The sequence below is a fragment of the Ochotona princeps genome, chromosome 19 (genome assembly GCF_030435755.1).
Source record: "Ochotona princeps isolate mOchPri1 chromosome 19, mOchPri1.hap1, whole genome shotgun sequence".
Classification (NCBI taxonomy): Eukaryota; Metazoa; Chordata; class Mammalia; order Lagomorpha; family Ochotonidae; genus Ochotona; species Ochotona princeps.
Genome location: NC_080850.1, coordinates 25,056,780 through 25,128,868, shown reverse-complemented (window position 1 = coordinate 25,128,868; position 72,089 = coordinate 25,056,780). Strand labels below are relative to the sequence as shown.

General features: G+C 39.4%; 3 protein-coding genes across 4 annotated transcripts; 1 reads left to right on the top strand and 2 right to left on the bottom strand.

Annotated features, from left to right (window-relative positions):
• Window positions 1–11,755: 11,755 nt before the first annotated feature.
• On the bottom strand, window positions 11,756–20,227 carry SPINK1 (serine peptidase inhibitor Kazal type 1). The gene is made up of 5 exons (XM_058677700.1): window positions 19,886–20,227; window positions 18,440–18,471; window positions 16,906–17,012; window positions 13,536–13,696; window positions 11,756–11,868 (listed from the first exon to the last, which is right to left on the bottom strand). Exons 1-4 carry the CDS (start codon window positions 19,938–19,940, stop codon window positions 13,651–13,653), a joined length of 240 nt encoding a protein of 79 aa, XP_058533683.1. The 5' UTR covers window positions 19,941–20,227; the 3' UTR covers window positions 11,756–11,868; window positions 13,536–13,650.
• A 4,374-nt stretch (window positions 20,228–24,601) lies between these two features.
• On the bottom strand, window positions 24,602–62,006 carry C19H5orf46 (chromosome 19 C5orf46 homolog). 2 transcript variants are annotated; one of them, XM_058677770.1, is made up of 4 exons: window positions 61,911–62,006; window positions 55,160–55,307; window positions 32,131–32,200; window positions 24,602–24,718 (listed from the first exon to the last, which is right to left on the bottom strand). In XM_058677770.1, the coding sequence occupies exons 1-3, from the start codon at window positions 61,978–61,980 to the stop codon at window positions 32,164–32,166; spliced, it is 255 nt and encodes an 84-aa protein (XP_058533753.1). In that variant the 5' UTR covers window positions 61,981–62,006; the 3' UTR covers window positions 24,602–24,718; window positions 32,131–32,163. The 2 variants fall into 2 exon arrangements, with proteins under 2 accessions (XP_058533753.1, XP_058533755.1); XM_058677772.1 differs by lacking the exon at window positions 61,911–62,006 and adding an exon at window positions 56,043–56,185.
• On the top strand, window positions 34,237–37,972 carry SCGB3A2 (secretoglobin family 3A member 2). Its single transcript, XM_004587566.3, has 3 exons — window positions 34,237–34,291; window positions 37,382–37,584; window positions 37,949–37,972. Exons 1-3 carry the CDS (start codon window positions 34,237–34,239, stop codon window positions 37,970–37,972), a joined length of 282 nt encoding a protein of 93 aa, XP_004587623.1.
• Window positions 62,007–72,089: the final 10,083 nt, after the last annotated feature.

Here is a 72,089-nt window from a genome sequence, read left to right as displayed (position 1 = left end):
ACCTAGGATACAAGAGAAGAATACGGGCAATTTCAGGTAGCAGTAAAATGTTAAAGCAGAGAGCCCTAACCATGTGATGGCTGAGATGATGATGATGATGCATGCAATGATGAAGGTGGTGACAAAGATATGGAATCCATACGAGGTTGAATGTGCTCAAAATTTGGCATCTGAAGATGCGACTCTTGGAAAAGTTATGTAAACTTCCAAAATTGTCCTTGCTAGTAAACAGCACAGTCAGAATTAAAACTGTGCACCATCAATAGTCCCCTTGCCCTCGTCTAACAGCTACGCTTTACTACATCCCTCCAGAGAATGGAGTTCATCCCTACGCTAAACTCGCAGAGTTGTGTAGGTTGAAATGGGATTCATAAAGGTTTCAGAGACCATCTTGTCCCCATTTCTGGCGCCAGCATTTAGCGTAGGTATGGTTGAGGACCCATTCATTAACTTCCCTGTACCCTTGTTTCTTCATCTGTAAACTGAAGGTAATCACAGAACTTCATGATTCCCTTTGAGACTGTAAAGGGTTGATGCCCATAAAGCATGGGAATCATGTGTAGGTCCTAGTTAAGAGTTCAACAAATGTTAGAGATAAGTAGTCACTACTCATTCTGAACCAATATTAACACCTGAGAGGACTTCATGCTGGAGGCTGCTGCTAATACCAGGGATACACTCTAAGAAAACTAAGCTGAAGATAAACAGGTGGCCCAGCCAAGGTCTTCAGCTCTTGCCCAGCCCTTGACACTGCCTCCGGTCCTGTCCAAGGAAAGCCTGTATCCTGTTTCCATTTCCCTAGGCCCTTCTCTCCCTCTGTCTCTGCCTTTCAAATAATATAAATGATTTTTAAAATGGAAGCTATGAAAGGGCAGAGGTTTTTGGTTGTTTATTTGTGACAAGTGCCATATGAGGTAAATATTTGCAGCTGAATAAACCACAACATAAATAAAAAAGTTTTACATCGAATCCTACCCAGATAAATTATAAAACTATGCAGATATCTAGGTCTGATATTTCTCATCATTAACAAACCAAAACTTATTTTAATTACCTTATTTTGGACACATGCAAGGGGATTTTTTTTTTTTTTTTGGTAAAATAGCTGTTAACATGAAAACACTACACGTGCATATTTGAATTCATCCAGCACATACTCTCAGTGGTATGTGTGGTGCTCTTTGGGAAACACCAGCTTCCTACTAAGAGCTTCTTATCTATTGATAATCTTATCTATTAATGGCGATTAGACTGGTTTCTTTCCTGGGGCTTTTCCAGTGTCGGCTTCTGAATTCTGTGAGATGTCTGCAAATGCACAGGGCATGGATCTTGGCTCCAAAATACAGCATTAAAATTTCAGGAGAAACCACAGCATAATGGGAGGAAGCTGCAGAGTGTGGGCTCTGGAGTCAGACGGCCAGGCTTGAATCCAGGCTTCACTGCTGGTTGTCTAAGTGAGTGACCTTGGGCAAGTTGTTTAATTTCTCTATGTTTCAGTGTCTTTACCTGTACAAACTCATAGCAGTAATCTCATTGAGTTGTTTTTAAGATTAAAGTTGACGGGTGTAAAATATTAAGCCATACAAGGCATGTAATAAGTGACAGACAATTTTTGTATCTATAGGATACAATTCAAGTTTATTCTAAGAACTTGGCTGTTGTGGCTATGGACCAGCTCTTAACAGACTACGAAGGATTTTGAAGACTTTTACCTCCGAGAGAAGCAAATTTCCTAATTCTTTCTCTCCCCCTCAAAATGGGCAATAAGAATGGGATTAGAAATAAACATTGTTTATCTCATCTAGTCTGTAAGATGTTAACATGTTGTATGTCTAAAAAGCACATTGAATGTGTCTTCTTGTGTGTCCTAAGGAGAAGGAACTATCCTGACCCCACTGTATATGCATAGTCTCAGTGAGCGAGAATTCTCTCATGAATGCCATGCACCTATGTTGCCATGAACCCTAGACTTGTGTGACTAAGCATCTTACTCCGTGCATAGATCAGACACTTCTGTTTTTTGATCACTTGCTTCCCTCAAATTCCTAACCCGACTCTCCCGTCTTCAAGATTTATCCATCATTTCCTTGGTATATTTTCACTGATACCAAGTTGGGCATTAAAACAGAGCTTCCTGTAGTCCTCAGTCCCATCCTATTTCTACACTTACAACGATGACAGGTTTCTCTTTTTCTTTTCTATTTGATTAGAAGCACTCTGAGGTCACAAATGATGTTTGTGTATTCATTTATCGATACATTATCCTAATAAACACTTCTTTCTAGCTGCTACTAGGTGCTGGTCCTCAGTACCAAGAACTTAGCTTACTGAATCAGACAACCTGAGCACCTCCCTCATGGAATTTGCAGCTTAAAAGGAAAGAAAGCCTATGTAATTATTGCAACAGAAAAAATACAGGGAGCTCTCTAGCAGACAAAGGAAATGTAAAGCCTAATTTGGGAACCCAGGGAGGATAATACTGCAATGATTATAGGCATAGAGTAGGAACAAGTGGCTTCAGGTAAAGGGAAGAGCATGGCTGGAGGACCTAAGATGTCCAAGAAGACAGTGTATTAATTCATTTTTGTTTAATTCTAATACCTAGCACATCGTGTACCACATACATGTTTCCTCAAAAGAATCTGTCTCCTTTTTCTCCAATATACAGAACAGCACAACTTTTTTCCTCCATTTCTTTTTGTTCATGTATTTAGAGGATTAGGGTTTGTCAAGTCACAGCTAGCTGCCAGGGTGTGTGAGACAGATTTTAAAAACAGGCTAAAAATTACAATAGAAAAAAAAAGATATAATGCTTGTCATGTACATTGTTCCTTTGCAGATAATTAGGTAAGATTCATGTGAAAATATAAAATTTGCTCTGACACTGGAATGAGAACTAGCTCCTTCGTTTCAGATTATGGCAGCTGGTGCCAGACAACACTTAGAATTACGTCACCAACAACCGAGAGCATCAAAGAAATGAGAAGTTTTCCATTCTCCATCATTTCCAAAATTTTACAATCATAGTATTTATAAATAATCTAGGTTAGCTTCAAGATATATGCATGTTGTATTGTAACTTTAGTGTTAACTGAAAGCAATACACTTTTCATCATGTTTAGGGAGTCAGAGTGTCTCATTAGAGGAGGAAGAGTAAGAATATGAATCAGACGGTTCAGTAAGTGCATGCATGCTAGACTGAGCAAACCAGACATGGTTCCTGCTCTTCGGGAGCTTGCATTTGAATGCATGGGGCAGCCAAAGAATGAATAAATAAACCAAACAGCAGCAACTTTTACAAGTGCTATGAGTTAGCTGAAAACTGAGAGGCTGAATAATGATTGGGGACAGGGAGAGAAAGAACAATTCTGTGAGGTAGTATTTAAGTTGCAAAATAAAATTTGAGTTATGCCAATCATATAAGAACAGAGAGAAGGGTTTCAGGTGGAAAGAAGAACTCTGAGGATTGGAAATGCCAGAAATAAGAAATGTTTTTGAAGACCAATGCAGTTATAATTTCTCAATCCTGAAATCGGTATGAGAAATTTGAAAGGTGGGAAGGGGTCACATGATATACCTGGCAGCCAACTGTTGGGTTAATGGAGTTTGAAATTTTTTTTTTAAAGAAAACAATTGAGAGCTAGTAAGGAATTGCAATTTTGTGTAAAGCATTTTGGGCAATGGATTTGAGGCAGGCAATGGCAGATGCTAGTGTGCTGTTGTCAGCAAAGACAGAGATTATAGTGGTCAGATTAGAGTGGTCCCAGTAGACACACAGAAAATTGAACTGTTTCCAGTACATTTTAGAGGTGATGTGTGACGACTTGCTGATGGATTGGATTCGGGGACTGCAGAGAAAAGTAACAAAGCTAAAGTAGACAGCTTCTTTTTACGTGTGAGATAGACTGCCAAGTCGCAGCTTTTGCCTTTTCTGGTGAGAAAAGGTCTGATCTCTGGATTTAGGAAAAGGTGGGGAAAACGAGAAATTTTCAACACTCAACTTGGGGACTCTCCTCCCTGCTGCTCAGGCTTTGTGCACTTGAGAATTAGACATTAACAACCCATCAGGACATGGGGCAAATCATCACTGAGCCTTTACCGCTGCAATGAACGCAGCTTGACTGAGAAGGGCAAGTGAGGGACTTCTCATTTAGAAAATCCCCAGGGGACAAACATCCTTCCTCACCTATGAGCCTCCCAACTCTACTCCAACACCCTTGGCCTCTTCTTTCCTGACATTTCCGATCCTGCCACATCCTAACCATGTAACCTTATAGCCATGCTTTCTCTCTGCCTTGCTGTCCTCAACTGTACAGCCAGGTAATGATTGCCCTCGCCTACTAAGTGGAGATTTAAGTGAATTATGCTTGTGAAGACCCAGGCCCATGCCTGGCATGTAGAGGTGACGCTGTGATTTTCAGCTGCTCTATTATATAATTCCTTTTCTCTTTCATATGAAACCCTTGAGATTCCCAATCTTTCGTTTCGGGCTTCTAAGTTTTGGGGAATTGTCCCTAACATGTCCCGAGTACTTCCTTTCCTCTGAAAGATGTGCCAAGTGCACAGACTAGGAAAAGTTCTCCAGTTTCATGGTCTATCTCACATAGACCATGAAAAACAGCTTTTTAAAATATTTATACCCTGTATTTACCTTTCATTATTATTTGATTTATTTGTTACAGGTGATCTGAAGGGTGAAATTGGGAGCCTAAACTTCGCCAACACTTTCCATTCTAGAAAAAGGTACAATGAAACAGTTTTGAGTTTAATAGCTTCTTTTACCCTACCAAGGAGAGCAAAGTCTTGTGAGAGGAATGTCTGAGGTTTTTGTGTCAGTCCGCATCTCACTGGCTCTCACTGAAACTCTGCCATCACAAACTGAAAATCTTTCCTGAAGCATCAAAATGGACCTCTGGGCTGAATGAGTTTAGTTCTGAATAAAGACAATGGAAGATGCAGAAGCCAAACCCAGAGAAGTTAACCTGTAGGGAAGCAGGTTTATTCATACAAAGTCCCAAGGCTTTGGGCCATCCTTGACTGCTTTCCCAGGCCATAAGCAGGGAAGCAGGGCTGCTGGGATTAGAACTGGCACCCATATGGGATCCTGGTATGTTCAGGGTGAGGACTTTAGCCCCACTGCGCTAGACCTGATGCACTTAAGTTCTTACCCACAGCTAATTTCCACAGTCAAGTACCTTAAGCCGAAAGTACCAGACACGATGAGGTGCTTAGGAGGTCCTTTACTCCGGCAGCTCCACTTCCCATCCAGCTCCCTGCGTGTGGCCTGGGAAGGCAGTGGAGGACACCCAAAGCCTTGGGACCCTGCACCCATGTGGGAGACCTGGAGGAAGTTCCTGGCTCCTGGCTTCGGACTGGAGCAACACCCACGATTGCGACCACTTGGGGAGTGAATCATCGGATGGAAAACCTCCTCTCTGTACATCTGCCTTTCCAATAAAGCAAATAAATCTTAAAAAAAAAAAAGGAATTCTTTCAAATTTCTTTTATTTCACATCCAAATTCCTTCCCTTTTCTTAGCAAGAATTTCTCCTTCTAGTAAGTTTCACAATCTTAAATAAAATACTGTTTATATTCAAATAAACCTCTACAAATCTTACTGAAATATGAGTTCCAAAATACTAAAATCAGGATCTTCAGGTAAAATGAACACAAGTCATGATATTAATTCATTAACAGAACATTAAAAATGACCCAAAGAGCATTTGAGAAGCAAGATATTTGTAAGGTATTTGTGAATGGGAGGACAAGAGTCGTTTAGCTCATGCAATCTCACTTAAGCCTTGCATCTTGAAAAAAGTTTTACATGCAGGATTGATCCTTATAACCTTGAGTAGACTAAGCTAGTGATTGGCTTTTTGTCCCTTGTCCCCTGAAACAACAGACAGAATGAATATTAATGCCTTTTCTTCCTCCTGGGAGAGACTTCACATAGGATGTTAAGGGCAAATGATCTGACGCGAAAGTCAGAGAAATGAAACTTCACACCCTATATCCTGATTCTGTGAAACTGCACCACTGTGTTTTAACCTCATCCCATGAATCACAACATGCCCCAAACTAAATAGGGGTTCTTGTTTTATAAACTGTTATCATTCTCACAAATGTACCCACTTCACTGCAGTATGTATGGCGGAGAGTCAAAGAACTGAAAATAGAGGCCAAGAACGGAAAAGAGATGAAAACAATATTTCCAGGTACACGGTGGCCTTGAATTCAGAACCATCTTTACCCAATCACACCACGAGTGTCAGGTATGTCATGCTTTATGACACAGAAAGTGCCTGCTACCTACCGGGCACTTTCACACCCTGAGGCCCAAGCTCTCCTGACATAACACTCCTAAAAGACAATTATGCTCACCTCACTAAAATAGATTAGCATAGAGGAGCAAGAGCTTTTGTCTGCCTTCAAAGATTATAAAGACGGGTGGTGGGATGTACTGTAGAACACGGGGGAGGTATATCTGGAAGCAGTAGGGTCCGTAGGTTTAGTAGCCGTGATGAAAAGCAGGCTTTGGGATGCCAAGGCCAGGGGCTATCGCACTGATTCCTGCGTTCACATAATAAACTCCTTGGGGACTTTCAGAGAAATATGAAATCAGAACATGTAGAGGGCAGCCAGCAAATATATTTAGCAAGAATGTAGCCTTTTGGTGTAAGTAGGTTGGGGCTCCTTAATTCATACAGGCAAAGCACAGTTAGAGACTGTGGTTACCAGACTAACAGTTATTTTTAAGTTATTCTTCCAGTCTCCCTGTTTTCCTTGCACAGCTAAAATGAGTGCCATGTGGAGATGCAATGCAGTCGCATATCACCCTGTCACTTGGTCTGACTCTGTGACCTTCATTGCCTCTTTGTTAGAATGCAGAACAGCAGTAGAAAACATAGACTTGCACGTGTGTTCTTATCACACGTCTAAATCTCCAGTTAGTCCCACAATTTGTCCTCATGAAACAAAATTTATTAATTAAAGTCACAGGCGAAAGGAGAAATTTTTGCTGCATGAATTTCCCTTGATTGGTATACAGTTGTCTGACATTGACCTTTAAGGCACAGAGCTCATAATTTTGTATTTTATGTCCAACAAAACTGTAAAATTACTTGGCCTCGCCTTTAAATGGATGTCCCTCTTAGAAAGCTGATACAGGACTGGAATTGTGGCACAGTGGCAATGCCAGCATTCCATCATCACAGTGGCCATTGAGTCCTAGTTACTCTGCTTCTGATCCAGCTCCCATTTAATCCATCTGAGAAATAGTGGAATGTGGCCTAGGTGCTTTGAGCCCCTGCAAAGAGACCAGGATGGAATTCCTTGCTGCTGGCTTTGTCTTGATCCAGATCTCACCACTGTGGCCATTTGGGGGAGTGAACTAACAACTTCCACCTTCTAATTTACATTTATATGGTTTCAAACTTATTTCTATTCAGTTATTCTTTTGAATATGTCTAGAATGCCATTACCCCCCCATATGGTTATAAGCTTTAAAGAAAATCACATAGTTATTTCAATATATAAAAAAAACTTGAGGCTGACTAGGTGACACAGCACACTAGCCCTCTGCCCTGTGCCCTGTGGTGCAGGCATCACATATGGGTGGCAATTCATGTCCTGGCTATTCCAGTTCCCACCTAGCTTCCTGCTTACACCTGGGAAAGCAGCAGAGTATAGCCCAACTCCCTGGGCCCCTGCACCCATGTAGGACACCTGCAAGAAACTCCTGGCTCTCAACTTCAGATGAGCTCAGCGATGGCTGTGGTGGGCATTTGGGGAGTGAACCAGTGGATGGAAGACCTCTCCTTCTAGCTCTCCTTCTCTTTCTGTAAAATATGACTTACTTACTTTAGTTATTTATTTAAAGGCAGAGTGACAAGGAGAGGGAAGAAACCTCACCTCTGCATGTTCATTCCCAAATGGTCACATCAGCTTGGGACATAGGCGGGCCAAGCCAGGAACTGGGCACTCCATTCAGTGCCCGGTTCTCCCGGATCTCCCACCCGGGTTGTAGGGGTCTAGGGACTTGAGCTATCATTTGCTGCTTCCATCAGCAGGAAGTTGGATTATAGCCGAGTAGCCAGGACTTGAACCTACCACAACAATGGCTCTTTAATGCTTTTTAAATATAACGTATATTTACGTTTAGTGTACGTATAACACTATCTTTCCCTTCCAACTTTCACAGTTGCCTTTCTTATTTTACCTTTTTCTATTTGAGTTTACTTTTCTGTTTATTTATAATAACTTGTCCCTGGTGACTTCTAGTTCCCATTTTTTTTAAACTCAATTTCTTCAATAGGGAATAATATAAAACCAATAAAAATTACCTAAGTCTATACTCTCCATGCATAAGTACAAATGGAATGAATATAATAAGCAATCTATTAGAATCTGTCAGAATACAAAGATCAATTTAAATCAGGATTTTAAGAGTGACTACAAAAGAACAATTTGAGAACTAGGAATCTTGAAACTAAAAAATGGCGAGACATCTCAATTTTATAGCAATTACAGCACAAGTCATGAAGGAGAATCTACTTTGATCTTTTCTATGATTGGCTATCAAATTTTCTTCTTTACACCAAACAGAATTGTCTAATTTTTCCATTGCTACTCGCTTTGATTTCACTGAAAAATGCAGATAAGCTAACTGCTTTGTTCAGGAATAAAGCTTTAATGAAATTAGATAATATGAAACTTAAGCTATTGTCATCTCTAGTTGGCTTTGTGTATCCACACTGTAACTTTCATTTCTATGTGCTTGTTTTAACACATCTATTAAACATTAACTACAAACAATATCCAACTCAAGCAAGAAGCTTTAGACTTGATATGCAACAAACCTTTTTGTTGGTTGTGTTTTTTGGCTTTTTGTGCCTCTTGATTTGTTTAAAAGCCAAAGAATCTATATTACTCCTTTCTGTAATCACTATTCATATATGCCATATTTTAGATTAACTCTCTTTAAGCAAGCAATGAATACAAAGGAAATTTGCTGGGGTCTGTGCAGTGGGTGTGGATGACACAAAGGTGTGAAGAGAACAGCTCCCCTGTTGGCAAGGCCACAAGGAGCTTCCAGCTGTATGGCAAGGCCTCGCATGCAGAACACTGTCATTAGCAGATGTCTCTCCAACTCCCCAACGCAGTTTCACCCCCTTTTGCATGGACACTTAACCACCCCACTAGGAATTCTGTAATCTATTGAGGCATTGTTGTTTGCCCTTGTGAGATGATTTTTGCAACCAATTTGAGCTTGGGAGTTAATGTTGCTGACCATGTCTTGGTGAGTGGGCCTTTAACAATTTACACACAGAAGCACAACTAAGCCCATGCCATTTTTGGACACCTTATTGTGTGCCTAACCATTGCCTCAGAACCTGACCCAGTCATGTAGTGTGCCTTCTGGGAAAGGGGCTTGATAAGTATCCTAAAAATTAATGAAAGTGATGGGAGTATGAACTGAAATTGCTATGGTGATAAATACAGTTACTGTGATCTTAAAGGCTAGCCTGTCCTTGCAATTTCTTTGGAGCATAGGAAATGTATCTGGTTTAGCCTCTTGTATAATTTTTGGCTAAAGGAATTAAAGGATGCTTTTATTAATTTTTAAATTTTTAATATATATTTTTTATTTATTTTATTAATATTATAGAGATATGCTTTTAATTATTGTTTGTTTATGGGGTTATAGAGCCTGTGGTTGTAGGGGGATTTAATATTTGAAACTTTTGTCATGGATTTTTATGTTTTTCCCTTGTGACATATTTCTTGCATTAAATGATGGACAAGTTGTGGAAATAGAAATGTAGTAAGAATGTACTACTGATTAGTAGGTAATCACATGTGCCTTGGCCTTGCAGTCCTGGCTGTCATCTAGTGGCTACTACTGAAGAATGAATAATGGCTTACTTTGAAGCAACTGATTGTATTAACTTACAGAATTATCTTTAAGAGCACCTGGTTGACCATGAAGTAAAAAATTAATTAATCGAACATCTGTGCATGCCGGCTTAGTTCTAAAGTAAAAGATAGTAAAATCAAACGTTTGTGCAGAGCCTTGTGATGTGTCTGAGTAAATAAAAAGAACAGCTTCTTCAGCTGTTATGAAAGGGCACCAAGTGACTGTGTCCGTGTCTTTTCTTTTCGCCGACTCTTTGACCCCTTCTTGAGCTCTGAACCCAGCTGGAGCTGGCCTCCAATCAGTTGCCTTTTTGGTCAACTCAAAGGGTTACAAGATGAAAATCAACAATAATAGAGAATACATCTTGAGGACTTAAGAGGGAGCCAGGGACTAGAAGCAGGCCAGACTGACTCGGTTCTGCAGCTCCTTGCCAGCACATACACAGGATTGAAACCTCTTGTAACAAATACTTGTCAATGATGAAAAGATAACAATCAAGGAAGGATTCCATTAAGATCACCCCTGGCTTCCAGAGTAGAATCTTTATCTTTGTTCCTTGTAGATAACATGCTAACACACAAATACCCCTAGACTGTAAGATCTCAGGGGCTTGGTCTCTGTTTCCATCAGCATCTCTGACTGTAACGTCGTTGTCTGTAGTTCTCTGTTTTTCTTTGTTAAATAAAGCCTCACCTCCACTCTCACTCTTGTGAGTGGTCTCGTAAATTATCATGGGCACCAGGAAATGAACATGGACACATCGCACCAGTTTTATGATGTGTCAAGCATTGAGCTAATTGCTCTGTGAGAGAACTGTTCCTGACCCCATATCAGACAGGAGGAAACTAAGAAATTCCCATTTCCAGTGGTTGGCTTACCATGATTCCTTTTAGCAGAGTGAATAATTCATCATAATACAGAGACAAAATTAGGGGTAGTAAGGAATAGTTTACTGAAACAAGTTCCAAGGGAGCAATAGGCCAATGAAGACAGCACGTGGCCGTCTTCTTCCCTGGTCTGGAATTTTATTCCTGAAGAGTGGGTAAGGGGGTTGATTAGTGATGTGGCCATGACACTCATGATTGACATTTTTTATTGACATCTGGGAATTGCTTGCCTTGAACTCTGCACATGTAGCTTCCCAGCATGCACTGGGAATGCCCACTGGACGTGGGGTGGGTTAAAACTGTAATGCTAATTATAATCAACATCTTAACGAAACTGGGTTGGTCCAATGTCAAGCTCGATCTTATTGCACTTAAGTCATAAACTAGACTTTTTTGGTTTGGCTCAGTTTGCATTTTATCAAAATACTTCAACCCAAGTTAAACTACCAACTGATTGGTCTTGGGTGGTTTCCAGAAGACAATCTGGTCCCTGGTCCCTCTCTGGTATGAGGGTTTTATGCCTCCCTCTCACAGTCCTTCATGTCTATCTACCTGACTTGACTTCTGCCAGGGCTAGACATATAGTGGCAGAGTCAGGTCCAAGCACAAATACCCTAAATCAGACTCCTCAATCTCGTGCATTATGGTGTTCATTTTCCCCATGACACTCAGTCTCTCTTTAATAACTGTCCAATTAGTTTCAATTCTACTCTTTGGGGCCAACCAGAATATATGCATTTCATTTCCTTGTTCATTTATGTAATAAAGAGAATATTAGTTGAGCATCTTCTAGGTGTTAGGCATCACCTTTGAGACTATAACACAAAAGTACAAAAAAGAGAAATGTTGTTTTTTATGGTGCTAATAGGCTTGTCCCTTAAATTATTTCAAAGCACTCACCAAATTCTGACGGTTTTCCTTTCAGTCAAATCTCCTACTTTCAACCACTCACCACAGACAAATTTTCAAATTCTTATCAGTCCCTTCTCTCAGCACACTCCAGTTTGAATGTCAGCTCTTTTAAAGCATAACTTCCAGACATGGGCATAGTAATCCACACACTTCCTGCCGGATCAAAAAAGAGAGCAGGACTGTCAAGGGCAGGCAATCTGAACTTATGTCTTGCTTCTGCAAAACTTGTGTCCAATTTACAGAATAGTTTGATTAGACATTATAATTTAAGGATTTAAATTCTGTTTATCACAGCATTTTTTCGTAAGATTAGGAATGCCCTTCATGCGTCCTCTAGCATCCCGGACAGGATGCTGGATGCCATGTTGGATTCATAACTTGTGTTAGCAATATCATTGGTGAAAGCTGGAGGTGCTAGTTAAGTCACTCGGTAGATGACAGCACCCTCTAGCGGCCAGATTTAAACCTCAAGACAAACTATTTAGTATCACAATTAGCCTGAATTTACTGGGGTGTCAGGCAATTGTGTTCCAAGTGTGAACAGTTTTTGAATGGTTATTTCTGGTTCAATATATGATTTATTTCTCACTGTAATCAAACAGTTCGATACATCTTGAGCTCTGTTTGCTCTTGATGTCCACTTGAGGCTGGCTCTCCAGGACCTCAGAAGTTCAAGATGTTTTCCCTGCTCTATTTCTCGTAGTTACACTTTTTGTTCTAGAAGTCTTCCTTATTTTTATCTTATTTACTGTTCCTAAATGTAAATACATTGGCCCTTGGAGTAGAAGGATGTCATCTTTTGAAAAGACAGGTAGTAATCCAAGGAGGGTAATTGTGGTTTGGAAGTAAAAACCTTGGAGTTAGCCCTGCCACTTTGTTTGCTAACAAACTTAGTTGCCTAATTCCGTACTGAATTTACTAACAAGATAACGATAACCTTAAAGGTTCATGTGGCTCATTTACAAAGCAGAGTGAATTGCATAAAGCTCTCACTATCACTTCCCTTGGTCCACAGTCATTTTTTTCTTGGTCAGATCAACCATGGACATGGAGTTGGTAGGAGAGATAACTCCTCAAGTTAATTTTTTTTTCTCCATTGGTTAGTTCAGCACAAGTCTGTCAGAACTTATGAGGTGGATCTCTAAGGCAAGACTTAAAGGAATCCTCTACGCAAACCTCAGGCTACTACCAGGTGATACCTGGAACCCCATAGCAGCACTACTCAGCAAAGCCATGAGTGGGGAAGGACAAATCCAGAGATTGCTAAGTAGCATTGTCTGGAAAAAAAAATGTAGCTGTTAAAGTTATCTGAGTGATTTAGACCTCATTGATTATGTCTGACCTAAAAATCTACTCTGTTATTTATAGAAAAATCTCAAGGACTAAACTCTGTCCTGCCAGATTTGTATCTGTGTATGTGGACCTATGCTACGTACAACAGATGTTCAATTAAATCCTAAAGGAACTCCTTCAGTTCATAAAATGTGATGGGACCATGCTCCAGGGCTGAAACTTTTTCTAAGTCTAACTTAAAATGGTAGTCTAATTTCCAACATCATTACTGGAATTAGTTATAAGCTAATTATTTTAAAATGAATTATTTACAAGTTTAATGTGTCTCATCAGTTACTTAATATCTGTAACTACACTGCTTTGGAAAAAAGCCCCAACATGAGAGGTGTTTGGGGAAGGAAAAGCTCTACTACGGGAAGCCTTATGAGGAACTGCAGGTTTGCTGCATTTTGTAACAGTCTAATCCAACTCTCCTGACCCGGGCACATCTGACACATCTCTCCTGTCCCTAACATATTCAAACACACCTTTGAGGAAAAAGCATGTTGCCACAGCAAGTGCTATTCAGATGCATGCATTTATTCGGTAACCAGGCCAGTCTGGCATTCTGGTGACCTTAGGGGATTTCAGAACTCTGGGTTCTCAGCAAGGCCCAGACTTTCGAATGAGGACGGGTGTCTGGCGCTTCCTGTAAGAGAAATTGAAGACAAAATCAGCTTAAACTTTAGTGACAAAGAAGTGACTGTAAGACAAAAACAATGGGAAAAAAATAAGTTTTATTTAAAGTAGAGGGTGTTGAGATTCATTTTTCTGCCTTTTGCTCGTTCATTTTAAACTGTTAAGTCACTGATTGCTGTGACACACACTAGAGACTACAGAAATGAAAAATGTCGTTAGAGAGTAAAGGGTAAGAAGTGTGGCAGGACAGAGAGCCTCCAGGGTCAATTATAATCCCTGTTTCTTTAACTTCTGATGCCACTGTTTTAACCAACAGGTTTCCGTCTTAAATGGTGTCTGGGTTAGTACAGAACCTTCAAGTGGATTGATCCTTAGAACTTGGGAGGTCTTACAAAAGGAAATAATTTCCCTAACCTGTACGACCTGCCAGTTCTAAGCACTCTCCCCTTCAACACAAATGCTCTCTGTTCCTCACCCACACCTGCTTTCCCATTTTCTTTTCTTCTTCTTCTTCTTTAAGCAAATAGCTCTAATTCTTCTAATGTTCCTCATTAGCCAGTTTGCAAAATTTTCTTTTTCCCCCAACCATCATTTCCTTGCCTATATTGGCTTGGAAAATTCATCCATTTCTCTAATACCTGAGATAATCTATATGCTTTCCATATTTAAACAATATTTGTTTATTTGAAAGGCAGAACAAAAGAGAGAGGAGGAAGAGAGGGAAGAGAGTGAGAGCATGAGAGAGAGAGAGAGATTTTCCACATCTACTGATTGACTCTCCAAAGGGCCCTAACAGCCAGGTGTGGGCCAGGCCAGGGACTCTGTCATGGGCTCCTACATGGATGACAGTGGCACAAAAAAGCCATCGTCTGCTGCCTTCTTAGATGCATTCCAAGTAAGCTGGCCTAGAAACAGAATATCTGAGACTTAAACTAGCACTCCAACATGGCACGTTGGTTCAGTTAACACAGACCTAACCTGCTCTGCCTCAATGCTGGCCCCATATATTTTTCAAAATGCACTTATTTGAACATTGTTGGTTCTTTAAGAGCTAGTAATGTTTTCTTGTTTCATAATTATTTACCATTTATCACACTGGTTTCCAAATTATATATAAGCACAAACTTTTAAACAGAGCACAAAAGAATTGACAGGTTTCCTTTTTAAATAAGGCCGTGCTCTTACTGCAGCTATTTAAATGTAAAGCATTCATTTCTCCGTTGTATTAGCACATTTAAATGCTAGTGGCTACAAACTGGATGACATGGAAACAGAACATTTCCACCATTACAGAAAGCTCCACTGGACAACGAGATGTATAGTAAAGACTCATCCACTACATATTCCCTAAGATGCCCAACATGTAGAAAAGTCCTTATTAAATACATCTTTCAAATACATAATAACCAGGGGTAATACTATATGCATGATGATGTATGGTTCATCTACTTATATCAAACCCTGACAATCAGGGTTAGAGTCTATTCCTAGTTGCTGTGCAGTGCATTTGTCTGGGGATTTTAATATAAGATTTTAATATAATTTTATAATTTTAATTTAATATAATAGAGTACATCTGGGATATTTGAGAAAGCTACTTTTTGTCTTTAGGTCTAAGTTTTTTTACTTGAGAAATATATGTAGAAATAAAGGTTACATTTTATGCCATAAGCAGAAACTGGTTGTGGTGTTAGTAGTAGTGGTATGTGTGAATGTTTGTGTGTTTACAGGCAGACATTCTGAGATGGAAATCTACAGAAAGAGATTTCCTGCCTGCCATTTCATTCCACAAATGCCTAAAACACTCTGGAAGCCAGGAGGCAGGAACTCAGTTTGGCTCTGCCTTCTGCTTGGCAGGGGCACAGTTACTTCAGCCATTACCTCCCAGGACACACATAATCAGAAAGCCAGATTGGGGAACACAACTGGGACTTCATTCCAGCCAGTCCAGTATGAGATATCAATACCCCAAATGGGGTCTTACCTGTGATAACAAACACCCACCACCATGATCTAGCTTTCACAGGCTAAAGAGATTGTGTGCCCAATGTTATGCTCATGTTTCCCCCAATATTTTAGCTTAAGTATTAAACTTTAAGGCTTGATACTTGCAGGTTTCCCAAGTTTCAAAGCTGTTCTGTTGCTTTCTCCTCCCCTTGAATGGCAATCTGATGTGTGACCTTAATGTCAACAACACAGGCCATGAGAAAATTAACATTTGGTTTCAAATTTCTTTTACAATTCTTTATTGTGGAAAGTTACCAAAAAGCATAACACCTAATGTTTTGAATCTGAAGTGTCAGGATATTAGACATTGTGGAGACTTGTATTTATTTCTACAATCATTACTGAACTCTTTGAATTGCTTGAAATGGTTTCGAACAGCAGGAGAGGGTTTGTATAATAAAGAAGGAAATTTATACAGTAGAATAATAAAAATATATGTGGTCATTTGAGCCTGAGTCAAAGTTTTAGTATCTGATGAACTCCAGCATAACTATTTTCTGGGTTACTTGTGGAATGTTTTGATTTGATTTTCTGACACCTTTATTTACCTGGAATGCTCTTTCAGGGTTGCCAAAATTCAGAGTCATGTGTGAAAGGCATTCTTTTCACCCATCTCAATAAAAAGAAATCTGCCTCTCTGTCTCAATCTCGTAATATTTATACCTTGTTTGCCAAAATGTATAGAAGTTCTCTAGTGCATGTTTATGCACATTTTCTCTTTATCATACACACAAAGAAGCAGAAGAGACTTACACAATAAAATGCTTTGTATATGTCACGTGTTCAGGTATTACATGGAATTGAAAGTTTCCTCCCGTGAGTTGTGGCACAGTGAGTCAAGCCACTACGTCTCCCACACGCCCTGAGTACTTGGGCCATCTTCCACTGCTTTACCAGGTACATAAGCAGGGACAGGATTGAAGTTGAGCAGCCAGGACTGAAACCAGTACCCATAGGAGACACTGTTGTTGCACATAGTGGCTTAACTCACTGTGCCACGATAAAGCCTCTTAAAACATATGATCCTATCAGTTATATGCCCCCTCCCAAAAAAGGAAGAAATTATTTTTAGAAAAAAGTAGATATTTTGATTCTTTCATGGTAAGACCTTTGCATTTATATTTTGATTAGGGTTATAAAGTGATGAGATATATAAAAGATTGAAGACAAGTAACTTAAACATTTTAAACAGAAATTCAAGTTTGTACTCACTGGTTTTCAATACATAGCATACATTCATTGGAATAAGTATTTCCATCAGAACCACAGACAGGGTTGTAATTCCTAGGGCATCCAGTACCTTCACTGTTACAATTGGCCTAAAAAATGGAGTTAAACAGAATTATTTCCCATCATTCTTCATTCTTTGGGTTTCTAGCAAAGTTTCTAATATGGCTTTAATTTCAGAGTGTCCCAAGAGAATGACCGAAGATCTGGAGTCAGAAAGCCTACTTTGAAGGATACTTCTCCTTGCTAGCTGGGTGTGACACTGCCAGTCTTTTGGCCCTCTCCCTGAGCCTTAGTGACTTTGTCTGCAAATTAGGAATGATGATATCTTCTCACCTACTCATAAGGCTATTGTGAGGTATGTGGATGTTGAATGGACAATGTTCAAGTTTACGGTTCCTGCAGGTGTAGGCTTCCTGAAGGTCACTGGTACCTTGGAGTATGCTCTTCCTTGCACACCCAGTCCACAACACACTCAAAGGCACCAGGTGTTTTCATTGTAGGGACCTTTGCACTCTGTTTCCTCTATCTCAGGAACATTATCAAATGACTACTACAGGAGAGAAACTGTCCTAAGTGTTTTTACACATTAGCCACTCAAAAATTTTAATGATCAACATTTGAAACAGTCCCCCCCCTTCTCAAAACTTTCAAGCATTTGTTCACTAACCTACTTCATAACTATCCTGTGCATTTATTATTCTTACATAATTGTTCAGATAATGGAGGTGTAAACTATTCAAGTTACCAAAGGCCACACATCTATAATAAACTTGTGGATCCAGATTTCACACCCAGATTTCTGTCATTCTGGTTTCTGGGCTTTAGCTCTGAGATACTTCATTCTAGTACATCTACCTACCAGTTTGCTTGCAAACAATTAATTGTCTTTCACGGCTTAAAATAACTCTTCGCATTAAGAGCACCTTCCCTCAGTTCCTAATGGTACCAGAATTTCTTCATAGCATATACAGAAAAGTAATGAGTTATTCATACACAGATTTTGGTTTATCAGTTATCATTAACTGGATATAAATGCTATGAGGAGACACTACTTTCTCTAATCTCCAAATTTACTGAACTTTTTTTAAACAAAGGAGGATATGGATAAGTTAGAGTAAAAATATTTTTCTAGAAGAAGAACCTAGTTTATTTTCTGTTGTTCATTATAAGAGTTGCATCTTGGGTTAACATAATCAAACTGGCAATAAGTTAATAAGTCTTTGTGGAGTAGCCTTTGAAAGGCTTCCATCCAAAATACCAATCCTTCCAGTTAGTACTAGTTTATACAAAAAGTGTTACACAATTACACGGAACTTCCCTGTGTGTCGGTGAATTTGTCCTTCAATCTCAGCCCGTGAGTGGCACTGGCTATTACCATTTGTATCTAGCAGCTTAAGCCTGTTCAGCAAATCATATTCCTTGTCCTAGTCTAAATTAAAAAGTAACAGAGAGACTTCACTTTGTTACATCAAGCAATTCCGGCCTAATAAATAAGAAATTACAAAATTCTCTTTACCATTCTTCCCTGGGAGTCAGCTCTGGTTTTATCTAGAAAACATAAATCAAATATACATTATGTACATATTGTTTGAAATGTATCAGAAACTGACTAAATATTTTCTGAACACTCACTGACATGAAAATTATGGGGTCTTCAATACTTTTGTGAAGTTCAAGAGTCTTTATGTCAGTTAATGGGTGAAAGTATGAAGTTTATATAAGTAGTGGTGAAAGAGATACAACTAGCACTGCTGAGTCCTTTGGAAAAAGACTTTTGAAATTACATGTTCAAAAACATGGGGCTCTTAGGATGTGCATTTGGCACAGCGGTTAAATATCTATTTGGGAGGCCCACATTTCATATCGGAGTGTCTGGTTCAAGACCCAGCTGCTGACCTCCAATTCAGCATCTGCTGATGGGTGTCCTAGCAGGCAGCAGGTGATGTTTCAATTACTCGGGTGCCTGACACCAAAAATGGGAGACCTCACTGGAATCCTAACCTTCTGGCATGATCCTCGGGCCTGACCCCAAACACTATGGGCTTCTGCGGATGACAGAAGATCTCTCCCCGTTTCGTACTCCCCTACCTTTCAAATTAATTAAAAGAAACTGAACTATTTTGCTTAGCCACCCTCAGTTTCCAAAACCTTATTTTTCCATAGATCTATTACACTGACTGTCTATAGACCTTCCCTCACACTTTTTTTTTTTAAAGATTTGTTTATTTTTATTTGAAAGTCAGATTCCTTACAGAGAGAAGGTATTCCATCTGTTGGCTCGGTCCCTAAAGGGCCACAACGGCCAGAGTTGATTCAAAACTGAAAGCCACAAGCTTCTCGGGTCTCCCACATGCGCTCAGGGTCATCCTTTGATGTTTTCCCAGGCTGTAAGGAGAGAGCTACATGGGAAGTGGAGCAGCCAGGACACGAACCGCTGCCCATGAGATGCTGGTGCCACAGGGCAGAGGATTAGGGTACTGAACCATCACGCCGGCCCTCACACTTTTTGAATTTACAGGAACTCAAAAGTCACTGTGCATTTCCCCGTAAAAATAACACTTGGAGGAAATGCTGATGCAACTTGCTTTAGATATTAATAGTGTGTGAGATATTTGGTGATGAGGTAGTTCCTAGCTAAATGCAATGACAAATCGTGAAGCACCAATATGTCTGGAGAATAGTTAAAACCTGATGTTTTGGGGTTCTTTTGGATTTTAGAATCTGCTTGAATCTCAGTGAATATCTGGCAATCAGGCACTCACTATAGGAATCTGTCTGTATTAATTGATCTGAGTAAAGAAAATGGATCATTATTGCTACAAATCTATTGGGTTTATTTCACTTCAGTGGTACCAAAAATATGTCTAACAGTACATTATGTTACAAATCCAGAATGTATTATGCTCAGCACAACAGATCAAAAAGTTTTACTCAAATTTGAACAATATGCAAAGACACTTACCAGATAAACTCAGCAGGGCAAAGGCACCCAGAAGCAAGACGATTGTTAGCTTCATGACTGAAGTTCTATACAAGAAGCTGGTAAAACTGCACTGACGTTACCAATTCTCTTCACTGTCCTAGAGCTGGAGGATTCTTATAGACAGATGGCAACACGGGCTCCACCTGCTGCACCGTGTAACAGGTGTGCTTGGTTATTAATTGACTACATCACATTCTGGTCTCCAGGTTTGAGGAATGCCACCTGTGTAAGAAGATCAATGGAACAGTGGACCTACAATTCTGTCTGGAAAAACAGATCTGGTGTTCAATCTATTAGTTTGATCCCCAAGTCTTTCTGTGGCTGTAGGAAGGCTCTTTATTTCTCAAACCTCAGTCTCCCCTCTCCGTCGTTCCAAATAGATGAGCAAATTTGGATTTCTAAAAACCCTCCGCTTTCTTTCTTTACTTTGACTCTTCCTTTCACATTCTTTTCTCCCTTTTCCTTCTTTTTAAGTCACCTACTCACAAAACTTCAGCAGGTGGACAGGGGACAGGATACAGATTGGGATGACTCATTTCCTTCACACTGCGCTCTGGAGCTGGAGGGTGCTTTCTCAGAAAGTTGGTTCATTTCTGCTGTAGCTCAGTTTACTCAACTGAAAACAGAAATACTGGAAGTATTTCACCCAAATGGCTTATTTCTTTTTCAAAAATACAGGAGAGAATTCTCCCTTGGGTCTCATGTTTCTGCCTTGTCTTCTAGATTGGGACCCTGATCCCTTCTGTTTCACACTGTTTCTCCTCAGAGATGTTTATGTAATGAACAGGTTTGGAAGATGAAACAATATCTCCTTTTGGTGAATAGAGTAAGTTTATTTATTGTCTCCTACAGTAGAAAATCTTCTAAAGCAAAACTCATGGGGGAGGAGTGATTACTGCCCTTTTAAAAAAGATTTGGCAGTTTTTGGGGCCCAGTGCGGTGGCCTGGTGGATAAAGTCCTCGCCTTGCACACACCAGGATCCCATATGGGCGCCGGTTCTAATCCTGACAGCCTTGCTTCCCATCCAGCTCCCTGCTTGTGGCCTGGGAAAGCAGTGCAGGATGGCCCAAGGCCTTGGGACCTTGTGCCCAACCTCCCTCCCCGCTGTGAGACCTGGAAGAAGCTCCTGGCTTCTGGCTTCGGATCGGCTCAGCACAGGCCTCTTGGGGAGTGAATCAGTGGACAAAAAAGTTTCGTCTCTGTCTCTCCTCCTTTCTGTATATCTGACTCTCCAATGAAAAAGTAAAATAAAATAAAATACTACTCCCCATTTCCTCTAAAATTATGAATGCCAGATAGTAATATTCATCCTTGTTCTATAAGAACAGTGGTCTTAGAAAATTACTTGAAAAAAAAAACGATACATGGATTGATTTCAAAAGTGTTGGAATAAAAATAAGTTTATTTTAAAATTTCGTTTTCTATGAAAATTTTCAATCATCTTTGTATATTTATGCCTCATGTGATATACATCTTGACCAAATAAATATTGTTTGCTCTGGGTGAAAAATATTAACTGTGGGAGTCCTGTCACCGCATCAGACTATTAGTCACATATAACGTGTTTACATTTTCTTTTCTTATGTCAATCTAGCCCCCTTCTTTACCCCACTGTGTACATACCTACACATGGATATCTTTGGGAATTCAGGCAAACATACTATGCATGACCTACTTCCCTTTGGCTCAAGTACCAATTATTCACCTGAACAAAGAATGATGACAAAAATCAAGAGAGCCAGTAAATGGGTGTTGATAACACTTGCTGGAATGGGGATGTTGGTTGGACATCTGTCGATTTTCACATCTTATACCCAAAGTTTACATAGTGAAAAAAGTAACAGGAACCAGAAAAGTGGAGTCCGTGTTATTTAGTCCAACATTTGAAGACCTCTTTGTACTTGGACTCCTACATCCAGATGAAAGACTCAAATGAAGCTCCTGACTCCTGGCTTCAATCTGGCCCAGCTCCAGCTACTGCCAACTATTTTGGGGAGTAAAGCAGCAGATGGAAGATCTTCCTCTTTCTGTCTTTCCTCTCTGTGTTGCTCTGATTTTCAAATAAGTAGATAATTTTTAAAGATAAAGTTTATTTTGGTGCAAAGAATTCTGAAATCCATGTATACTATTTTCATGAGATGTGGTTCCATGAACTTTGAAGATCCTTTGTGTGTGTGTGTATAACTGAATTCAATGACACTGTTGGAATACTGGCACAAAATTTTAGAAAGCTAGAATTACTAATTTAATGTTATTACTGGCAAGTTGTTTGGTGTTTTGAAAGTTCTCTACACTGGGCCCGGCAGTGTAGCCTAGCGGCTAAAGTCCTCGCTTTGAATGCCCCGGGATCCCATATGGGGGCCAGTTCTAATCCCGGCAGCTCCACTTCCCATCCAGCTCTCTGCTTGTGGCCTGGGAAACCAGTCAAGGACAGCCCAAAGCCTTGGGACCCTGCACCCGCGTGGGAGACCTAGAAGAGGTTCCAGGTTCCTGGCTTCGGATCAGCATAGCACTGGCCGTTGCGGTCACTTGGGGAGTGAATCATCAGACGGAAGATCTTCCTCTGTGTCTTTCCTCCTCTCTGTATATCCGACTTTGTAATAAAAATAAATAAATAAATAAATAAGAAAGTTCTCTGCTGATAAATGTATCACATATATATACATATATAAAATACATATATCACTGAGATATATGTATTACAAGTGTCTTGTGTGGCTTACATTTTATCTCTTAATATGCTGAAAAAATGCTAATTTTAATTGAGTCAAATTTAGCAGTATTTTATTTTACAGTTAGTGTCTTTACGTATCTCATTTACGAAAACTTTCCTGCCCCAGGATCATGAAGACGTTCTATGTAACTTCTCAATCTGTATAAATCATTGCAGACTAATTTCTGTGCATTATTTGATAGGTTTCAACATTCATTGTTTTTCCAACATGGACTTATGGACACTGTACTCATTTTCACTGATCAAAAACACCATTTATCCCATTTATTTGCAATGTAGTATCCCTCTTTTTAAAAAACCATTTGTCCTTATAGGTGTAAGTTTTGGGATCCTATTATCTTTAGTTTGTCCTTTACCAGGTACCTTATTGGATGTTTTAACCAATGTGATGCTCTCTTGGAATATACAATGCTTGCTTGCCCCTTCTTGCCTCTGTCTCCTCATGAATGGTGCAGTTTCCATTATTTTTATGCACCCTAGAGAGCTGCTTGCTCTCTCATGACGTCCTTTCTTTGCTATTACTTAATGTTTATTACCTTTGTAGAAAATCTTCCCCGACCTATCCTCTGACCACTGTGATCAGAGGTACTGATGGTACTCCAAGCGCACCAGGAGTTTGCCTGTTTATTTCTTGGTTTGTTCTTTACTGGTCCAAGAAGGTAGTAGAGATGACCATATCCCTGACTCAGTGAGGAACTGAGCTTAGATGGTCTTTGTTAACTGGCTGTTTGGCCACATCATCATCATAAAAAGTAGCCTTAGCAAATGTGACTGATATATTTTTTTAAGATTTGTTTTATTTTTATTGGAAAGTCAGATAAACAGGAAGGAAGAGAGACAGAAACGAAGATCTTCTGTCCAATGATTCACTCCCTAAGTGAACGCAATGGCCAGAGCTGCGCCGATCCGAAGCCAGGATCCAGGAAAACCCTCCAGGTCTCCCATGTGGGTGCAGAGTCCCAAGGCCTTGGGCCATCCTGCACTGCTTTCCCAGGCCACAAGCAGGGAGCTGGATGGGAAGCAGGGCTGCCAGGATTAGAACCGGCACCCATATGGGATTCTGGTGTGTGCAAGGCGAGGACTTTATCCACCAGGCCATCGCACCGGGCCCGTGAATTATATTTTTAACCACATGGTTTTATTTATTTATTTTTAAAGATTTATTTATTTATTTTATTACAAAGTCAGATATACAGAGAGGAGGAGAGACAGAGAGGAAGATCTTCTGTCTGATGATTCAATCCCCAAGTAACCGCAATGGTCGGTGCTATGCCAATCCTAAGCCGGGATCCAGGAACCTCTTCCAGGTCTCCCACACGGGTGCAGGGTCCCAAGGCTTTGGGCTGTCCTCGACTGCTTTCCCAGGCCACAAGCAGAGATCTGGATGGGAAGTGGAGCTGCCGGGATTAGAACTGGTGCCCATATGGGATCCTGGAGCATTCAAAGTGAGGACTTTAGCTGCTAGGCCACGCCGCCGGGCCCAACCACACAGTTTTAAGGCAGGATCAATACGAGCTGGCCATTTCAATATGCTTTTGCTGTGTTTGGAATGGTTCTCTACATTAACTACCTTTGTCATAGGAGTGGGCAGGATAAGAATCATCTGAATGTTCACTGTGATGTTTAAATCCCAACTATCTGCAGGTTTAAACACTTCGAAAGGCAAGAAACAGCAGCTCCTTTTACATATTTTTCATCCATTTCCTGGTCCTTGATCTCAGAATCAATAACTGTATTGTCTCTATTATCCTCATTCAAATATTTGTGAAAGATGACTATTGTGCATCCAAATCCCTTCTGTGAGTTAGCCCATTCTAACCATTACTTCTCATGGGATATTGCTTCAGTGTTCCTCCTTCAGAATGGTTCCATTTTGTCTAGGCCTTTTTAATTCCATCTGACAAATTTGGCTTTTTATTGAAACACACACACACACACACACACACACACACGGATTACCTTGTGTTGGTTCCCTCTCCGAATGCCCAAATGGCTGAAGTTGGGCCGAGTGTCTGCCGTGTGACTTTGAGCTAAACTTCACATTATAATTCAGTGTCTACAACCTTTCATCCAGCACCTGTGGGGCCAGAAATTTTGGAAATTCAGATTTTTATTTTATTTAGGAAAACCCAGCAGCATCTGGAGCAGCTCCTACTTCTCAAACACACCAGTGATTATTCAGCAAAATAAATCATTTAAGGACAGAGTTTTAAATATTCTCCACAAAATTTGTTCTCAGTGAGTTACAAAATAATAAACACTTGTGATTTTCAGATTTTTGTGGCATCTGGAATTCAGAGTCACACACTGTGGACCTGTCTCTGCTTCACGGAATGGTCACGAGGAATAAACAATGAAAATTCAAGTAAAGCTCATATGTCAGACCATGACACTAAAGTTTTAATAAATGGCTACTACTTCTAGTACTGGCAATATATTAATTCATGTTAAGTTAGAGTTAAGCAACCTTACCTTTTTCTTTCTTCATATTGGTATAATCTGTATTTTACACTTAATTTACAGGGAACTTCTGAAACTGCTGTGATACTAAATTTTCTTAAAGCGCAAGCCATTGATGTTGAAGACCCTCGGTGTTGGGTCCAAAAACAGACGTGTACAACTCCCTGCCACCTTTCCTTGTTGACAAATCCCAGAGTCTCACATTTACTTCTTCACTGTTCCCCCAGCATGGCAATGAACCCCTCCAGCAATTATTAACTAAATGTTCAAACAGCAGAGAAGGAAGCATGCCAACTGAGAAATGCAACTGTTTGCTGGGAGAAAACAAAACGTTGCTTTTGATGTGTGGAAACTAAAGAAGTCTACAGCTAAAGGTAGTGCCAGATACCTGGAGCTAAAAGATCAGCTCATAAATAACCACATTAAAATAAGGAAACCCAGGCCAGGTGTTGAAATCACCTGAGCAAGAGGAAGAATCTGTGAAGAAAATGGAAACAGTTGGAGAAGATTCTGGTTTCTGCTCTGCCATGCTCAGCGAAACTTGTTACATTTTATTAATGAAGTCATTCTCGCCAGTTCACAGTTCTTAGTCTTTCTCACATCTCAAATGCACTGCATGTCTCTAGACTCTTCTGGCTTCACTCTACTCAGAATATTTCCATTGACTGTCTTAATTATCATTTCAAACATACTTCACTGAACAACTCTGATCACCTTGGCAGTCAATCTTCCTTTCCCAAACTTTTCCAGTTCTCTTGACAGCATCCTCATTATTTCAGTCATCTTTGGCCATGACTTTTCCTAGGCCTTTGATCTAATCGGTCATGTTTTACCTACCAGTTGACCTGTTATCTGCATCTTCCTATTCCTTTTCCACAACTTGGTCCTCCACCTTGAATCTTCTCTGTGGTCCTGAGATGATCTCTCTGATAAGCTATAGGCTATGAATCGAAAGTCCCTACAGAGCTACACGACCTGGATTTGTGATTTGGTTCTACCACTCAGCCACACTGTGGCCTCTGTTCCGTTGTTCCCTGAGATAGTAACTGATTCAGGTTGAACCTACTCGCCAAATCTCAACTCTGATATCTTACTTATTTATTTATTTGAAAGGTAGGTTTGCAGACAGAAGCAGAGACAAAGAAAGAGAGAAAGATTTTCCATTTGCTGGTTCACTCCTCAAATGTCCACAATGTCCAGCTCTGGGCCAGTCCAAAACCAGGAGCCCAGACTTCTCCTGGGTCTCACATGTAGGCACAAGAGTGCAAACACTTGAGCCATCCTTAGCTACTTTCCCAGACACATGAGCAGGGAGCTGGACTGGAAGTGGAGCAGCTGGGACTCTAATCATTGCTCAGTAAGATGCCATCACTGCAGGCGCCCATGCGGGATGCTGGCACCAGAGGCAGCTTCTATTATGGCAGAGAGCTGGCCCTGATCTCTTTTTACTGACACTTCCTTAACTGGCACCAATATCAGTTCATTCAACAGTTACTTAAATGTTCTTACTGGATCTTGCTATGTTTTCCTCTAGGACAGTTTTAAAGTTGCAAAGAAATTAAAAATATAGACTGGCAGGGGCCAGTGCCAGCAGGCTAAGCCTTTGCCTGCAGCTCATGTCTCCAGGTTTCAGACCAGTCTAGATCTGGCTGTTGTGACCATATGGAGAGTGAACCAGTGGATGGAAGACCTCTCTCTCTGTCTTTTCTCTCTCTGGAACTAATTTAAATAAAAAATAACTAAATCTCTTTTTTAAATAGTAGAGAGTTCGTGGATATTTCTAACACAGCCTTTCCTATTAACATTTTACATTACCTGGGTATATTTGCAAAACATTGACACATTTACTAACTGAAATCTAGACATGATTCATTTTAAGATACCAACTGGGGTCAACAAAAATGTTAATATCTCATAATTTGCATGAAAATTTTGACAAACACTGGCTGTTAATACAAACTGTTACCAAAGGAAACAGTTTATAAAGTGTTTAAAGACAATGTTGAAAACCTCTTAAAACAGATTAAGTTTTAAACTATAAAATACATGTATGCTAGACAATTTGATTTAACAAAACAAGTATGAAAAGTAAATGCTTCCTGGGGCCCAGTATGGAGACTCAAGGGGATCATCCTCTGACTTACTGGCACCAGTATCCCACACAGGCACTGGTTGGTGTCCTGGCTACTCCACTTCACTTCCCATCCAGCTCTCTTCTTACGGCCTGGGAAAGCATCAGAGGACAGCCTAAGTCCTTGGGACCCTGCACCCAGATGGAAGACCCACAAGAACCTCCTGGCCTCTGGCTTTAGATCAGCTCAGCTCCAGCTAGTGCACCATTTTGAGAGTAAACATGGAGATGCAAGATCTTCCTCTTTCTCTCCTTCTGTATCTGTAAACTCTGCCTTTTGAATAAAAAGAAATGTTAAAAATGTAAGTTCTTCCTTTAGAAATTATCCATAATTTCATTGCCTATATACAAGTACTTTTAATATTTTCATGTTTTCTTCGGGAGTAATTATGTGCATGCTTTTATGTATTAGTGAAACTATGATTTTTAACGCATATATACACATATATGTGTACATTACTGTTATTCACATGACATGTCATAAATATGCATGTTAAGATTTTAAATTAAAAATAAGTAAATCAATATGAATCATGAATATGAATGTACACACTGCTGTTAACATCCTGTGAGACCTATCTGTAGTATACAAAGCCTCTTCTGTTACCTCACCACAAATGACCAAATGACCATGATTACACATCCCAGAGGTGTGCCAAAAACCTTAATAATAAATTACTTTGTTAAATTCCTAGGTGCCTATTTACTTGTCTCCCACCATACAACAGGATATCATGGTAGAGAGGAATTTTCAGAGCAGAGGTTGAATAGATAAAGTGGTGCCAATTGGGAGTAGTCAGACTTTAATCTTTCAAAGAGAAAAAAATGAAAGGATATTGCAGAGCATAATAACTATGGTCATTGTCAACATGTTGAAAATTCAGTACAGCTAACTTTCTGTGATGAGAACATGTAACGCCCGTTCTTGTTGCATGTTTTTCAAGAACCACAGAAAGATAACTAAGTTAGATGTTAATTAGCATATCTTAATATTCTACAATGATATGTTCTTCACAAGATCATGCTGGTCATGACAAATGCATATAAATTAGAAATTTTCTTAAAAATGTATTTAGTTTATTTATTTAGGAAAGGGAAATTTCCTATCCTCTTGTTAACTCCCCAAATGCCAACAATAGCTGGGACTGTGCCAGTCTGAAGCCAGGAGCCCGGAACTCAGTCCATTTCTCCCCATGTTGAACCATCACCTGCTGCCTCTCAGGTTTTTGTATCACCAGGAAGTTAAACTGGAAGTAGAGTTTGAATTTGAACTCAGGGACTCTGATATGGGATGATGGTTTCCCAAGTAGGACTTTAAGTGCTGCATCAAATATTTACCCCACAACATAGAATCGCACCTGTTTTTAAAAATGAAAATAAACTTGTAGTCAGTAAGTGTTTCTATGTCACTAAGTTGGTACCATGCTTGTCCAATTAACATATGCAAGTCAATATCATTCTGTTCATTTGAGTATTGATTACAAGGTATCAGAGCTCAATGCTGGCTAAGCTAAAAAAGTAATGCAGTCTGGGTAGCATCAATGGACACGAACAGGTATCTATTTCAGAAGGGCTAGCAGTTCTGCCCTGTTCCGTGCTGAGCAGTACCACTGTTGCCTTGAAGTGAGGCATCACTTTGGGGAGTCTATGGAGCACCCCACCTGTGGTAAGGAAAAGTGATCATCACTGACCTTGGGTATCCTATTGTGGTGAGAACCTTCTGCTCTTAGTGCTGTTTTCTAAGTTTCTCCATAGGGATTAAACCTAGCTCTGTCTTTTGAAAATGTTTCCCACAGCAGCTTCTGACAGGTCTCATTTTGGCACCCATCATCTAAGAAGTGCAGAGAAAACGCAGTATTAATGAAGCCTATGCTCACTGGGATGCTTTTTTATGTGTAAAGATCCGGGCATTGCAGATGGATACTGAAGTTCCCCTCACACTGTGAGATAGTGGGGGATGCCATAAAAATTTCTAAACATTAGAAGCTCCAAAGTGTTCCAGGGATGTCAGACAATGTGCTTTGTCCTTTCTCAGTGCCCTTTCACCTGTGTATCACCAAACTCTGCCTAAACGCTTTTAAACCTGTTCTAATTGAATGTTTCATCTAGCTGAACTACCATCTATGATGTAAAATAAAAACTGAAACAGTGCTTTCCTTCACTTTCAATTCATTCTTTTCTTTTTGAACTGTACCTGTTACAAAAAGACAATCACCGTGCAGAAGTTGGGCTGCCTCGTCTTAATTGGCCACAAGAGGGCTCTTGTGCGCCATTTTGAAATGGATTCTTGTTCCATATCAACATTTCAAAAATCTCCATTTGAGCCCAGCACTATAGCAGCTAAAGTCCTCGCCTTGAACGCCCCGGGATCCCATATGGACACTGGTTCTAATCCCAGCAGCCCCGCTTCCCATCCAGTTCCCTGCCTGTAGCCTGGGAATGCAGTCCAGGACGGCCCAAGGTTTTGGGACTCTGCACCCGCGTGGGAGACCTGGAAGAGGCTCCTGGCTTTGGATTGGTTCAGGTTCAGCCGTTGCGGTCACTTGGGGAGTGAACCATCAGACAGAAGATCTTCCTCTCTGTCTCTCCTCCTCTCTGTATATCCGCCTTTCCATTTAAAAATAAATAAATCTTTTTTAAAAATCCCCACTTGTGTCTGTGTCTCTGTGTGTGATCTGCATATGTGTGTACTTTGAACTTCTTATTTCACTCTAAAAAACAAAATAAAATAATAAATGACGCTAGAGGTTGCTCCAGTTTGCTAACTTGAAGGTACAGATCTCAGGACCCGTGAGAGCTTTGATCTTTTAAATAGACATAAGGCATTATGAGTCAGGATTTCACAGGAGATACACTTTACTTGGTGTTGAGGCTGTAGTAGCTCCAGTGCATCTGCCTTGAGTTTAAATTATTATAGCTTCACTTATATGATGATCAAAACCTTATAAATGAAGACACAATCGGGAAAATCATTAATGCATCAACATTGACTGAGTTGGGTGTTTTTGTTTATGACAGACTCTCAGAAATAACATGTAAGAACGTTAATCAATTTCAAAGTGGTTTGTTTTTCACAATCTTAGGCAGTTTCCTTTTGAATTAAGTCTTAGTTTAAGGGAGATTTTCTAATCATTGGATGGTAGAATTGGAGAGGGTGATGAAGATGATCTGTCTTCTCCATCACAAGAAATTTCTAGAGTAAATTGGACATTAATCTTTATATGTGAGCACAATGTAAAATTACTGAATTGTCCTCTCTGGCCGTTTCTCATTACATTCAAAACTTTCGGAAATTCTACTCCAATAGGCAAGTTGCTTCAATGATAGCCCTCAAGATATTCCAGCAATATTGTAAGGGCTCCCGATTTATCTCATCTCCATGCTGAAGCTCTCGTATTTATCAACTGCCTCTCATAAACTTGGACACCATTTTTACTGTGAGTTTCTATGGACCAAATATGACCACACATTATTTGTTTTCCATCCCATGCAGAAGTAGATTGTTTTCCCTCTTCTTTTGAACTGGTGCTGGTTACAAGCTTGAACAATTGAATGTGGCAGTGAGATACTGTATGCCTTTTTTTTTTTTAAAGATCTACTTATTTTTATTGGAAAGTGAGCTGGATCAGAAGTGGAGCAGGCAGGACAGGAGCTGGCTTCCATAAAGAATGCAGGCACTTGTAGGTGGCGGATTAGCCAACTGAGCCATCACGCAAGGTCTTGATACTATGCGTCTTTTTAAGCTCAGTATTAGACATCAGTGACTTCCACCTTCATATCATGGAACATACTTTCTGGGAACTCAGACGACCAAGGCCCCTTGTGACAGCTTGCTGAGCTCCGCCAAAGTCAAACACAAATACCAGTGCACCACTCAGCACTGATTGATAAAGCAGATGAAATTTGTCATTTTAAAAAATCATGAGAAAAAAAAATCACTGTGCTTATTTCCAGCAACCATGACTGAGAATCTTCAGTCATGCAGGAATGGATAACTGAGAGGTGCATGCTACAAACGGCCTCCATGTTGAGTTTGGGTCTAAGCAGGCTACACTGACTATGACTAATAATCTATGATATATATACATATAATTTTTCTTAATTGTGTAGTGCCAGTACATTTTCACAATTGTGTTTTCAAAATTTACAGTGTTTGGAATGATTTGTGAGACAAAGGTTATTGCTGCTCCTGACTTCAAAAGAAAAAACTATATTCAGATCTTTCCTGTACTCCAAAAGTTGTGTCAAATTTAAAACTTTATTTAAAAATCTTCATAATTTGTCTAATGGGTACAGTTCACCACCTCCCTTTCTGAGTATAGACAAAAAATAGGTGATGACTCCAAGTACTTTATCCCTGCCACCCACACTGGAGACTTGGATGGAGCCCTCGGCCTCCGGTGTTGACCTGGTCCAGCCTGGCTGTTGAGGGCATTTGAGGGTTGAACCAGAGGATGAAAGTGTCCATTTATTCTTTGCTTTTGTTTGTTATTTTTTTCAAAGATTTATTTTATTTTTATTTAAAAGGTAAAGTCACAGAGAGAAGGAAAGAGAATCTTCCATCCTCTAGTTCTTTCCCCTAATGGATGCAATGGCCAGAGCTGATGTGATCTGAAGCCAGGATTCTGCAGCCTCACCCTGGTCTCCGACTTGGGTACAGGGCTACAAAGAATTGAGCCATCCTCTGTTGGGTTCTAGCGGGGAGCTAGATCAGAAGTGGAGAAGCCACGAGTTGAACCAGAGCCCATATGGGATGCCACTGCCATAGGTGGAAACTTAGCCCATTGTGCCATAGTACCAGCCGCGTCCTCTCCTCCTTATCTCTGTCTCCATCGTCTCTATCTTTTCCTCGGCTTTCTAAGCAAATAAATGAACAAAAACTTCCAAATATTACTTACAATTAACAGAGAAGTGGTTGCTCATGACCTTGATCATGGTGGTTGCCATGATGAGGTTACGGGTTGGAGCCTGGAAGAATAAAAAAAGAAAATGATGATAAAAACAGTATCTTCCATATGCTGAACACTGACTCAGAGGCTCTAATTTTTGTAAGGATTTTGCGCATGTTAAGTCACTGCTCTTCAGAATAATCTGGTAAGCAAGCAAGTTTTGTTAGCCCAACTTATAAAATAGTTGATACACCTGAAACCCAAAGAGATAGAATAACTTTCTCAGCAGAGGAGCTGCGGCATGAATCCAGACAGGCTGGCTCCAGGACTGAGGCTCTTAATCTCCAAACTAAGAACAAGCAGGTTAAGGAAGAACAAAGCAGCCTCTCCACTAGGAAGGTTTGGGGAAGCTGGAGACAGTGTTGAGTAAACATCAGGCTTGCCAGGGCCCACATGCCTTAGTAAAAATGCCTCCCCACCCTGTACTGCTGTTCAAAAGAATCATTCAGGGTAAGTGTAAAGATTTGGAAAGCAGGAAATGATTTACAGCTGAAGCATTAATTATGGACCTATAACTCTGGCAAAGTGCACCATGAACTTTTGGTATTCTTTGAGTTGCACCCACATGACGAACGTGCAGTTTGGTAGTTATCAAGAGGGTGTGGAGCTCCTATGTATCAAACAAGACCAGACAAAGCCAAGGCCAAGGCCTGGCTGGTTTGGCTGGTAAAGATGCAATAAGCTACTTTCAAATTTAACAAGCTAATTACTGAAGAAGATACCAAAGATGTAAAACAAATATATTAGATTCCTGTCATTCTTGCCCCACACATCTGAAAAGAACCACACAAACTAAAGGGGATTGATGATGGTTATTTCAGTTGTGGAGCACCCCATTTCCAAAGAGTCATTGAGAGACTGTAGCTGAAAGGTGTTGGACTGGCAGTGTATGGCTCCAAGTCTTCTTGAGCACTGATGGGTCTGAATTTTTAAATATATTAATTCCCTTTCCAAGCTTCCACGATCAGAATTTACCCTATATGAATCTGTTTCCCCTTGCTGATTATGTCATGCAAATGCCAATCTCATTCAGTGAGAGATCTGAGGACTCATGGGGAAAAAAAACTCATCCTCTAGCACCAGCAGATAAACTGCAGACAACACCCAACACTTTGGGTGTTAGCAGAAGAGTTTGTGCACATGTAATGGGTTTCTCCTGAACAGGTTGTGCACCTGTCTCTCAAGGACTCAAAATTTGGCACTTACAAGACAGAAGTCTACTTGCGAAAACTGAAAGGTTTATCTCTACTGTTCTGTATACTATTTAAGGAGGTACACCATAAAATAGTAAAAAAAAAAAAAATCTAGTGATCAGATAAGAAGAATTTAACAAACTATAACAAAGTGTTAGAATCACATTTAAAGCAAACAAGGGAGGAATTGAAGCAATATTGAGGTTACAAGATTCTGGGAGCTGCTACCACTTCTAGGCCAGGAGAGACAGAGTGAGGAGGTACGGAACACTGGAAACTATAACAGATCTGTGGGGACAAGGATAGGTTAATTCCAAAGCAACAGGTCACTAAATGGTGTCAGGCTGACTATACAGTAAGATTGAAACGTCTTCGAGATTGATTCCACTACTGGATAGACTGCTAGATACTGTAATGCTCCAAACTTTAGACAGATAGAAACTGACGAACATAGAGAACTAGGTGGGGAAACCCTGACACCCTTTTTAATTGCTATGTAAAACCTTCATGTCTTTTAGAAGGATTCTTAGGGCCCATTACCTTCTACTTCCTTTCTGTGCTAAGGTTTGCACAAGAGTTACTTGAGAATGCTTTCATTCAGGGTTTTGTTTCTCATGGGAACATGAGGGAAAGCAGAAAACCTTCCAATGTGTTTAGAGAGGAAACGTGAGCTTCGAGTTCTTTCTGGTGGGGTGGGTCAAGTGCTGTGATTGAAATGCAAGACTTCAGTAGTTGCATAAATAAGTGTGTGTACAAAAGAAGCTGCCACACGTTAAACAGTAGGTGGGACCACTGACTTGGTGGATTCACTGGGTTTTCTGGTTGAATTTTCAATTCTGGGAAAATATCAGAGATACCTGTCATGAAGCTGGTAACTGTCTTCCTGCTGGTGACCATCACCATCTGTAGTTACTCTGGTGAGTATCTGGGCATATTTGTCCTTTTTTTGCTTTTCTGTGAGTCAGAACACAACCAGTAAGTACAGACTGACTAACAGTGGAGTATGGCAGGAGAAGTTTAAAAATCACAAAAATGGTACTGCTATATTTTAGAATCCCCCTGCCATTCAAGCCCTAATCTAATTCAAGAACTTTCCCTATACCTGCATGGGAAGTTAGCCAATTCCCACTGAAGGCCAGTAAAGCATATTTCACTCTCGGATATTGATCACCACTAATTTTCTTTACGCTTGAGTCAAAATCTGACTTTGTAATTTCTCTTACACTTTGTAAAACTATTTGGAATCATTTTTTGTTTCTGTCTCCAGTTATCCAGAGCCAGGCTGATAGGCGATTTCTCCTAAGACAGCCACATTTATTTATTCACTTACTCAATGGATCTTTCTTGAGTAGCTATACTTTTTTTGAACACTGAATAAGTATTAGAAAATTGAGACATAAGTCAGCCATAAATATTATACCAAGGAGACAGTAGTTATTAGGGGTGGTAAGATTTTTACAGAAGTCACTACAGTGTTATACTACTGCAAAGATATACTAAGATATACAAATAGAGCACTGTGGGTGTCATGAGAGGGAATGAGTTTAATTTCAGAATTAAGATATAGAAGATGGTGCCTTAATGAAAAACAGGAACTGATTCATTCTTCTTGGAAGAAGCCAGTGAAACTAGTAGGGAGGAACATTTGGGTGCATCAAAAAAGTGCTTTCATGGTGGTTAGTGCTCATTCAAACGATAGAGTACTTTCATATCCTTTTCAGAAAGATGCAAATATGTAGACAAAGCATTCACCAAAATGTCTGAAATAAGAAATACGAAGATGGATCATGAGAAACCAGATGCAGGCCACATTTACAATGGCAACTCTGGCTGGTGATTTTTAGCAACGTTTTGCAGGAATTTTTAACATCACCAGTCTAGATATTTCATTGTTGTTCAGTGTGCTGGGACACATGTCCTTAGGCAAAATTAGCAACAGAAAAGGAGAAATTCTTGGGGGAAAAAGATTGTAGAATAAAAAGAGAGGCCAGGTTCACAGTCTCCCTTTTATAATTTGAGTGTGGAAACAGAAAGGTTCAAAATGAAAATGAATCACGGCGGCAGGGCTGTGGTACTGTGGTGCAGTGGGCTAAGCTGCTGCCTATGACACCGGCATCCCATAGGAGCGTCAGTTGAATTTCCAGCTCGACTTTTGATTCTGCTTTCTGCGAATGTGTCTGGCAAACCAGCAGAAGATGGCTTATGTGTCTGGGATGCAGCCACCACTGCCAGGTAGGAGACAAGGATGGAATTCTAAGCTCTTGATTCAGTCTGGCACAGCCCCATCCATTGCAGTAATTTGGGAATGAACCAGTGGATGAAAGACTTTTTTTTCTCTCTCCCTCTATCTCTATAACTCTGCCTTTCAAATAAATAAATCTTTACTAAAAAAAAAAATTAATGATGGCAGATCTTACTCAGCAGGATATGTATGCTCATGTAAACAAACATTTATACATAACTGCTCACATAGTTTTTGGAAAAATTTTTAGCAGACATGTTTTTCCAGTTTTTATTCTTGTCATTCCTCTTCTATGTGAAAAGTATCTTTCTAAAGTCAAAACCATAAGATGTAATATTCCTATATTAAAGCTTTTGTTTCTCATTGTCCCCAGGAAGCAGTTCTGGAGTCTGGTTTGAGATGCCAGGGCTTCACCCAACCTCTGCATCTTTACCCCATTTATCTTCCACACCTAGAGCATATGCAGTTGGAGTGATGCACTCCAAGCTCTCTGGGCAGAAGGCTTACCTTTCTGGGTATCACTTCCCACCTTAACTCCTCAGTGTTTTCATGACTATTGTCCTTGAAATGCTGCACTTTTTCTTTTACCTTGTGACCTTGATACCAGCCTCAAGAGATAGCTCTAACAACACTTCTGGTGATAACCCTGCAATATTTTCCCATATCAGATTTAGTTATTCCTTCTTTGGTGTTTCTAGAGAACTGTGTCCATAGTGTGGCAGGGCACATACCGTACTGAGGCATACACAGATCATGACTGACCACAGGATCTCATGATGTCTCTGAAGCGAACATTTTTTTGTCTTCATTGTCTACGTATCTGTGCCAATTGGCATAGAGTTATAGTAGTGTGAGTTGCATTGGTTGTTGAGTTGGTCCCTGAACTGTAGTTGAGTCCATTCTTTTCCCTGACTGGAGATGTCTATTTTTTTTTTAAAGATTTACTTTATTTTTATTTGAAAGACAGAGTTACAGAGAGATGGAAAGACACACACACAGAGGCAGATATTCCATCTACTGATTCACTCCCCAAAATGGTTGCAATGGTTGGATGTGACCAAGCTGAAGCCAGGAGTCTCCCATACAGATGCAGGGGCTGAAGGACTTGAGCCATCTTTTGTTGCGTTCCCAAGCCACAGACAGAGTTGGATTGGAAGTGGAACAGCCGAGACTCAAACCAGCACCCAAATGGATGCCAACACTGCAGGCAGGCTTAGCCTACTATGGCACAATGACAGCCCCAGGAGACTCATGATTAAGCCATCCCTCTTCAGTTTAAAGCTGTAAGCTGTTGAGATAGTCATATACAAAGGACCTTGGTACTCATCTGACCAATAGTATCTACTTATCAGTGCTTACTGCAGTCAAGGGTTAATTCTATTGACATGAGTTTGCAGTAGTGAACACAACATAAATGCCTTCTTTCCATGGAACCCACATGAAAATGATAAAGGCAATAAGAAGGATAAAGATTTAATATTTTAGGTGATGATGAAAAAGTTAGAGGGTAATGGATGGTGTTATTTTAGGTGTAGTGGCAATAGCTTTTCTCTGAGGAGGTATCATTTGAAGAGAGATAAAAACTGTGAGAAGAAAGACATGTACTATCTAGAGAAAGAACACTCCAGGGATGTGGAGCAGCATTGCACAGGCCCAGAGACACAAGTTTTCTGGAATAAATGGTGCTTTTAGTGGACAAGGCAGAGGGTGTAGTCAGATAGGAGCTAGCTAAGGTTCTCTCACTGGTTGCTCTTTTGTTTTGCAGCTACTGCCTTCCTTTTTAATAAGCTGCCTGTCCCTGTTGACAAGGTGCTACCATTACCCCTGGACAACATTCTTCCCCTCATGGACCCACTGAAGCTTCTTCTGAAAACTCTGGGTATTTCTGTTGAGCACCTTGTGGAAGGGCTAAGGAAGTGCGTGGATGAGCTTGGACCAGAGGCTTCTGAGGCTGTGAAGAAACTGCTGGTATTTACAACTTGTGGGGGCTCATATATTAGGAACGAGGGTGTAGTTACCTGCATGCTCACCTCATCATATTTTCATTCGTTAAAATACATTTCCCTCTAGATGACTGTATTCCTATAACACTTGTGCAACCCAGAATTTCAACGTATAATTTCTACATTTCCAGAAAGAATTTTTGAAAGTGTTCTAGATAGAGCATCATCTATCAACTTTGAGATTCTGGTTGGGATCACCTACTCTAAGTCTTTTTCTTACCAATAAAATGAGGGCTAAGAAGAGTGACAGAACTGAATATTTTTGAAACATGCTAATAACATGCAAACTGCTTTTTTCTTTACACATCTTTTATCCTTCTGTCTTTCAGGAGGCCCTTTCACATCTGGTGTGACATCAGGGAAGAAAGACAGAGAAGGTGGAAGTAGACTGAGGATGATGCTCCCATTGTCCCTGATACTCATCTTCTCTAACTGTCCACTAAACAGGCTAAGATCATCTACTTCTGGAAAGGATGAATAAAGCAACGAAAAGATTTTCAATTTTTTGTTTTTGGTCTTGGGGCTCAATTTAGAAGGTAATTTTTCCTTTGGCTCACAAAGTTTAGAGATCCTGGCATTATGAAGATTGTCTAAGCCTATTAATAAGACATTATTATTCTTTCCCCTTTATCTCTATGCAAAAATCTTCATTTTTGCATATCTGATAGTGTTTCCAAAAGTTTAAATCTATCTTCCCAACTCTACAGAAAAATTAATCTTTTTTAAACTGTGAGAGACACATAGACACACCCATGGGGGAGAAAAAGGGGGAGAGAGAGAGGAATCACCATGTACTAGTTCATTGTTCAATGCCTGCCATGACTGAAGCTGAGCCAGGCTAATGCCAGAAGATGGGAACTCATTTCAGGTCTCATACAGAGATGGCAGGACGCAACCACTTGGACCATCACTGCTACCTCCCTGAGTATGCACTTGCAGGAAGCTGGTGTCAGGAGCTGGAGCTGATAATTGAAGTCAGGATGCAGACAACTTAACCACTAAGCTAAATGCTCATCTACTACAGAAACATTTAAACAATGAGAAAGAATTATCTGAGTATTTTCCAACAAGAATCTTATTAACTGATTTGGTTACCAGAATGCTAGTTCTCAATACATTTTTCATTATTCAAGAGCCAGCTGGTAGCTTTCACACAACTGTCTACCAAAGTTAGGACTTTACATAGGAAAGTGGGTTATGGAATATCCTTTTCTCCAATCCCTCCCACAACTCAGTCATCTACAATGATGCCGAAGTTTTTTTTCCAGGGCATAATTCTAGTGATTTTCTAGTGATTTCATGATCATCTGAGGACAAATCTCGAGTTTCTGAGATTCCTTTCTTCACCTGTGTTTTAGCCCCAGCCAAACTCTTTGCTATGGGCACTATATAATCTTTCAATAAAAAAAAAAATCAAGTTTCTTCCTACAGGCATAAAAATATTTTTAAAAGAAAAGAGTTTTGGTTATCTGTAAGTCATCCTTAGGAGATACTTTATTATTATTATTTCACTAAACAGAATTCCCTCTGAACTTACTCTTCCTTTCAAAACATACTGTTATATTCTAATCTGCTATCTCAATTTATACAACTATTTTCATGGTTGCCTGTGACAAACGTGGGAACCATTTAAAGCACTTCCTTCAGTTCCCTTTTACTTGGCAAGAAAGGCCTACTCATTATAAATCTTCCCCACATTCATTGCATACACTTTTCCTTATCTCTATTGTTACTGTCCTTTTCTTTTAAAGATTTATTTTTATTTTTTTTATTGGAAAGCCAGATATACAGAGAGAAGAAGAGACAGAGAGAATGATCTTAACTCCAATGATTCACTCCCCAAGTGACCGCAACGGCCGGTGCTATGCTGATCCGAAGCCGGGATCCTGGAACCTCTTCCAGGTCTCCCACGCAGGTGCAGGGTCCCAAGGCCTTGGGCCGGCCTTGACTGCTTTCCCAGGCCACAAGCAGGGAGCTGGATGGGAAGTGGAGCTGCTGGGATTTGAACCGGTGCCCATATGGGATCCTGGCACGTTCAAGGCAAGGACTTTAGCCGCTAGGCTACACCACCGGGCCCCCATCTATTGTTACTGTTCTTCAAATCTTGCTGTTGCTCACTGGGTTGCTGTGTACACCTTCTTTGTGACCTCCGTATTCACAAACACTCCCTTCCAACACATCAGTCACAGGATAAAAGGCAATCTCCTAAAATATGAGAACCATTCCCTGGTATGAAACTCATCAGTTTTTAATGGCATTTCTAACATCAGTACTGCTTTTTTTTTCTTAAGACATATTTATGTTACTAAACAGAGAGAAAGAAGCAGAGAGAGAGAGAGAAAGAGGGAGAGAAATCTTTCATCCGCTGATTGACTCACCAAATGGACCCTACTGCCAGATCTGGGACAGGCTGCACGTAGGAACCAAGGATTTTGCCTGGATCTCCCTCTGAGTGGGAGGGTCCCAGTACTGAAACCATCTTCCATTGCCTTCTGAGGCAGGTTATTATGAAACTAAATTGGCAGTGGGGCATCTGGGACTCAACGTGGAGTTCCAATATGGGTGTTGGTGTCAAGCAGCATCTTAGCCTGTTGTGCCACAATATCAGCTCTCAAAGGCTATTTCCGAACAAGACATATTCATAATACAGATTTAGACATAATTATTTTCATTATTTATTGCAAAGTTTCCTTCTTAGACAGGGGTCAAATTAATGGGATCTGGACTTTTACGTTGCTCCTCAGCATATCACACAGAGCCTTCAGGTGGTTAGAACTGATACGGCATTTATTCAATGGAAGGGTATGTTCTCTCCCATCGGACACACTGTTTAAGGCATTCACTGCTATCTGTGTATTCAAAATAACTCAGTATACTTTGCATCTTTGAGAAAGAAGACTCTCTGCCTTTATCACAGTACTAAATGGAGAAGGTTGTAGGTAGCATTCTGTGACTGATGTCTGAGTAATACTGACACCTGGCAATCAGCTGGTATTGGAGTTGTTTTCCCCCCAGGAGTATATCAAAGAAAGGGACTGATTGAAAAAGAATTATGAGAACAGACTACATTTGGGAAGCTAAGCACAAACTTATTATGCCAGTGACATTGAATGTTGGTGAGATGTTGAGAAACTGAATCAATCACACATTGCTTGTGTGAAAGCAAAATGTCATGGCCATTCTGAAAAGGTAATTTGACAGTCTCTCTTGGTTTCAGCCTGGCACAGCCCAGCTGGCGTAGGCATCTGGTACCTGAAACATTGCTTGGGGTCTCTAGCCTCTACTCATCTCAATACATACATATAAGATAAATTAATTTAAAAATAAATTATTGGTATCCACAATAGTTTGGACGGACCTTCAGAGAATTGTGGTGATTAAAAAGTCAATATCAGAAAGTTTTAAAATTAATTTCATTTTCATAACCTTCTGGAAATGACAAAAATCACAGGAATGGTGAATGGATTTGTGATTTCCAGGGCTTAAGGAAGAGCCAGGGTAGGATGAAAGTGAGTGTTATTATATACGGGCTGCCTGAGAGATGCTCGTGTTGCTGCAAATGTTCTTCATCTTCTGTATCCATGTCAATATCCTAGCTTTGATCTCAGAGCATAGCTTGCAGGACGTTTGTGGACAATCTGATAGAGATCATGCTGTATCTCTGTATTATGTTCCACAACTACAATGGGCGAATCTACAATGATCTCAAAGTAAAGATTTTAAAACTTGCTGTGAAGTTAATTAGACTATAGATGTAATTGTACATAATTATAACATATAATGACATATAACTTATGATGTAGAACTGTAGTTACCAACAAGGACACCTCAAAAAGTTCATAGAAAACTGAATTAGAAGATAAATTTACTTTGGTCCAAAGTTAATGAAATCTGTGAGTAGTTTTCTCATAATACACAATTATTTGAACTTTTGAAGACCCATAATGATTTTCATTCATAATTTCTGGAAATCACAGAAAACAATAAGTTAGTGTGATTTTTATGTATTTCTACACCTTTACAAATGTATGTGAATGAACTATGCCTTATTTAACCTGTGAATAGTTGCTTTTACTAATTTTTACTATGAAAAGTAGCCCAGTAAACATCTACTAGTTTTCTATATTTTCACCACTTCAAAAAATCTTGAAAGTACAAGATCAAGAATTATATGATGCGTAAAATTTTGATAGTTACTGACAAATTTCCATTGGAGAGTCAGTTTATTCCTGAGGTGACTGAGATCAGGAAAGCTCAGTTCCCAAAGATGACGGAATTAGAAATCTAGGGAATGATTGTTCTGCCTGAGCTGGCTAGAAATCCATTTGCATTATGTGGTTTAGAATCAGAAAATACAGTATTTGAATCACAGTATTTTTGGTCTCCATGCTTAAGATAAACAATACAGATATGTAAGTTAAGTCTGTAAAAGTATTTTTTATTTTGGATAAAAAAAAGTAAGTGAAAAATTCTCAAGCTTTTGAGGCAGTTGTATGACAGAAGGGGGCACTCTTAGGTTATTAGAAATATCAAGGAAGAAATAGCACCTTACATAGAATTACTTTTCCAATGGTCATTCACAACTACACTCAGTTATTTGACATCCCTTCTTTCTGAAAGCAATCTATATGCTAACTACCATTTCAGACATTTTTAAGTGCATTCTTTGTGTTTTCACAGATGGCTGTGTCTCTATCAAAACAGAACTTACATACCAATTAGGTAATAGTATAGATGATGGTAATAAACTATTGCAGTGATTGGACACTTACTGTTTTTATATACCTGTCTGATTCAACAAATGACTTAATGATTGAATATGGACTGCAGTATCACCTGGTTAGATATTGAGCTAATAGAGATAAGCAAAATGGACATGGCCCATCTCCACAGACATTTTAGTAAATAGGGAGATACAGATACCATGCAATAGACATGGTTAAATAATTATAAATAATGACAAAAAGCAAAGGGAATGAATGGTATTTAAGGAATGCTAATAATGGCAAAAGCTCTCTATTTTGGGTCCTTTAAATTGGGACTTGTGGTTGAAGCACCAATCTGAACCAAATAACGTAGATGGAAGGTATTCCATGTGAGACTATGCTGAGACTATGGAAAACTTGGGTTCTTCAGAGAACTGAAGAATCAATTATGTGGTGGCAACTCTGTGAGCTGGAACCAAAGGATGTGAGCCAGGGCAGAACAGACAGACAGAGGTAAGCCCATATGCTGTGTGTCGTGGTCACAAGCCCTGTTTCTGTTTGTTTGTTTGTTTGTTTGTTTTGATCCTATATGCCTAGGGAAACCTTGGGAAGTTTTGAGTCTATTGTTCTCCAATGCTCTGAATTGGATTATGATACATTCACTTGCATTAATCAGACTCAAGGAGTCATGTTTGATATTTCCTCTCCTTAGTGCATCATATCCAACTCATCATCATGTCCTGTCATCTCCAGTTTTCTCTTGAATCCCTCAGCATTGCACCATCTGCACTGACACTCTCTCGCGCAGGGTCTCTCATCTCTTGCAAGGCAACAATCTAAGAAATCGTCTTGCTTTGCTGTGGCCCTGCAGTCTGCTCTGTACAGCAGCTAATTCAACTTTTTCAAAACCCAACAGTGATTACATTCATTCTAATTCTTAAAACTCTTTGCTGGGTGTCCATTGTTCTCAGGATTAAGAAGAAAATTCTGACCATGACCAATGAGGTCCTGAAAGACTTGCTTTCTTGTTTGACTCTTTTTTGCTCTCATTAACTTTCCAGTCTTCTTGGCCTCCTTCCACTGCTGGAACACAAGATACCAGCAACAAGTTTTGCAAATGATTTTCATGAAACTGCAATATCTCTGAATTTTATCCTATTTAACCTCCTTGTCAGTTTTTTTAAAATATATCTCAGCTCATTGCATTTCCTTAAGCAGTCCTCACTGTGACCTAATTGAGGTTCAAAGAGAACCATGTTCCTTCCTTTTTGAGTATGTCCTTCAAAACATAATCATGTATTTTTGTGAAACTCTTGACTAATAGGTAATATAATACCACATACACCACTTATACTCCAATAGACGCTATTATTTAAAGAAATGAGACTGTCTCATTCTCGATAAAGTTCTCGTATTAAGTACTATATACTATCTCTCCACCCACATTATTGAGCAGATTGCCCTGACATAAAAACTCAAAGGTATCCCTGATTTCCCTACCACTTTATCTAAGTTGGACAGTAGATGCAATAACTGCTTTCCCAATGTAGGTTAGGACCCATATAAGTGAGTAAAGCCTATGATACTGTCAACCTTTTCCCAGTACCCGATGCAGGTAGAACAGGTAGTTCAGTTTCTGGCCTACCAATTTAATTTCTGAAGATCTTTTTTTTTTTCAGCACAAAACTAATTGTGTTTTATTTTTATTTAACAGGTTAAATATCTAAAGCTCTATCCTTTGCTTTGATTCCCCTTCTGTGTCTTACTTTTTTTTTCTAATTTCAAACTCCTGTTTGTTAATGCATTAGTCTTAAAAAAAAAGAAAGAAAGAAAAATGAAATCTCTGCAGAAACTGGCAATAAGATGGGTGTAAATATAACAGGAACAGTTTCCTTTTTTAAAAGTGGCACAAGACTGGAAATCTCTTTCAAAGGAATAAAAACATTAGTGTCTAAGTTTACATGTGTGATTATTTCAATTGCAGCATCCTTTGAAGAGATTAAAAAAAATAGAGATGATAGGAATGTACATCGATAGAAAAAATACTCTGATACCTTAAATTGTGACCTAGTGGGTACCTTTCCAGCAGTTGCTATTGATTCACTTAAAATACACACCAGCAGACAATGTTAAATAGGAAAAGCAAGGTGCAAAGGGAAGTGTGCCTCCTTCCCTATATGTGCATAAATCTGGACCTGTTCAAACAGATTGACTGCTCGTAAGACTAGTTTGGGCATAATGATGCTAGAATGGTAGACTGTTAATTTCATAATTATATACATATTTCCCTGTTTCCCTCACTTTCCCCACATCATAAACAGAAGGTATATTTTATGTATCCATGCAAAATATATATACATATTTATTATGTATGATACTATAAAATAGAATACATGTATGTATATATTCATATTATCTGTAAATATATTTGCTTTATAACACACATATATGTATATTTATTTTATTTGTTAGGGAAAGTGAAAAGAGAGTTCTTTCTGCTAAACACTCATAACAGCTAGGGACAGCCCAGGCCACAGTCAGAAGAGAACCCAGTCTGGGTCTCCCACACGGGTGGCAAGAATCTAAGCATCTGGGCCATCATTTGCTGCCTCTCAGGGTGCATACCAGCAGGAAGCTGTATCTTAATCAGAGCCAAGGCTAGAACCAAGCACTGCAACGTGGGACATGGAGACATCCCAGTACATCCTAATCCCTGAGCCAAGAGCTCACTCCTTTTATAAAATTTTTGAAAAGGAAGTTTGAAGAAAACATGAAAGTAGTTCATATCACATATTTTTATATATCAGCAAGTAGTTCTTTCTCTCAAAAATAATTTAAAAAGCAGTAAGAAGAAATTCTATACAAGACTTAATAAGTAGTTAAATTGAGAGCTTTAGAGTCACACAGATATTTCCTCAGGTTCAGATTGCATCATTAGTGATCTGGTAGATCTTGGGCATATTCCTCACATTTTAGGGTCTCACCTGAAACATGTCAAAAAGGGTTAATATTGAACTAACATTGAATTCTTGCGTTTGGAGTGAGGATTAAACACAACATTTATGAAAGGACAAGCCTGGGAAGTGCCCTATTGTTCCTGCTTCTTAACAATGGTATGTAGGTGTGAAGGGCTCTAGGGCCATCCCTGAATGCCACGCATTGGCACACTCTGAGCTTTGGTTTCTGCTTTCCCAAGGCTGAATCATCCTTCCACCTTCTTTTGCATGTCTTCAAATCTTTTTATCATCTGTCAACACATGCTTCAAATATTCTGCTAAGAAGTCTTCCCAGAGCTCCGGAGCGGGTAGGAATGGCTATTTATCCTAGCTCTATGTTCTCAGGCCTGTGCTTCTGTTATATCACACCATGCTGAATGTGGCTAGCTGGCGATGCGCTCATGTTAGACCACACAATGCTCAACATATCTAGCTGTCACTATGCTCATATCTTACGCATTGAGACTATGAGCTAATTAAAGGAAAGAACTCTAAAGACTTTCAATATTGCCCTATCATTAAGTAGGACTTATCAATATTCCCTGATTTAAATTTCTTTGCTTAATGCAAAAATAATACATATGAGTAGCTACTTTCTACTAGACACTGTTTCAATGGATCACCAGTGTGCTAGGAACACTGCACAAGATGGGCACAACTGCTTGTGGAAGTTCAAACTCCTAATAGAAGTAGGAATAAAAAGGAACAAAATAAGTCAAGTTTTTAACACTGTTAAAAAATGAATGTTATGCATAAGAAATAAAGCAACCAAAGGAAACAGGAATTGCTGGGCTAGAACATGTAATCTTCAGTGAAGTGATAAATGAAGGCCTCACTGGCGACAGCTGAGAAAAAGACATAGAAGTGCGGAAGCAAGCCAAGTAGTTATGTTCCAGGAGAGTATTTTAGACACAGGGAAGAGCAAATCCAAGGCCCCAGGAACAAAACAGGCCCTCAAGGACCCCAGTGTGCCTGGAATGGAAAGAGAAAGGGAGTAAGAAGTAAGAGAACGATGGGAAACAGGTAACAAACAGGATCGAAGCCACCAATATTAAGAAATTTAAAAATGCAGTTATTGGCTCACAATATGATGAGAAATGGCAGGAGGAACTGTTATGATTTGAATTTCACTTAAAAAGATACTTTCCCTAGTTGGAATTTAGGTGAAATACAACATGCAATTGCCAGCAAGTATGCAAGTCATGGCAGGGATTTAGCAGTAAAGACAGACGAGTGATGGTGTGGACTGTGTCCTGACGGATTCATGGGAGAAATACTATGCTGAAGGCTTAACAAGCTAGTTGCTTCTATTGACTTTACCATATTCAACATGATGTCAATCATCTTCCTTTTCACCTGTCATATGAAGAAAGTACCATCGTGATATGATAGATCATAGTGAAACGATCGTGTGAAAGGATCACACAAGAAAAACACCAGGTAGATGAAAAAGACTTGACTTGTAAAACCTTACTGACTGCAGAGCTGGGTCTTACTGGAGAGGAGGGAAAGAAGGCAATGAGGGGTTAGCAGAGGAAACACGCTGGTGAAGCGAAGGGGAAAGCGTCCAGATCTCTACAGATTGCTGAGATGGGAGATGGCTGCTGCACAGCCGGGACCAAATCCAGCGCTGATTTGCGACTTCCCCCCACCCCACCTTACATGACAGAGTGATTTGAAAATTCCTAACACACGGGAGGATGCAAAGGCGGACATTCCTGGAGGGCAAGTTTCTCACACCTAAGCAGTCTGTTGACTGATACAAGTACAATGAGTGTATGTACCCTCCAGGCACAAATCATCATCTCAAAAAAGCCGAAAAGGAATTTCTGGCACCCACGTTTTGTAGCAGAAGCGTCTGCACGTCAGATCCTGCTTGTAACGGACGCCTTAGCTAACCTGGATAAAAGGGGTATGCGCTGTTTGAAATTACCATATTTCTGAGAAAATACATAACATAAATTGAATTTTTACAAAAGGTAACAGACATTTATGAATATAGGTGGCATTCATTCTTAGCTCTAAAGTTCTGTTGTGTTGGATGCACACCTATTCTGGCGAAGAAAAAAAAACAAGCACACAGCAAACAAAATATTTATTCAAATTGGAGTTGTTTTCAGGATTGGCGTCTGCGACCCTGGACTCCTGGGAGCTCACAGCTTTTGTTTTTCTAGACTACAACTCTGTCTTAACTGACATCTTGGTCTATTACTGCTTTTGTATTCTTTTGCCCACATTAGTTAGTTGTGGATCATTTAAGTTAAATTTTACTTTTGGTGACCAGACAAGAACCAGAGTAAGGGCTGCTAAGAACCCAGCTCACTACAATGCAGAAGAGGGATTACAAGGATTCTTCTTTTTTATTTAAATATTTATTTTGTTTTTATTGGGAAGTCAGATATACAGAGAGGAGGATCCTCCGTCTGTTGATTCAATCCCTGAGTGGCCACAACGGCTGGAATTGCGCTGATCTGAAGCCAGACGCCAGGCACTTCTTCCAGGTGTCCCACACCGGTGCAGGGTCCCAAGGCTTTGGGCCGTCCTCGACTGCTTTCCCAGGCCACAAGCACGGAGCTGGATGGGAAGCAGGTTGCCGGGATATGAGCCAGTGCCCATATGGGATCCTGGCGCTTGTGAGGCAAGGACTTTAGCTGCTAGGCTATCGCACTGGGCCCATATTATGCTATTATGAGAATAATATGAGAATAGTAAAAATCTTCAGAAAAAAAAGTTTTTATTAGTTCAGAAGAATGGGCTCAGACACTGTTGAAAGACTTTCCAAAAAGATACACAAACTTCTTAAATTCTGAAACTTCCTGTATTTTCAAGAATTAAGAATTTGCTTTTTGGAGTCCAGACCAAATGTGTCACTTACTGTCCTTATTACTTTATCTAGGTTTTAGTTTTCTATTTCGAATCACTCTTTGGCTATCCAGGCTAACAGTGAGTGAGTGAGTGAGTATGTGTGTGTTTATACCCTTAAGAATTTCCAAAATGCCCAGGAAAAGCTAGTTTTACTCACACAATCTCTCTCTGTTCATTATGTGACGTCAAAGAAGACACATTTATTCTTTCTAGAAGCAAAATTACAAAGTTGGGGTATCTAACATGATTGAAGTTCAGTTGAAGCCAGAGACTGATGCCTAAGAACTTGCTAGCAGCTGCTCTGTGTTTTCTCTCCTGAAGGGCTTGAGGGGAAGACGTGGAAAAGCAGGACTTGACTGACCTTGGACTGTCCAGGAGTCAGACAGGTGTGCCCTTAGGAACACAAGTCAAAGAGAGGGAAGCAATTACCACTGAGAACAGGCTTAAGGCAAAAAAAATACAGGACTTTTTTCTTTAAAACATTTGCTTCTGCCTTCTTAAATGTGAAAGATTTATAATGAAATCAAATATAACATATAATTGATGAACTGGATGAGCAACAATAAACACAAAAGCTCAAGGCATACAAGAAAAGAATCAGCAGCAAGGATGAATGGAAAATGCACGAACATAAGAATAAAATGATTCATATATTTCATTGAAATTTTTCACTACAAGAAGTTTCTTTTTACTTTTACTAGTTTCTGCCTGCGCAGTTCTGACTCAGTATATCTAAGCATGTCCACTGTACACTTTTCTTAATCTAGTAAATTTGTGCAGAAATGAAGTGTTTAGGAATTACTTTCCTATCTGTTCTTTTGACATCGTGTGTGTGTGTGCAAGAAAATTTACACTTGAAGAAGCCAAATGGCTTAAAGCACAAAGAGGTTTTAAGTGATGTAGAACAACAGGTGAAATTTTGCAGACCATGACAATGTAGTTGAGCACAGGCTGAGAGGGGTTCAGATTAATTACGAGTCCAACTCGTAGGAAAAGTGTTTCCCTTAATGCTGTTTTCTACTCGTTTGAGAACAGAGCATATTCTTTCTAGGATGTTTAGAATGCTAAATGCTTATTCACGGTGTTGTTCCTTCTTCTGTTATCCCCAAGGCATCACCAGGGCGCTTTAATACATAATTTTAGCATTCCTTCTTGTAGTGGTGGAGTACGTCATAATAGGTGGTAGTCTTGACTTTGAACTTCTCAGTCGCCTGCCAGTGTTATCCATCTTGGTAGCACTGACAAAAGTCTGACAATTAGTAGTCACTGATGAAGAAAGCATTAAAGAAATATGTGGAAAAAAAACGTTGCTGGGAGAAGCATGAGCTATCTATTTGTCTGTCTTAATATATCAAACACCCAGAACTTGGGCTAAATTTTCTAGACTGCAGAAAGCGTTTAATTCTAAAATGAATGACTTGATTTTTATTATGTGATTCCATGGAAATGTAACTGTTAAATGAGTTTATTAATTTTATTTGTATTTTTGTTTATTTCCATGTGCCTACCACAGAATGGCAAAGATTACACAGCTTACCACTCTCTATGTTCTTTCGATTTGCTTCCAACAGTGCTATGGCTTTGAGACAAAGCATAGACTCTGGGGTTAGGAAGCTGAGTTCGAATCCTTTTCTTTTCTTTGTTAACAGGGCCATGCTAATTAATCCCCCTAAGCCTTTTTTCTTTGTTTGTAAAACTGAAAAGTGGCATACTTATTTTTTATGACCATTATGAGTTAAGCACCACATATCCAGCACTTTGTTTAATGCCTAAAAGACGTAATAACCAATTTATCCCATGACTGACAGTAAAATTCAATAACTCTGTCATGGTCTTTAAAAAAATACGGAGATGAATTAAGTAAAGGGGATGTGTTAAGTAAAGGTAGGCATTTCTGAGCACTCAAAATAAAGTGTAAAAATCTGGCGGCACAGGACAGAGAAACTGTTCATCCTTCCTTTTCAAACTGAGTTCCATAATTACACTTTCCCCATGGCTACATGCTTGCACATCTTCAGTGCATTCTAGGCCCTCATTTCACAGGCTGGACTTTCATAAAGAAGTTCTTAGCAGAATTGTGACAGGAACCAAATCTCTTATCAGGGTTTACTGATATCATTACACAATTATTAAGCTGGCAACTTTGATATAATAAAATTATATGTAGTTAAAATTAATCTTTAAGAAAACAGAATAAAATAAGAACAAAGAAAGAATGTTTAAATGTCCTTTTTTTTTTCTTGAATGTAAGCCTGCACAATAAAAATCATTACATAAAACCAGAAAGATCCTTTTTGTAGGCTCTAATAAATTATTAATTTAGTTGTAAATTGTAAATTAAAATCACCTTGGCAGGTCACTTTGATGAATGTTCTTATGGATTATCATCAAATTCCACATATCCTCTTGAAAAGAAAAAATAATAAATTATGATTTAGAGTGAACAGAAGTGTCAAGAATGATCACTAAGGTGTTTAATAACATTTGAGTCATAGTATTCTTCCTCAGGGTTCCCATCTCAGAAGGAAATTAGAGCAGATGCCTACAGTAGTCATACCTGGCAAGCCATTTACGCATAATTCTCTTTTTGAACCCACCAATAAAACTATTGCTTGAATTTATCTTCATATATTAACTCTCAAAAGTTATTTGTTCATAAAAACATCTCCAGAACTTAGAACGGTGCCTGGCATCTGGAATGAATTAATATGGATGTTTCCTAATACATTTTTATCTGTGCTTATATTTGAAAAAAAAAAAAACCTGTGAGAATAAAGATTTAGTCACTTACCCAAATCACTGCTGACATCTTTTAAAGTGACCTTTAAAACCTAGCTCTCTAGTAATTACCAAACACCTGCAACACTACACTTCTCTGCTCAAGCAGTGGGTGCCAGGGCAGATTCAAAAGAAGGTAAAAGATGACTAAAATGCAGTTTGTAAAGAGATTATCATGTGTCGGAGAAAACAGATACATTCAAGTACAAATAGTTCCTAAAAACATGAAAACTTCTGAGAATTTCTACAAAGCAATGTGAATTACAGAGCTACAAACACTGAATTTTCTTTTTATTTTAAAGTTTATTTTAGGATTGCATTTTTTAAAGATTTATTTATTTTTATTGTAAAAGCAGAGAGAAGAAGAGACAGAGAGGAAGCTCTTCCATCCAATGGTTCACTCCCCAAGCAGTCGCAACTGCTGAGCTGAGCCAATCTGAAGCCAAGAGCCAGAAGCTTCTTCTGGGTCTCCCAGAGTGGGTGCAGCGTCCCAAAGCTTTGGGCTGTCCTTGACTGCTTTCCCAGGCTATAGGCAGGGAGTTGGATGGGAAGCAGGGCCACCGGGATTAGAACCGGCGCCTGTATGGGATCCTGGTGCATTCAAGACAAGGACTTTAACCACTAGGCTATCGCGCCAGACCCCAAATACTGAATTTTCTAACTACAGGGCAGTTGTGACTTCTTCAGATAACTATTTAAAAACTTCAGGAAATGGTCAGATCTGCTACGTTAACAGAATAAGAATGGCTTCTCAGGACAGGAAATAATGACAGAAAGCGCACATGAGTTTGTCTGAAAACAAAAATCACCTCTCACTGGGGACAGTCAAGTGTTTGTCCATCAAGTGCCCGGATGCGTCAAAGATAGAAGTGAAAGACACATTTGCATTAGAGAAGGACCTAATGCATTTCTCCTGCTTTTAGGCACTGAGAATTCACGCAAGAGATTTCAAACATGTCAATAATATAACTAAATTTGTGTTTTTAATAAGCTGCTTAGGTAGGAGTTAGATAATGGAGAAGAGACAACTGAAAATGGTCATCAATATAATTTAAAAACTTAGGAGAGACATGACTAACAGCTTGTTTACAAAAACTATTCAGTGAAATTGAAGAAAACGAATGGTATAGGAAAAATAATTAAGATTAGACTATTTAGCAAGTGGACGAAGATGGTGATAAGCGCAGATCGCAAGGTTATGAATTCTGAGTGGGCAGTGATGTGGACTGCCGGAACAAGAACGGGCAGACTTCTAAGCCAGGGATGGACTTGGATTTTAGACACTGACTTGCAAGTACTGACCAAAACTAAACAGAAATATTTTTGTTTTGTTTTTAAGCAAACAGTTATTTCACTATGAAGCTTGGAAGGAGTAGTGTAACAACAGTATCACCTGGAAATTCAATAGACTATATGAAATATTCCCAATGTGGAGGCTACAATGTAAGAAACGAGGCATTTGGAACGTTAAAACATAATGATATTTAAGAAACAAGCACACGACAAAGTCAAATACACAGGTTTCCCCCTCAGTTTGGGAGAGGACTAGATGTATGCACGTCAAAGAAGTCCAGGTGCACGCGGGGAGGCGGAGGCAAGGATATTCACGAGGATTAGCACCGCCCACCTCCGCAAGTGCAACGAGTTAAGTAAGCATACATCTGGGAACGGTGTTAGGCAGGATACAGTCAGCACAGCTCTACGGTCAAAGCACAAGGACGTGGAGGCAGCTCCCTGGCCTGCTCACTGCCACAGCAGCACTTACCTCGCAGTTATTACGTGTATGACGTGTGATTTAGGCAGTAGATACACTGAAGTGAATAAAACACAATTTCCATTTTTTAAAAATGAATTTCTACCATTCTTCTCATTCTTTTTAATCAAATCTCATTCCAGGCCCCGATTCCATCTTACTTTTCCCATAAACACCTGCCTAAGCACACAGGCACAGCTCCATTCACTAGAAATAATTTTTTTGATATTTGGCTAACATTTAGCCTAGGGGGAGTTCTTCATTATAATTGCACTGGTTTAGTCCATTTATACTCTAGACTAAAAATTATTTGAGAAGGAAATTTCTAGTCTGGAAATTTCCTTAATGTGCCTGTCCCTACTTTGCACATACACAGTGGCCAGTAATGTATTTTGATGGTCTCCCATGCCCCACCCTCCATTATGTTTATGGTCTTCACCTGGACTAGAGTCACAGCTCTTTCAGGTTCTGATTCTAGTACCAAATTTATTTTCCTGAGTCAGCGCAAAGATCTTTCAGGATCTTCATTCAAACGGGGCAGTGGAGCTTTAGATCTGATCTCCAGGATCTCTTTCCTTCACTAATTAAATCCAACAATTATTTCCTGGGTATCTGATAGTATGGGCTATGCACCGTGCTGTCACAGTGAAATGCAGACATGGAGTCTTTACTTTCACCTAGCTTCATGATTAAGAATAAACAATTCCAGATGGCAACATATGTTATAATGAAACTATGACCAGGTGAAGTGACACAGAATAATAGAAGATGTGACTGGAAGGAGACAGTATTAATATGGACAGTCATACAACAACTGTCTGGGGAGGTGACTTCTGGATGTGCTGCAGGCCCAAGCCATAGACACAAGAAAGGAAAGAATATTTCAGCCAGAAATGAGAGCGAAGGCTGGGAGCTTGAGATGACTGCAACCAGCTGCAGCACAACGATCGTTTAGCATCATAATAGGAGGGAGAAGCGAAATAGTCAAGTCAAGGCCCTGTTCTGTGCCTGGAGCAAATGACACACAGGCAACTCTCAGGGTGAGCACTGAGAAAAATGTGCCATTTTTACATGTGTGAAATATCCCAAGTAAGGACTGAGAGAACTATTACTGCTCCAATTCCTGCCTTTACTACGAAGTTACCAAAACAATATTGAGTCAACTGCAATCTAAACTATACTTTATATGTAATGAGTATTATTCTCAGCCTTATTGTTTCCTTCTTGTTGACATGAACAGCCATGGGAAGCTGGTAGCTGCAAAACCACCACAGTAGGAAATGTCACAACAAAAAGGAAAAGAGTTTTAACTGTGGAGAAGACTCTTCTCCAGGCAGGTGATCTGTAATGACTGAGGCAAAGCAATGGTTACTGAACTTGATCCTGGCCAAGCGGCTGAGAAGCGACAGAGCCAGTATTACAAGCAAGTCCTTTTCCGAAAATGACTCATAGTAGTTAAAAAAAATCTTTTAAAATTCCCACTCACTGAAACAAGCACAAATTTAAACAAACACAAATTTCAAGGCTGTGCAGAACTTTCAAGCAACATCAATGTAACTCAAAACATCTGATCAAGGGCAGGCTTTCAAGAATTTGCTGTCCATTAGAATCACCTGGGGAACTTGTTAAAAATGCATGCCCAGAACACTGTTCTCGGGAAGACACAAGATGGAGGAACCTTTCTTTACACATTTCTCCAGAGGACTGTGAATCAGGTGAGTAACACACCTCACTGGGGGATCTATGAAGGAGTTAGAGAGCAGAAGCCTAGACAGGAGGAAGTGGAAAGCATTTGTAAGTTTTAAAAAGTGAATTTGTTCTTAAGAAACACGTTTGGGAGATTAACGTGGAGTACAGTGAGGCTGTGATATAAATTCAGAGCTACAGGGGCTGGGATAAACTGTGCTGGGAACTGGGCCCCGGGGCCGGGAAGCAGGCTGAGAACGCTGGGAAGGCTGCTGGAGGGGTCACGTCTCACTCATGGGACCCCTTGGGATCAAAGCAAAGGCTTCTGCTGAGGCCTAGATTATCTGAACAGAGAGATTGGGTGCGGTCTCTGACAACCCTGCTACAAAACAGCCAGAGACTCATGACACAGTCACCACCATCACTGCCCCTTGCCTCGACTACAGAAATCTCCGTGTTTGACTGGATGGGTCCTCCCAGTCCTTGTCCAAAACCAACAGGTGACCAGGACTAGCATTTAGCTTTGTGTCCCTGCTCTTCCCAATCTCTCTCTGATCCTGAGAGTATTAGATACGTTTTATGGAATAGTCATGGATAGTCATGTGCTCTCCCTCGCAAACAGTTCAGGGGAATTTATTTTTTTTTGATGAAAAAAATACTGTATGGTCATAGGCCACAAACCGTTTCACAAACATTTTAATGTGTTGTATTAGTTACCAATCAGGAACTGGACATAAGCAAGGACTCAGTGCTTACGTTCCCCTTCTCATGGAGCGCAGGATGAAGTCAAACGCATTCTCAATGATTTCTGTGCCCAGGATGTTTAGGAATTTGGGGAAATCTGGCTCTGGGTTTTTGCCTGAGTCCTCTGGCTTCTTATCTGGTTTGTCCTCGGGTTTGTCATCTGGAAAACAAAACAGTTTCGGAGGTGATTTTGCATAACAATAAGGGAAATTGTATCTTCCATTCAGGAAGTCCCTAAGGCAAGGGTACACCCACTCACCGTGCAGCCTGCTGTAGTTGTGTTTGTTGAACATTTAATTAATGCCCACTTGGTTGAAGTCTCATGTGCTTTGTTTCATTTACTCAAATAAACAAACAACTGGCACATATGTATATCCAGGTAGGCACTGCCTGCATTTTGTGGATGACAAAAGCTCACAGATTTTTCTCAGTGGAAAACAGCTGCTTAACACATGGAGCAGGACAGAGACATAGAAAGCCTGGCTTTTCCATGTCACCTTTATTTTATTTATTTATTTTTTAAAGATTGATTTATTTTATTTGGAACTTCAGGATTAGAGAGCTTCCATCTGTCAGTTTACTCCCCAAATGGCTGCAATGGTCAGAGCTGGGTCGGCCCAAAGCCAGGAACCAGGAACTTCCTCCAGGTCTCCCATGTGGGTGCAGGGTCCCAAGGCTTTGGGTTGTCCTCCACTGCTTTCCCAGGTCACAAGCAGGGAGCTGGATAGGAAGTGGAGCTGCCGGGATTAGAACCGGTGCCCATGTAGTATGGCCAGTGCTGACAGAGCATTAGTCTGTCAGGCCTCGGCGCTGGCCCTGCTCGCGTCTGCTTTTTCACGTACTCCCTGTGTCTAGAAAGTAAATACGAAAATAAAGACAAATGTTGAGCACACACCTATGACAGGCAATCTCCTTGCGTTGTTTTGGATTCGCTCTTCCAACAACTCCATGAGGTAAACCAAATTATTATCCTAACTTAACCATTAAAAAAAAATTAAGCCTGAGACTTAAAAGCTGTTTGGAAAGCACAGCTACCCTGCCACACGTCCTTGGGGCTGTTCCTCAGTGTCAGACCTGTTCCGTTCGGCAGCGTCCATTAGCCTTCCGCCTCCCCAGAGGCGCCGGCTTCCGCCAGGCTGCGTGGTGGACGTAGCGACGTGCCTGGTGCGCATGCGCAGTGTGTACGCGGCTTCTCTGCCCCTGGAAGCGACGGGACCACTGGCCGCCTGCGGGGGGAGGGTGGGTGCTGAAGTGCGATGGTTTCGCCCAGGGAACCACCTTCTCCATGCGAGGCCTACAGCGGCTGCTATCGCCAAGGCCAGTGAAGCAGTGTGCAAGTCTGAGAGGACGAAATCGATGAGGAGCACTCGGACTGTGGTCCCCGAAGGCTGGGCTTCACGACAGACAGGATCCGCACAGTTCTGAACGGTGGCGTTGGCCTCACCAGCTTCATCTGCATCAAGCACCAGTAGCTGCTCGCAGGCAGAGAGGGCTTTTCTGAAGATTTTGCAGCTGGGGTTTATAGTCTAATAATGCAAGATGATGCCCAACAGGAGCCTGCAGGTGTCTGTCGTCCTTGTCAAACGCTCTGTCCCCAAGAGCCACATCAGTTTCCTTGACAGCGCACAGGTTCTGAGACAGAAGAAACTGGGCCCAAGACTCAGTGCCTATAAGGTGACAGCTGTAGTGGATTGTGGGAATATAGGTGGATGGCCCTTCCTGGGACCTGAGGGGTTTCAGGCTCATGGACCCGGTCAGCCCACTGCAGGCTGTCTGGGAAGGCTACGAGGTGATGGCCGTGGACGAGGCCTGTGAAGTGTCATCCGTAAGGAAGCTCGGAGGTCTTGCAATTGCTCACTGAGGGAAGTCAGTGGGAGTGGTTGTGGGAAGCCTTACAGTTGGGTTGGATGGCATGGGTCTGTGATAAGCACCACTCCTTGTTTAGCAAGGCTATGAGGAGTTTCTGGCTGCGTGGCAGGCCCGGCAGAATGTCTCTGGTCACCTCATTGCTTCCTCACCCCATTGTAGGGACACTCAATCACCTCTCTGATATTTCATAGAATTCCCCTGAGGGTGGTGGTGTTTTTCTGCAAATGTGAAATGATTCCTGTAACTGGTATAACACCTCAAACTGATCAATCATGTTATGGTGAAAGCATCTTTAGCAACTTAAGGCAATGACACACAGCTAAAAGTATACAATGGTACAATTGAGCCCACAATGCCTGCAAACATCCTGTTATGTGCCCACCTTTGTCCTGAAGCTTGCCCTAATATAAGTAATGTTTTCCTTAAGAAATGGTTTGACAATATCTTGGAACAGATGGCAATCATGGAGGTACAAAGAGTTTGTTCACCATACACCTCGAACTGTTACAACACATGAAATGACACATTTTATTTTCTCACCACGGAAAGCAGAAACTATACAGGGCAATTTCTAAAGGGAGACAAATGTGACCCCCCAAAAAATGGCTTAAAATTTCTACCTTATATTGGCACTTATATTTAGGGAAAGAAAACAGTTTATAAAGATAAAGGGAAGTTTCCTGTAAAGGCCCTCTGTTTGTAGATTGGCTGAGTTGCCTTGATCCCTTCCATTGTCCTTTAACAAATAAACAAAAAAACAATTAAATCAGCACTAAGAACAAAAAACAACTGAATCAATATGAGGTGAAGGTGATGGTAATTTATGCATGATCGGTTAGGAGATTTAACGGATAATAGCTTGTTGAAAATATTTTCTCTGAAGTAAAATAATAGTAATGGTTTTTAGGATTGATTTTATAATGAAGTACAAATGAAACAATTGGCTGTTGTGCAAAAGCTTGTGATGATCTGTGTATAAATATAGAAGGCAGCTTTTCTGAGTTGTCCCTTACGAGCACCATGCAGCAATGATCCACGTCTCGTCCCTTTCCTCCTCCTTTCCTCGCGGATCCATGCATCCTTTGCAAGCTCTTGAGTCAGCTAGAGCTGGTCTCCAGTAAGTGGCGATGTGGCCGTTTAAGCTTCACTGGGACCTGGAGGTGTGGCTTCTGGGGACCTGACAGTGAGGAGGAGCCCTGGGAGGAGCAGGTGATGGAATGTTCCTGGGAGCCTGACCCAGGGCTGGGCCTTCTCTGAAACCTCAGATCTAGGAGGCTGGTCGTTTCAGTTAGAATGTGCAGTGATAGTCAAGAAAGAACAAAGGAACTTTCAACCAAGGTTGAGAGGGGCTAGAGAAATAAACCGGAACTGCCATGATGTTGAAACAGGATGATTCGTATCACAACTCTGGACCAAAAAGATTAATTTGGTTTATAATGTTTATATAATCTGAAGACTATTACAAGAAGCCAGGAATATGGTTAATATAGAAACTGGTGAAAATAAAAACAAAAAAACATCCAAATTATGGAGTTAGGGACAAAGATAATTCAAAGCCATGTCCATCTGGTAGTAAGTGTTGGATTTTTAGGCAGTCTTTGAAGATAGTCTTTGACAGAGAAGTTAAATCATTTGCACTGCCTTGGTAAAATTGACAAGTATAATGTTTTAATATATTACGATACATAATTATATAGGATTTATAATGTATAATTGTTATGACAAAGAAATTCTGTAACTTATGTATCACCTAGTAGTTTTATAATTAGTAACTACACATTAGAGTTTTCCCCATGAACACTGTCACAGGTATGTACTTTTTAGCTCATTGGACTGAGAAACAGAAATATTTGTTTTGCAGATGAGCTCATAGAGAACAAGAGACGTGTTTTGTAAGAGCAGGCTTGTCATACTTAAGTCTTCATTAGGTGCCATTTAGAATGAGGGCCCAGGATCCAGCAGGTAAGAGTGATGCTGTGTAAGCGTCCTGGACATTTTTTGGACTATCTTTCATGGTCTTTATTTTTCAGGTGAGGAGATGGATGACGCTGTGACACTATTTGTGGCCTCTTTGGATCCTGGTGATAGGATGAGGTAGGACACTTGTCTCTTTTTAATTCTGTTGTAGCCTGACAACTAGTGATGCTGGATTTGGTAAATAAAAATATAGGATGCTCAGTTAAATTTAAATTTTAGGTAAACAACAGATACTTTAGTAATAGAAGAGTGATCCAGGAAATATTCAATATTTACTTAATCCACTAAGTGATCAGTTCATTGCTTTCCTGAAATGTATCTGGATGTCTCATATTTTATCTGGTAGCCTCACCATCAGTTTTGACAAGAAGTTCTGTTTCTTAGACAGTATGCTTTCATGACTTTGGAGGAGGAATGTGCAACTAGCTTTTCCGTGTGGGTCTGTCAGCTTGTGTCAGGAGTCTTGCCTTTGAATTGCATCCTACAGAGACTAGTAGCAAAAAATAGTCATCCCATTCTGCAAGCATTTTATTGTTTTGTATGCCATAATGAAAGATTTGACAGGAACATAATCTGGAATCTATAATCCAAATCATTGCATTTAATTATTACCAGTAATCGTCATACTAATGAAGGATTCATTTTGCTGCCAATATTGTGCTAATATAGTTTTTGCTAAGAGTTCAGGTTTAAAAAAAAATGTAAGCTTGACTGTCATATTCATGGCCAGACAACCACAGTGCCTAGGATAGGTTTGTTTTCATCACAGCAAGAAGGACACACAACCTGGATTTGTGGGATACCTGCTGTGCAAGAACTAGCTTAGTGTTTTCATCACTTGCTTTAATCCTTGCTCAGCTCCCATTTGGTTTCACAGATCTGAGAGAAACTGTAGATACTTGGGGAAATAAAATGACTCATCTAAAGTCACTCATTTACAAAGGGGCTGAGCTAGGATTTGTACCTGGATTTATTTTAACTCCATAGAGCATGTTGTTCATATTTTATAGAAGTATGTCCAAGCATGTGTTCTCTAAAGACAGTGAATAAATGCGAAACTGTTGATTGTTTGCATGGCAGGTTATTTATTTTCTGCTCTGTTTCAATCTGCATTTTCCCATTGCAGTATTTCTTTATATATCTATGCTGTGTATACATATCACCTACCACAGTACAGACCTAAAGTATACTCACAGTAAGGGTTTACTGTATTATTGTTAATAATGCTTTATGATGCACTTTCTCCTTGAGTGGCTTAGGAGATACTGGTTCTTTAAGTCAGGATGGGTATTTGGTACTGTACTTAGGACACAGGATGTACCAAGGAGTATCTGAGTTTGGGTACCTGCTCCACAGCTACCTGTGGATGTGCCTCCAGTGAGACAGCAAACTGTGACTTGGATGCTCAGAGCCTTTCCATCCATATGGGGGACCTGGATGCAATTCTGGGCTCCTGGCTTTTTGTGACCCTGTCCTACTCTTATGGGCATTTGGGGACTGAGCTAGAGGTAGAAAAAGTGCTTCTCTCAATCTCTTGTGTACATGCGTGTGCATGTTCTTGCTCTTTCTGTGTAACTGAATTTCAAAATAAATCCAACATTTACAAAATTTTGTTTTCAAATATGATATGGAATACCCTTTACTTTCATTACATAGTGGTCTGAATTTCTTAGTCAATGGGATTTTGAAATTCTGAACAAAGATTATTGCTGATTTCAGTACAGTTTTTGTAGTATAGAATGGTTATAACCATGAGGTGAATAATTTTTGCGTTTAACAGATGAAGAAATGGGCCTTCCAAGTAGTGAACCAATTGAGCCATGTTTTCAGAGTTTGTGAGAAGTTGAACAGAGAGTTGATCTATGGGATAAAAACTTCACGTTTCATATCACTATGGTGTTAGGAATAAAGTGAGCACAGTATCAAGGCTAGAGTAATCCTGTTGGGAATGTCAGGCTCTATGTTACATCAGCAGACTGACTGTGGCCCAAGGAAATAAGTTCTATCAAATTACATTCAAAGGACTCTTACCAAATTTGCATTCTCCTTGTTTTCTGACCCATCATTCCAAATAGCTATAAGTTAAAACCACACAATCTTTTACCAACAATCCATTACTAACATTGGCAACAAACAAGACAAAACAAAAATAAAACAACCAAAAAACTACCTGCCATCTTGTCATGCTCTATGTACTTAAGCAGATATGATAAAATACATGCTCAGCTATAAATAAAAGGAATCTAGCAATACTTCTTCCTGTATCTATGCTCCTGTCACTTTACCTGTGTAACCTCAGTTTTATCACCTGTGTTTTTACAGGTTAATTAAGTGTTCACTTAATAGGATTTCTGTGATACTCTAGAAGTTTGTAACTATTAACACTTAGAGTTAATATTTACTGGGTACTTATTATCAACCAGGTACTATTTTGCCTTGTCTTTTCTATTTAATTTTTGTGATACCTTTCTACGAAAGTTAACTGTTAATGTGTCCTTTTACATGTCAGGGCTAAACAAGTTAAATAGCATGCCTGAAGTCACGTTTCTGGTTAGAGGTGCAAGCAGGCATAGGAGTCTTATTCTACAATACATATTTTTCACAACTGAAAATTATTTGTTACAATCATGAAAAAGTAACATGGACTCCAGCCCTCAAAGAACTAGCAACTTAGTAGTGTCACTATATCCTAGGAATGCTTATTTACGTGTGCATTCCAAACTTCATATAAAGTCATCATACATTCACATAGGATTGAGTCAATAACGGAAACAAATTTTAATGAAAATCTTAGTTGCAGTTCTTGTTCTGTTCTTTCTGTGATGTCCAAAGGCTTCCATGTTCTGGATTATTGTCAGCTTCTTCCCTTCACTGCTGTCTGCTACTCAGTCCACGCGCTGTGATCATGAGCACTTACCTGCATGGCAGGTCAGGATTAAGGCACACATTGCCAGGGCAAGTGTCAGCCGAAGTACTGAGACAGCCATTCTTGAAGCACTGGGTATTGGCGCGGATAAATTGCTCAGCTGCCCCTGAAGCTTTGCTCCATTTATAAGCATATACAGATGACATCATCTACTGTGGCATGTAGGTTGTTGCACAAGATGTCAGCACACCTCACTCTTGGATCTCTACTAACGAGCCCTTTCTGATCGTTCAAACCAAGTTTTTTTTTTTTTTTTTTTTTTTCCGCATTGGGAAAGAAAAAAATTCTCTTGGTTTTCAAGTGTGTTCTCCTTTAGAAATGGCACTACTTTTGCAAGTAGCTCCATTATCAACATTGGTAATTAGATGGGTATCAGGCAGAGTTACTCTTTTGTGCCATGAACAGTCATAAATCAGGTTGGCAAGGTGTGCCTGCTCTTATCTCTGCACCCTTGGCTGCTTTCCTCATGCTCTAAGATAAGCACTTGACTCCTCATGGGCATGTCCTTTCACATACTCATGCCTTTTATCATACTTCATATTCCTGGACTAGGTTTCCATTATTCCCCCTGGGAGCATTCTTGCTTCTATCAGTCTCATGTGGAAATAACCCCTATTCTAGGTAGTTTGCTGGTTTATCATGTACCCCATCGGACCTTTGACCCAACTGACCTACTTAGTTAATTAAACAGTTGTCAGGGGTCCTACGGGGCACGGGATGAACCAACAAACTACCTGGAATAGGGCAGAATGGTTACCACTAAAGTCATACAGAGAAGGGTTTTTTTTCTACCATAGATTTGCTTTCTAATAATTTTAAAGTGCACAATTCATTTTTATTACCTGTAGTATCATGTTACACAAGTATTATCTTGAGGTTATTTCTCCTGTCTAGGTGAAATTTTGTTTCATCTAACTAAAATCTTGCCATTTCCCATTACCAACAAGTTTCTAGAAGCCACCGATTTCTGTAGAAACTTCTATTGGATTTAGATTACACATGTAATTGAGACAGTTTTCTTGTCTGTCCTCTGGATTCATCCACGCTGTCACAAATGGCAACTTCTTAAGGATGAAAAGTATAACGTATACGGAAACATTGCCTTTATCTGTTGATGGTTATGTTGACCAATTCCTAGTTTGGACATCTCTTAAGGGTACCATGTTTGATTAGTTTTTGAGTCTGTAAGGAGCCTGCTCTACTACTTGGCATTGTTCTCAGCCTTACTTTCTTAGGAAATTTATTTTTATTCTTGCATGACAAATAAGTGATCTTCTGATGAGTCTGATGGGTGCTTATTTTAAATATTTCTACTGATATAGGGTATGGGCTTCTTGAGGATAAGATTATGTTTTTCAGAATTGAAAACATATTACATATGTGGTGTCATGTAGCAAGGAGAATAGTAAAGAAAGAATGAAAGGAAAGAGAACAATCATTTGGGGTTTTGAGAGTTGAGTCTAGCTTCTGTCTCCCATCGAAGTGGTCCCTAAACCTTTTACATAGTCTCCCTTGAAGTCTGTGTTACCACCTGAAAAGGCTGTGGAACATAGTTAACTGTATTAAACTCATTTGTACTTCATGAAATGGAATGCTGGGTTAGTGGTACTGCCATGTACCTTGGGTATAAATGACTACTTTTGGTTGCAAATAAGAGGATAAAATTTGACTGAAGTCTAGATGGCACTGGATATTGTAGAGTGTTCCAAATTCCACCCATTTGAATGAGGACATTGTAGTAAGGTTAGTCAACTGGAAGCCTAAGATGTAACACCTTGCACCGGAGGACCATATTATAACAAGGAAACTGAGGCGTGGAAGAAGGCTTGTAGTCTAGTGTCTCAGGAAAAGTTTTTTTTTTTGTCCCCAATTAGGATTCGTCATAAGGTACCAAACTGTTGCTAGAAAGGAAACAGGTAGAAATCTGCTTGCACCCAGTGTGGAGTTTCTTTACAAGACCTGTTCAATATTCCCAAAAAGACTGTCCCTGTCTCTGCTATACAAAATGTTGTAATCTAGAGGTGGTCATCCACATTAGAAAATTTTCAGAGTTAGATTTCTGCCTCTAGAGCCATTCTTTATGACCCAGCACTCTGCTTCTCCAAGGAGCTAGTTGAGAAATCACATCTGTGTACCTTGTTTTACCCATGGCGTGGATTCCAATATGTAGCTATGTTTGCCTGGGAGAAGTTAATAGCTGATGATATGCTGTAAGGTAGCAGACTTTTTAAATGTACCACAGCAGCTCTGTATGGCCAAGTGAGGGCACTAAATTTGATCTTAAGATAGAACTATATTGGCTTCTTGGAGGTGTCAACTGGATGGTGCGTGCAAACAAAACATAAATAAGTTTCATTTGAACTTTATTGATTTTATTATGTGGTCGCGATTAAGTGCCTTGAAGGCCCTGGCCCTTCATTTCTCTGCTTGCCGTGTTTTTATTCCCTTTGCTCTCTTAATTTGTTCCTCCTAGTTTTAAGTCTCAGCTAGAATATCTCTTTTTGGGTGAAAACTTCTCTAACCTTCTAATTGAGCTGAATAATCTTTTATATTCTATATTCTTTCTCTGTATCATCTGCTGGCTCATTCCTCAAATACCTGCAACATCATTGACAAGGCTAAGTCAAAGGTGGGAACTATGAACCCAATCCAGGTCTCCCTTGTGGGTGACCAGTGCCCAGTTACTTGATCCATTATCATTACCTCCTAGGGTCTAAGTTAGTGGGAAATGGGAGTCAGGACATGAGCTGGAAGCTGAATCTAAATATTCCGGTGTGGGATGCAGGCATCTTAACTGCTAAACAAAATACCTGCTCTTATCACATAAGTATTTTTGGTTGATTATTTAATGCTTCATTTCCAAGGTGGAATTAAAATCAGGAGTTAAGGATTCTGAATTATTCTGTTGACTAGTTGAACTCCCATTTATAGGATGGTGGATTGTGAGCAGAAGATTCCCAAAAGACATGAACTGAATAAATGAATACATTTGTAAAGCGCAGCCTGGAGTCCTCTAATGCTTTAGAAGTTAAGATCCTTGTGATGCTAGCAAAAGCTTGCTTACATGCTGAAGCTCCTTGTCTTCACCTGTAAAACTGGGACATAGTATAACTCTCTGCATATTTATCTGCCCTGTGTTAAGAATCTCCAGTCTAACAGATAAAATACCTGGTGGACTGTAAACAGTATTTAATGTGTGCCATAGTAGTAGCAGCTAAGGAAATGAAGTGTATCCTCTACTGATCTAAACAAAGGAGTTTGATCTTACATAGAAGAGAAATAGAGATCATGAAAGAGGGTTTTATCCAGGCCAGGAAAATAAAGATAACATCCTTCAACTGTTCCTGCTTGGTAGAAAGGTGTAGAAATAAAAGGTATAAGAAGTGCTTTAATGCTTATGGAGATTTCTGTACTTAATGGAAAGTTACCATTTTTTTTTTTTCAGGACAAAAAAGAAGTGCAGTTTGGAATGGTGGTCACTTTGGGGAGATTTCAGTGAATCCTTTAGTAGTTAAAGGCACAAGCTTTCAGGTCTTGTAGAATTCCATTTGAGTTTCGTACTTGCCACTAACAAGTTGTGTGAATCTGTGACCTTAAAATATTTCCTGATTACTCCGTACCTTGAATCCAGTGTCTGTAAAAGGGGACATAATGATATCTTTCAAATTTGTTAGAAATGTTGAATGAGGAAATATGTGCAGTCAACACAGTGCCTTGAGCACATTAAAGAAGAAAGAAAGGATTATTCTATTCTATTCTATTCTATTCTATTCTATTCTATTCTATTCTATTCTATTCTATTCTATTCTATCCTATCCTATCCTATCCTATCCTATCCTATCCTATCCTATCCTATCCTATCCTATCCACCTTGTTGTCCCTGAGAAGGGAGTTACAGCCATTCAAGCAACTTTAGGACTATTAATGATAGGTTGCCTACTCTGACCTCGTACCAAACAGGGGAATGACATCTGTTAAGGCACAGAAGAACAGAACATATTTCTAAAAAGGAATCATTAAATTCTTTACTGCTATAGAAAAGAAAATTAAAGCAAGCTGATTAAATTTAAGTATGTTCCTAATTTTTAAAATTAAGAAGAGAGTTGGGCCCGGCGGCATGGCCTAGCGGCTAAAGTCCTCGCCTTGAACATGCCAGGATTCCATATGGGCGCTGGTTCTAATCCCGGCAGCTCTACTTCCCATCCAGCTCCCTGCTTGTGGCCTGGGAAAGCAGTTGAGGACGGCCCAATGCATTGGGACACTGCACCCGCGTGGGAGACCCGGAAGAGGTTCCAGGTTCCCGGCTTTTGGATCGGCGCGCACCGGCCCGTTGCGGCTCACTTGGGGAGTGAATCATCGGATGGAGGATCTTCCTCTCTGTCTTTCCTCCTCTGTGTATATCTGGCTGTAATAAAATGAATAAATCTTTAAAAAAAATTAAGAAGAGAAAGAGATACAAAATGAGAGTGCACACACTTATGACTCCAGCTGGCTCACTCTCTGTATGTCTGCCAGGGTTTGCACTGAGCAAGTTGAAGCCAGGAGCCAAGCGTCTAGGTCTCCATCGTGGTGACAGGGACTCAGTTATTTGACCATGACTGTTGTCTTCCAGGCTGGAAGCTAGAATCAGGAGCCAGAGCCAGAAGCCAGATCTTGACATCTGACAGGTTATTTGGTGTCTTAACCTGCAGTATAAATATTTGCCTACCCCTTAATGATAAGTTTTTTCATTAATGAACAGGCCTGGAGGAGGTAATAATGGAAGGGAAGTAGGGGAAAGGGAGGGATGAGGGAATAGACAATGTCTGAGAACAGGAGCAAAACATTAACAAGAAATTAAAACTATTAGCCTGAAGTTCTTGGTTGTTCTTAACTTACCTTTTAGAATTTCATATAAGGCCATTGCAGTACATCCAGTTACCATTTAGAAAAGCCAATTCTCTTTATCTCTTTCAAACTACAGGATCTATTATCTCACAATTTCCTATAAAGCCTTCCATCAAATATGCATAACATTTATCGAATTCTCTTTGCTCCTTTGTAAGCATTATAACCTGGGTCTTTGTCCTGACTACTGCAAGAATAATCTAAGGTCTTCTTGACTTGTGCCTCTCCCCATTCCAGACTGTGATCTACATCGCTACCATTTTTATTCCTGGAAAACATACTCAGGTTTATATTCATTGTCATAATTTCTATGGCTCTTTACTGCATAGGTATAAGGTCTTTCATATTTCAGTCACAATCGGTATCTCCAGATTTGTCTTAAAGGTAGCACAGTGTAATAGACTGTGGGTTGTGGAGTCTCACTTGCCTTTCTAAGTGTGAGCCTTGAAGTCATGTGATACTACCTGTATTCAATTGCTGACTTTATCAGGATTAGTGTTTACCTGGTTGTTTATGTCAAGTCAGCCATGGTGTTTGGTAAATAATTTAATATCCTTTTTGGTTATTATGGGTGCAGTTGGCAACTTGTCCAGATTTTAGCTTCCCAGGATTAATAAAAGTATAATAAGGGCATTAACCTCATAGAATACATGAGTATAAATGAGAGTATGTTCGAAAGAGCTTAACACAATGTGTGTCTGATGAATGTTGATACTTTGCATTATCAGTCCTCACCTTTCTCTGACTATGTTACTCTCTGACCTTATTGAACATCCCTCCAGTTCTTTACTATTTGATCAAGCTGTTTGTTTTGATAGGAATAGTCAACCCCTGTCAACTCATTGTTCAAATATTACTTCCTGACCACATCCTTGACCTCATCTAAGGCATAATTAATCACTTTTCCTCTGGGACATTCAACACACATCTCTATTATAGCTTGCATTATGTTGAATCACAAATTATTATTTATGTAATTATCACATCCATTAAGCTGCTGGCTTCTCAGGCATTGGCCATGCCTCATTTGTGCTTAAATATACTTTACCTACAACTATGACCAACAAGTAGAGAGTGCTGAGCAAATACAGGGAGTGTTCAGTACTCATTAAATGTGTGAATGGATAACCGCAGCCAGTGGCAGGAGTGTTTTCAGAGACCCACTGGAGGGAGAGCCAAAAGACCAAGCCAGAGAATGAACTGTAAACAAGCCATGCGGCCGAGTCCAGCAGCTTTTGTTTCTCTAGCAGCTGGAGCTATGGCTGAGGAAAAGGCCCTGACGCACAAGAGGGACTTGATTACATTTCAGCTTGGCATTTAGTATGGAGTGGATTTGGGAGGGAGAGAACATTGAAGAAAATGTGTGTGAATGTCATGGAAATAATGACTTTGCATAAGTGAAGAAAACAGTAACCTTAAAATAAGAGTGTAAATATTTCAGTGCTAGTCCCATATAATTCATCTGTGCCAGATAGAAGTTCAATATTCAAACCTCAAAGGGACTAAATGAGATAATGGGTACAGAATCAGTTTGAAAAGTATCGATTACCAGAAGTTACAGAAAAATTATTGTTAAATCTTATCTATTCAGTCAATGATGGTAATAACATAGATCCATAACAATCGTGAGTTAATCCCAAATCAGAAAATAAATATGGGAAGCAAAAAAAAAAAAAATCCAGGAAATCTGTGAGTTTTGCTAACGTCATATTAATAATGACATCAAATATATGCAATTTAAGTGCATTGGGTTTATGTGTGTAAGAAATTCATGCTATAAAGACCTAGATAAGAGTGAACAAATGTGAAAAACATGTTATGAAGCATTAGACTTAATGTTCAATCCTCCCTAGTAGTGTGTCTGCATTCACATAGGAGTCCAATAGCTGCTCCGGGCTCCTGGTTCCAGCTTCTTGACAATGCAGACCCTGGGAGGAATAATGATGGCTGCAGTGGTTGAGTTCCTGCCAATCCCCCACATGGGAGACCTGGGTTGAGTTTCTACCTTCTGGTTTTGGCCACTCATGACTGTTTGCTGGCGTTTGGGAAGTAAATCATTGGATGACAGCATTATGTATTTCTGTTTCTCTCAAATTAATAAATAAAATAAAAAGAATCTAGTCAGAATAATGTTAGATTTGTTGTAGTAGTGTCAGAACAAATAGTATTAATAAAAACTTAGAGAAGAAGGACATCACAAAATCCTAGAGATCAGTTAATTTAGAGGACATGACACTCTTCAATGTATATGCAGATAGCACTAGTTCCTCAAGTTTACAAAGCAACAATTTACAAGTAAGAAAAAAGGAATATCAAATTGACAATAATAGAGATTTCAAACCTAGTCTCTCATTGTTTGGTATAACGAGCGGAAAATTAATAAGGATACTGAAAACTTGGATACAGTAGAAGTTTACATTTCAAGGCTTTCAGTGGGTGCCTGAAACTGTAGAAAGTGCCGAACTAGCTATACTAGGTTTTCATATATATGAGATATATACATATATATTATGCATACATATATGTGATTTATATATAAATATACATATAGATACTTATATATTTAGACACATATATAAAGATATAGAGTTGGTATGTTATAATAATCATATATCGTGTGTGTATATTTGAGATATATAGTCATATCAAGATATAATTTCAAATTTATATAGATATAAATATAAATTTTGTGAATATGTAAAATCATATGTTAATATAAATAATATTGAGAATTTATTATATATGTTTGATACAATATTATAACTATATAAAATATATATTATAGGTATATATTATAAAGTTATAAAGTTGGTATATTATAATTAACACAATAGAGCAATTATAACTAGACACACACATATGTAACAAACTCAGTCTAATATTATTTTTCTTTATTAAACCAAGATCATTCACCCTCTCACTTTAAAGAAGCATTTGTGGCTTCTCTTTGTCATATGTGAATTGCCAGCATTTCTATTCTTGTGCTTTGAGGCCATTAAGATTACTTGAGCAAAAGCACTGTGTAGCTGTGATAGCAAAGCTAATAATGAAGATGACTGCTAGGTGGTAGTGCTTTAAGTATGAATACTCCGAACAAAGACGATTCACACCTCAGGTGGGATACAGTAGTACAGTGGATTCCATTGCATTGCATTGTACAACTTAAAAAACTAGTAGATTGGGTCTGGAATTTACACAACTTTTTTTTTTTTTTTTTTTTCACTGTGGTTGACCACCGATAACAGTATTGCATTCTGTGTGTGTATTGCATGGGACAACTATAAATTCACTTAAATTATACCATTTCTAATAGCACCAAAATCAGAAGGTATTATGTAAATATATAACAAATGTGTGGAAATATATGTAACAGAATACGTGCTAAAAGACTTTTGCTGAAAGAATTAAAAATCACTTGAATAAGTGAGATTTGTTGTTTCTGATTTAGAAAATATCACTTCTTCCCAGGTGATATAAAAATTAAACATAATTCTAGTTACAATTACAGCAGAATTTTGTTTGGAAACTTGCATGCTGATACTAACAGTTAAATAAAAGGGAAATAACTAGAGCGATTTTGTAAAAAAATAATCAAATAGAATATCTGAAAAGTCATTCTTAGCAGATTTTACTTTGAGCTCATTATCATTAATTCGCAGCTTAAGTGTGTATTTAAAAGTGATATTGTTGAGTCATTCCTTTAAGTGTATGCTTAACTGTATAAGAAGCTTCCACACTGTTTTCCTATTTTATATTCTTACCTATAATGTATCAGATTTTCAACCTCTCTACTCCATAGCACAAAATAAAGCTCAGAAATAAAATCCATACTATATTGAAGGAAGGTAAGCATTTAATGAAACAAAATAATGTCCAGAAATACATTCATATTTTATGGTCAATTGAGTATTCCTGAAGGTGCATAGCTAAACCATGGAGAAAAGATGTTCTGTTCTATCATGTGATATGAAGCAATTGGAATCCATATGCAAAAAGAAAGGAGTTACATTTCAACTGATACCTTATACCATATGTAAAATTTATGTGCCACAAACCTAGATGTAAAACCTTAAATTCCAAAATTTCTGGAACATATTGTATGGAAAAATCTTTGTATCCTTGAGTTAGGATGATTCTTAGTTGTGACATCAAAAACACAATACACACAAAAAGATACTTAAGGAAAAATAAAAGACAAACTGTTGACTGAGAAAAAAAATCACCTGTATCAGTGGACCTATAGCCAGAAATATAAATGATTTTCAAGCTTAATATAAAAATATAATTTAAAAAGGCAAAATGCTTAATTAAAATAAGACAAATACTTAATTAAAGGAGATGGGTAGATGACAATTAAGTAGATGCAAAAATATTCTTGTATCATTGATCATCAGAAAAAATGAGAATGATTAAATATCATGATTAATCTATTGCCAAATACAGAATATCAAAACAGAACAAAATAGCAAGTGCCAAAGGATGGGTAGACAACTGAAAGTTTGATGCATTATTTGTGGGAATGTAAAATATGAGCCCAGTTTGGCATTTTCTTTTTAATTAAATATATCTTTAAATATATGATTCAGAAACCCTGCTCTGAGAAATATAAACTGAAATCAATATCGTATGTTCACACAAAGCTATATGTGTTTACTGATAATAACCTCAAAATGAAAACAGTCCCAGTGTCTCTCAGTTGATAGATGAATCAACAAACTGGTCTAGCACAGTAATACCATTCAGTAATACCATTCAGCAACATCAGATATGAATTGATGACACATAAAACAACATGAATGAATTTCAAAATATTGTTCTGAGAGGTGCCAAACTCAAAATGCTGGGTAATGTATAGTTCTAGTTTTTGAAAAAGAAAGCATTTATTAGGGAGTAAGTTGACTCATAGTTATAGCCATTGAGCAGGGAAGGAGAAGCTTACTATAAGTGAGTACAAAGGCATTTATTTTGGAAGATGGACATTTTATGTAAAAAATATGTTCTTGATTATACGAAATAGTCGGTGGTTGGCCAAATTCACAAAACTTCATACTGAAAGGGTAAAATTAAATATATCTTAATATTTTGCTATGTGTAAATTGTATCTAATTAAACGTAATGTTAGCATTGCCTTGAGGATAATAGAGGTGTTGGGAATGATTACAATAGCTGGTGAATTCATGGCTTACTCTTGGCAAGCTAATGCTGTATGATCTTGAGTACTTCTGTTTTCTTCTTATTCTTGGGCTCAAATTTCTGAATTTTTCTAAAAGAAAGGTTAGCTGG

What these genes read in the sequence shown, in the direction of transcription:
- C19H5orf46 (XM_058677770.1), bottom strand. Translation starts at nt 61,980, where the DNA reads ATGGCTGTCTCAGTACTTCGGCTGACACTTGCCCTGGCAATGTGTGCC. An exon ending in AATCCTGACCTGCCATGCAG is followed by an intron (nt 55,308 to 61,910) that starts GTAAGTGCTCAT and finishes TTTGTTTTCCAG; the next exon opens with ATGACAAACCCGAGGACAAA. An exon ending in CGCTCCATGAGAAGGGGAAC is followed by an intron (nt 32,201 to 55,159) that starts GTAAGCACTGAG and finishes TTATTCTTCCAG; the next exon opens with GCTCCAACCCGTAACCTCAT.
- SCGB3A2 (XM_004587566.3), top strand. Translation starts at nt 34,237, where the DNA reads ATGAAGCTGGTAACTGTCTTCCTGCTGGTGACCATCACCATCTGTAGT. An exon ending in CACCATCTGTAGTTACTCTG is followed by an intron (nt 34,292 to 37,381) that starts GTGAGTATCTGG and finishes TTTGTTTTGCAG; the next exon opens with CTACTGCCTTCCTTTTTAAT. An exon ending in AGGCTGTGAAGAAACTGCTG is followed by an intron (nt 37,585 to 37,948) that starts GTATTTACAACT and finishes TCTGTCTTTCAG; the next exon opens with GAGGCCCTTTCACATCTGGT.
- SPINK1 (XM_058677700.1), bottom strand. Translation starts at nt 19,940, where the DNA reads ATGAAGCTAACAATCGTCTTGCTTCTGGGTGCCTTTGCCCTGCTGAGT. An exon ending in TGCCCTGCTGAGTTTATCTG is followed by an intron (nt 18,472 to 19,885) that starts GTAAGTGTCTTT and finishes TATGTTTTCTAG; the next exon opens with ATAAAACCAGAGCTGACTCC. An exon ending in CTGACTCCCAGGGAAGAATG is followed by an intron (nt 17,013 to 18,439) that starts GTAAAGAGAATT and finishes TCCATTTTTTAG; the next exon opens with GCCAATTGTAACAGTGAAGG.